At 45.0% G+C, this 67,808-nt stretch overlaps 3 protein-coding genes across 5 annotated transcripts in view; 1 reads left to right on the top strand and 2 right to left on the bottom strand.

Annotated features, from left to right (window-relative positions):
- tfr2 (transferrin receptor 2) overlaps positions 1 to 17,056 on the bottom strand; it is a 24,024-nt gene extending 6,968 nt beyond the window's left edge. Inside the window, exons 1-13 of one of the 3 annotated variants that reach the window (XM_061709967.1) lie at positions 16,933 to 17,056; positions 12,905 to 13,054; positions 12,209 to 12,401; positions 9,179 to 9,362; positions 7,812 to 7,952; positions 1,779 to 1,887; positions 1,461 to 1,703; positions 1,217 to 1,356; positions 975 to 1,150; positions 775 to 894; positions 570 to 652; positions 301 to 364; positions 143 to 210 (exon numbers count right to left, since the gene is read on the bottom strand). In XM_061709967.1, coding sequence (XP_061565951.1) covers positions 143 to 210; positions 301 to 364; positions 570 to 652; positions 775 to 894; positions 975 to 1,150; positions 1,217 to 1,356; positions 1,461 to 1,703; positions 1,779 to 1,887; positions 7,812 to 7,952; positions 9,179 to 9,362; positions 12,209 to 12,401; positions 12,905 to 12,925 — 1,542 coding nt within the window. In that variant the 5' untranslated portion in view covers positions 12,926 to 13,054; positions 16,933 to 17,056. Of the gene's footprint in view, positions 1 to 142; positions 211 to 300; positions 365 to 569; positions 653 to 774; positions 895 to 974; positions 1,151 to 1,216; positions 1,357 to 1,460; positions 1,704 to 1,778; positions 1,888 to 7,811; positions 7,953 to 9,178; positions 9,363 to 12,208; positions 12,402 to 12,904; positions 13,055 to 16,932 lie in introns of those variants that run through there. The other 2 variants (XM_061709969.1, XM_061709968.1) reach the window with 2 other exon arrangements.
- Positions 17,057 to 33,176: 16,120 nt separating this feature from the next.
- LOC133420440 (DLA class II histocompatibility antigen, DR-1 beta chain-like) lies at positions 33,177 to 44,873 on the bottom strand. Its single transcript, XM_061710133.1, has 10 exons — positions 44,866 to 44,873; positions 41,742 to 41,891; positions 41,376 to 41,706; positions 41,130 to 41,254; positions 36,273 to 36,367; positions 35,577 to 35,870; positions 34,108 to 34,321; positions 33,893 to 33,960; positions 33,698 to 33,811; positions 33,177 to 33,266 (listed from the first exon to the last, which is right to left on the bottom strand). Exons 1-10 carry the CDS (start codon positions 44,871 to 44,873, stop codon positions 33,241 to 33,243), a joined length of 1,425 nt encoding a protein of 474 aa, XP_061566117.1. The 3' UTR covers positions 33,177 to 33,240.
- Positions 44,874 to 54,192: 9,319 nt separating this feature from the next.
- LOC133420441 (H-2 class II histocompatibility antigen, A-U alpha chain-like) lies at positions 54,193 to 59,778 on the top strand. The gene is made up of 6 exons (XM_061710134.1): positions 54,193 to 54,495; positions 54,669 to 54,741; positions 56,007 to 56,059; positions 57,155 to 57,428; positions 58,805 to 59,089; positions 59,211 to 59,778. The coding sequence occupies exons 1-6, from the start codon at positions 54,193 to 54,195 to the stop codon at positions 59,330 to 59,332; spliced, it is 1,110 nt and encodes a 369-aa protein (XP_061566118.1). The 3' UTR covers positions 59,333 to 59,778.
- Positions 59,779 to 67,808: the final 8,030 nt, after the last annotated feature.

A 67,808-nucleotide genomic window follows, 5' to 3' on the forward strand; every position in this document is an offset into this window, starting at 1 on the left:
AACTTGTTTGCTTGCTTCCACCTGTCTGCATGGATGTCTGGTAGATGCCTGCTGACATCCTGACCTGTGATTGATTTTTCACCTGTGTAAACAGCGTGTGCAATGTGAGAGAAATTGTAGAAAGAGGAAATTGTAGAATTACCTGTTTGATGGCAGATTCCAGTAGGTCAACCAGCAGAGGACTGGTGTACGCTGACAAGACATCATCACCTGATGGACAGTCAGTAGTTACCTTTATCACTCATGTGGCTGACTAATGACATTAAAGTGACTTCTGATTGGCTGAGCGTGCTGCTTTACCCATGATGGCCTGATCTAGACTGAAGTAGGCCACAGCCTTCAGGTGGAGCATGGACAGGTAACCCTGCAAGAAGAGCTAAAAGGTTAGCTGATTATAATGGCCACAGCACTCATATTCAGAGTTTTGGTTGTAATAATGTAAAAGTTTTCCATCAAAACAACACTGAGGACTTTTTTATGTCAAAATGTCAGTTTCATCATGGGGAACATTATTATCAATGAATCCTAAAACCACAAAAGTTGCTTTGTGCCACTTTAAGGTCATTAACCTCGAGCCATTCAGTCGCTCCAACATTCCCAAAGTCTCCTGCATCCCAACTGACGAACAACAGGCTGCGTCTCGGACTAAAACCTGAAAAATGAATCAATTAATGTGTATAAATCTTGAACTAACATGTGAACCTCAGAAGGAGCTCCATTAAGATCTGATTTTAAAAAGGAAGTACAGTACACTTGTGTCCAGGTGAGTCCTACCCTTCTTTGTCATGGCTGAGAAGGTCCGGGCGAGCTCCAGCAGGATCGCTGTTCCGACCCCAGATTTCACAGCTCCTGGACCCAGCGAGTCCCTCTGAGCCCCCAGGATGATGTACTGGTCTGACCGGGAGACATGCTGGTTTACTGCTGCTGCAGAGCTGCAGAAAACTCGCCTGTACGCACCTGAGCAGTCAGAATACCTGGTTCCACGCGGCCCTCCAAGGACGAGAAGATGTTATTGAGGAGGACAGGTGTCATCACGTTGTGGACTGACATGTGGACTCTTCGTCCAGAGCTGAAGTCTGGACCGAGCACACAGCGGACATATGGCAGCCGACCGCGCCACGACGGCGGACAGGGCGGACCGGTCAGCTGACTGAGATACAGAGTACTGTGAGGTCATGGTCCCTCCTGAACAGGACACCTGAGGGGCGGGGCTTACCTCAGCAGCTTTGCTGCCACAGCGGCAGTGATGGGCAGGGCTGGGATGCGAGGCAGGCCGGAGGATGGAATGGGCAGGAACTTAGTGTGACTGAAGGAGGGAAAGCCGGGTGTGAAGGGGTCACCTGAGCCCAGGTGCACCTGCAGAGGAGAAGCTGATTCATCAGGAGCACACATGGATCACAAGTGTATGAGTGTGTGTGTGAGAGTGTGTGATTGTGTGTAAGTGTGTGAGTGTGTGTTACATGTTCAGAAACGGCGGTCTGTGAGTTCAGTCCGAGGCGGCGGGGGTCCTGCGGCAGGTCAGCAGGGTCGGGGTAGATCAGAACTCCACCTGCGCCGTTCCTCTCAGCCAACCAGACCTTCTCAGCAAAGCTGACTCCGCCCCCAACACGCATCACTACCACACAGCCGATGGCAGACACACCCACACTCTTTAGCCAGTTAAAGTCCTCTGGCCGACCGTAGTTGGCGTAAACCACACCCCCCTGCAGAGACAAAGGTCACGTTGTCATGGATCGATGTTTCCATAGCAACTGACACATCCTGGGCCCCCGGCTCACCGTGTAGTTGCCCGTGGCGCTGTACGGACAGAAGTCAGATGGGTTCAGAGGAATCTGTTCAGAGACCAGACCGGCAGAGTCCAGCAGCTGCAGAGAGCTCCTCTGAGTCCTGCAGATGGACAAACCCCCCTGATGGTCAGACCACAACACTGCTATCTGAGACAGCTGGACGTGGACAACTCTCCACATCTATCTCTTAACCAGATGGAGGAATAACCTCCAGCTACAGTGGAGAGACTTGTAGAAGGTGTGAAGAGAAAAGTCTGCACTGGAGTTGTAAGACAGTTGAGACAGACATGTGAACTGATGAGTGCAATAAAATAAAGTTCAGCATGATAGGATGCACCGATCGATCGACAACCGATCGGTATCGGCCCAATAATGGCCCTATCGGTTTTGTTCAGAGATTGGAAAATAATAGTTCAAAGCGGGCCGATCAGATGACGTTTACAACAACAAACCGCCGCCCACGCGTGCGTTCCCACACCTCATACCAAGGTGTCGTAAGGGGACGTGGCAGTCTCTACAAAACATCAACACTGAAAATGGCGTCTGTTTTCCAACATTGTGAAGTAAAGTTTCAATTGTTCACGCAAGATCAGCGCTAAAACCAATATGTCAAAAAGGAAACTTATGAGCTGAAAGAAACTTGAGATGGCTAAAATAGCTGGCTAAAATAGCATACAAACGGTTAAGTTGAAACTTATTCCTAAAATAATTTCTAAAAGACTCTTAGTCGATGGGAGACGTCCTTTAAACTAGGAAATAAAGATTTTGGGAAAAAAAATAAAAATAAATCTTGTGCGAAATAATGCTGGACACCACAAGAGCTTCAGAGGCATACCTGCCAACATTGGGCTGTGAAAAAGAGGGAGATTTTCTGGGTTAGCGGTTGGAATGCTCCACTCACAACATCCCCGCCCTGATATAAACAAGGCGACTTTTAATGAGCTTTAAATCCATAGCTACAATGACATGTGCTAAAATGTACCTCCCAAAATGATTCTACAGCCTTCTTGGAGCCAAATAAGTTTAGTATTAATAACAATAAAATACAATATTTGTAGAATTTTCCAGGTTCCCTTTGTCACCCAAGGACCTGTTGTAATTGTAGGTGTCAGACGTTGCAGCTTCAATCACTTTCTTGGAGGGTACATACTTGTGGCCAGGGCTGGTATGGTTAATCTTGCAAGAAAGGAGTGCGCAAAGAGTAGAATTATCCATACTCATTGTGTTTTTTTTGAGGATCTTTTTCATGCTGAATGACCTCTCTGAGCCTGCATTGCTGTAAGGGATGCAGAGTATTGCCTTCATCAGTGATGCCAGATTTGTAAAGCTGAGGAGAGCTTTCCCTAGAAGAACCCAGAACCTTCAACTCTCTCTTCCTGTGGGAGATCCTTGCTTGCTATGACTTGATACTCCACCAACTCTTCCCTCAGCTTTTTTTCAAAGCATTTTCTCAAACAAAACAAATTTTCAAATTTTCAAATAACAAAATAACATATTTTAACCATTTTCCAAACAATAAAATAACTGAAAAAATCTGAAAAATGGTTCAAATATGTTATTTTGTAACTTGAAAATTTTTAAATATGTTTATGTAATGCTTTGCTGATGAGAGAATATGTTTCTCTATTTTTCTTGTTTTTGTGAGGGGGGATATATATTGTTTTTCGGGACTACCTTGTTCTATATAGCTGATATAACATGAATTACTGTGGGATCAATAAAGTTCTTATTTTTGCCATCTGAGAAAATTAAACATATTATATTTGGTGCCTAACTGTTTCCCAAGTATATTAGTGCGTCTGTGAATAAATAAATGAGACGTAAAACGTAAATTTCTTTGTAGAAAGGCGCTTTATGGAAATAAGTCCATTTACTTGTATTAGTTTACAGCGCAGTCTTGCCACATCCAATATGGTGGCGACGTTGACGTATCGCAGCAGCTCCATGGGGCAGAGCTTGGACGTAGGCAGTGCTTTTGGGTTGGGTTGCCAGGTTTGTCAGGAACCCGTTAATATAATACATCCATGCAGGAACCCCGACATGTGAAACACCATTGACTCATTTCACTTTAAAATCGGGAGATAAGCGGGAGAAATTACAAATCGGGAGCAGGGCGGGAGAAATGGTTGAAAATCGGGAGACTCCCGCTTAAATCGGGAGTGTTGAAAGGTATGCAGAGGACGTTTTGGCTAGAGTTTAGAGATGGAATAATATAGTTTTTTTTAATCATTTTAGGCCCTGAATGGAGGCATGGTGACGTAGAATTGTCAAATTGGGTTGATTCACCATTCGAATGGTTGCAGATTACTTTTGTGATACTGTATTTGACCCGGATTGTATGGAAATTGGATTCTTGCCATTGCAAGTAGCTGTGTATGATTGGGTTGATTGTGACACAGGGGTGGAACATATCAATAATTTTTCTTTATTTTGTCTGTCGTGAAGTCACGTACTATCAAACGAAAGCGTTAAAGCTACTCTGGCTCTGTTGACCCATTTTGGCTGAACAGGGGCATAAAGCCAGCCTGTCCAAACTGCAGTTTGCTGCCCCAGAGGTTACGTTTCTGGGTCATGTCATTTCGGGGGAGGGCAAATCCCTCTCACCTGGCAGAATTAAGGCCATTCAAAGAAAAAATGCCAAAACCGGTCACTAAAAAACAAATGATGTCATTTCTGGGCTTCACCAGTTATTGTCGACAGTGGGTCCCGCATTATGCTGAAATTGAGGCACCATTGGCAGCAATTGCCCATGGAAAAGGCCTAAAAAGCATCAGACCCTGTTACCTGGACTGACGAGGCTGACAAAGCTTTCACTGACCTAAAACTGAGGTTACAGATGCCTCCGACACTTGGACTGTCTGACTGTTCACAACCTTTCACCCAGACTGTGGACGAAAAGGGGTGTTACATGACTTCAAGTGCTACTACAAATTCTTAACCCTTACCCTTTTGCCAACAGCTGAGGATGGAGAACCACACGATTGTGTGGACAAGCTAACATCTATTTGTTCCCCAAGACCTGAATTTGAGTGATGTTGCAATTGACAATGCTGACTTTGATCTTTTTGTTGATGGTTCTGTTTCCAGGGCTCCTGCTACGTGCAATAACATTGCAAGTATTGCTGTTTTGGGGCGTTTGTCCCCAAAACACTCAGCTCAGACAGCTGAACTGGTGGCGCTGACAGAGGCATGCAAGTTTGCTGAAGGGAAATCAGTAAACATTTACACTTACAGCAGATACGCCTGGGGTGTTGTTCATGATTTTGGCCAAATTTGGCGTAACAGGGTTTTTTTTTTACTTCCACAGGTTGACCGATGGCGCATCATGTCCTAGTGGCCACCCTCCTGGATGCCATGTTGCTGCCTTAACAAATTGCTGTGTGTAAATGTGATGCTCACACTAACAAATCTGATTTTATCTCTCAAGGAAATGTTCGAGCTGACGCAGCTGCAAAAAACTGCGTCAAAACAACCCTTATCTCTCAAGGTAAAGCCTGTTTCCCTGCTCTTTCCTTCCTCCGCTGTGACCTCAGTTGAGATTTCTGACCTGCACTTAAGGGCCTCACACACTGAAAAACAGTCCTAGAAGAATGCAGACCAGATCCAAAATTTCCTATTTTATTATGGTTTAGCATAAAATGCTAAAAAGGGTGGAATGTAATGGGAAAATCTGGTATAACAATGTTTACACAAATCCTGTTTTCAAGTGAACATTCCTTGGCAAGGTCATGCTCCTTTGACACAGAGTCTAGCACGGTTGCCATGGGTTATATTTTGTCTAGTTGCTCCCAGCCTGCCCATTATAAGATAGCGTGTGCTTAAACAAGGGTAGGGGCATTTACGGCTGACTGTTCGTCTGATCAGATCGGCATTGTGTGACCCTCCATTCATTAAATGTTTTTCTCTTTTCATTAAAACTTCAGAAAGACGGCTGGGTGTGTCCTGATTGACAGGTTCCACTGTTGAGCTCCTACCTTCATATGTTCATGTGGTTGATTGTGAGATTGTTACAGCTCCACTCTTGTGTAACTTATCTGGTGATGTGGGGACTGTCGTGTCCTTCATGTGGTCGTGAACTTAGGGGTGGGCGGTACACCGGTGTCATAGTCATCACCGGTGTGACACTGCGCCACGACATGGATTTTGCAATACCGTCAATACCGTAATAAATCAATTATAAAATAATAAGCCTAAATAAGGCATTAAAAACGTCGGTGATATGCAAGGTTTGCTGCCGTGTTGTGACAGCAAGAGGTGGAAACACAAGCAACCTGTTTCATCACTTAAAAAACGCGCACGCCCGTGAATATGAAGAGGCAACCCGGGCCAAAACGAGCGCAAGTGGGACCAGCAGCTGCTGCTGGGACCGCTGCTCTGCTGGTGCTGCTGAGCGGAGCACGTCCCAAGACTAAACAGCTTTCACTGCAGGCATCGTTTACTGCTGCTACACCTTACGACAAGAGTAGTAAGAAATGACAGGGCTTAAAGTATTCCGGCACCGTGCCGGATCTCCGGCGTACAGAGTTTTTTTTTCTCGGCGTGCGAGTTTGACTGCTTAAAAAAAAAAAAAAAAGGTTTGAGAGAAAAAAAAAAGTCAACCGAGTTCGTCTACCAATGGAATGAGAGGAAAGCAGCTCTGGCTCAACCAAACTAACACCGGCCAATCAGAAGTAGAGCTGGGCGGGTCTTTGACAGCACCAGAGCGCAGAGCGCTGTTTCAACCTGCTGGAATAAGAATCACTGACTTCAAGATGGAGAAAAAATTAATGAATGTTGGTTTAAAAGAATCTTTTTGCCCAGAAGAAAAAAAGAGTGACAAAAAAATACCCATAACCATGTTCTTCTCTCGAAAAAACACACCTGCACCGCAGGCTTTAGAAGAAAAAGACGTTACAGCGCGAGTCGGGATGCAGCGGCATCAGAACAGCAGTGGAATGTGCGAGGCGGTGCTGATCTCCGCTATTTGAAGCTTTGTATAATAATTATTAAAAAAAAAAAGGGTTGCTACTATGTGAATATCACCTATCACGGGTTCTTTTTGGAACGTAACCCTCTCGAAAAACAAGGGATTACTATGACTACTCATGGCATAAACCTGTCAAGTTTTGGATTTAAAATTAAGGGAAATTTTCCACCACCCGCTGTCCAACCAGCCCAACCGAGGTCCAGTATTACATTTTAAGACAGGTTTACAAAATATTTAAAATATAATATATATATATATATATATATATATATATATATATATATATATATATATATATATATATCTTTAGATCTTTAGGTTTTTTGCCAAATAAATAAGTTGAGAATGCATAATACTCTCCCATGTCTCTTTTTGATAAGGATACTACCATTTACTTATTATATTATAAAAATATTAACCTTATTCACATAAAGGGACAGGACAGGCTACTCCTCCCAAAACGTACCAAAAAATACCGTGATATTATACCGTCACCGTTCAAAAGATGAAAAATACCGTGATTTTAGGTCATATCGCCCACCCCTACGTGAACTTATTGTTGACGTCACGTTTCCTCGTATTCTGCATTTCACTGCATCACCAGTGAGCATCGCCAACGGACCAAACCTCAGAAAAGTGCGTACCCCAGCCTTGATGCGTGAGTGAAGGACTGCAACTTTTCACGTTCAAGTCACATTTTGAACATCCGACTGTGAGCGTAGAAAGTGGCGTACACACGTTTTCTGTGCGCCACCTCTATGTACACGAGGCCCCTGGTGTCTCATGTACTCAAAATTAAATCTCCAGGAAGTTCTGCTGTCTTCAGGTTTGTATCAGAAATTCAGATTTCTTCCATCTTCTAAAACTTTAACCCAGGTGTTCCTGATAAAACTAAGTTTGGGTTTGACAAGTCACACGACCTCTGTAGCTCAGAGGTTCTTCTTGAACTGGTCCCATTTTTATTCTAACATGGATTTTACCTCCGAATTGTTTTTATTCATCCATCCATCTGCTTCAGTGTTTAAATGAAACTCATCTCATGTATGGGCGGGCCTTACCTGTCGGGGAACTGCAGCGTGGCGTGCAGAGACTCAGTCCAGGTGTGGTCCATCTGCAGCTGTCGGAAGCGGTGCAGGATCTCTGAGGCGAGAGAGGTTCCCTCTGAGGAACCCGGAGGATGAGATGCCCTGCTGACTCGACTGACCACAAACACTCATAACTCACCAGTCACAGCCTCACGTCACCTCTAACACACGTTATAAACTTTAACCTGCTTGTATCTGAACACAATAAAGAGAATGTGATGGAAACTCTAACCTGTGAAACAAAACAAATAAAATTGTAAATAAAGTCTCTAAATTGCGTGAATTCTTCTCTATACCAGCATAAAACGTATTCTTATTTATTACTATTAGTCTTCAAACAAATAATCCTCCTGCTGGTGTTCTAAAACAATAATGTAAAATTAAAACATTATGTAGATTCAATCAAAGGTGTGGTTTTCAATCATCACTTAAATGAGTTAGTTGGATGTGACACCGGTGTTACCGCTGAATCATTTCTCCTATATTTCTGTAAATCACATCTTTATTACTTGTGTTATTTCCTTTTATTTAAACATTGGTGTTGTTTGTTGAGAATTCATTGTTCATGATCAGATGAAATGATCAGAGATGATACTTTACGACTTGAATGACTGAGCGGTGGTTAAATGAATGAATCAGCTGATTTTGATTTCAAATCCTCATGAATTCAGATTTATTTTTGGTTCTTATTGATTTGAACTCTGTCACTAACAGAAATTTTTCTAATAACCGATGACATTGATGTAATCAAATATCGTCTTTAAAAAAACTGTTATCGTCCAGCTCTGCAGGAGGAATGAGATCGGAAGAACAGTCTAGAACCAGGCTCACATCCAGCAGGGTTTCTGTTCTCAGGTTCTCCTCCAGTGTCTTAGATTATTCATATTAGGATGTGTGCTCTCATCATACATATCTATTATTATTAATACTATTATTAGGGCCCGAGCACTTACAGTGCGAGGGCCCTCCCCTATTGTATCTGTAGGAGTTTTTTTCCTTGTTTTTTTTTTCCTTGTTTTTATTTTTCAGAGAAGTCATCCTTACACCGTCAGTGATTGTAGCATGTAGCAGCTGGTTTCTGTAGTAACAGTTTTGAGTGTTGCCTCAGCTGTCTGGTGACAGAATAGTTTTTTTGTTTTTGAAAGAAACTACTTTTATGGGTAAAACCTGAGGTTTTCTCGTGTGTAGCATGTGTAAGTTGTATCATGCGTTTGCGTGATTAAAGATGGAATCACAGATGTGATTACAGCTGTGGGAGGGTACCTGTGGACTCACATACCTCAACCTCACCCTGTAGTTAAGTAAAAGTACTCGGGTACTATCCTTCTGGGTAATTGTACCTGGCAGTCTTGTGGATGTCTTCATCCTGCAGCAGCTCGTTCATCATCTCCCTCAGCTCTCCCAAGTAAAGCCCCGCCCCTCCATCTGCAGTAGTGCTTGCTCCACCCCCCTGTTGATCACCTTCCTGCCCCACCTGGGAGCATTGACTCCGCCCACTGAAGATGACAAAGGCCAACAGGAAAGCTGGGAGAGGAAATGTAAATCACATGATCAGTGTGTTTGAGTGTTTCTTATATTTGTATTCTAGTGGGGACTTCTACCAGAAAACAGTGACTTGTGGGGACTTGTTTCACTGTGGGAACAAAGACTAGTCTCCACCAGCAGAGCTCCCCAGACAGCTCTATAATAGTACAATAGTACATGTCACTGCCCCTTGTGGTGAGAAGGGCTACTGCATTCATGCTATTTATTCAATCATGAACACCTCCTGTATGTCATGTCCAGTATTACAGCTGATCAATTTATCGTATTTTAATCTTTTAATTTCTTGTTCAAACAAACTAATTAATAGACTTATTTAAAACATTGTCTGAACTTAGAATATAAAGAATTTGTTTTCAGAATTATTGTCTAATTCTTAAGTTGCTAATTTACCAAAAATAAATAAATAAAATAAAATAATACAATGTCTTGATTTCACCACGATGTGGTGGTGTATTGTCACAACAACACCCATAGTTGTCTATGTTCAAAATGAACATAGACATTGTCTGTTATTCTGCTATTTTACAGGCACTGTTGTGCTAGTATTTTAAAAGAAAAAAGTCTATATCACTGATATTTGGACTCCACATTGTTCCACAAACTTAAAATCGTCACACTCTTTATCTCTGCTCCCTGTAGCCTCACCGTTCCTCTTGGGTTCCCCTCGTCCACCCACATGTATTCTGTCTTGCTGCAGCTAACCTTTATCCCCTCTTTTCTTGACATACCTCCACCCCTCTAGATGTTCCTCCACCATCTCCAGGCTCCCTGTTCTCACTGATCACACTATCACCCGCAGATGTTGAAGGACATCAGCCTCTTCTCGTAGATGGCTTCAGTGTTTCTAGTCCAGTCCAGTTTATTGTCTATGTGTACTCAGAGGTATTTATACTTCTCCACAGTTCCCACAGAGACCCCCTGTATGGAAGCAAGGGTCACTGATGTTTTGGTCCTTCTCAGATCCACAACCAGTTCCTTTGTCTTTGTCAGGCTAAGCCAGCGGCGTAGCTATAGACAGTGCAGGCAGTGCAGCTGCACTGGGGCCCGGCACGCCAGGGGGCCCGTCACGGGCCCATGATGAGTGCGAGCGGGCCCCGTAAATAACTTGTGACTAGAGTGACTAGAGTCCTCTGTCCACACTGAACGCGTTATCGGCCCCACGTTCTACCACGTTCTTTTGGATGACAGCGGAGACTCGCCTTTTAAAAGGCTGATTTATGGTTCCGCGTTACACCAATGCAGACCTTATGGCGTAGGGTACGCGGCGCACTCACCGAGCGGTGCACCATACGCCGTAGGCTACGCCGTCGATTTTACGCGGAACCATAAATCTGCCTTTATTCACCCGCCCGAGACTCTCCTTTTATTCGCCCCACCAACCGCCCGTGCGCTCCCTTTGCCAGCTCTGCCAGCTGCAGCTTTATTGAGGTTTTTGTAGTGAAATGAGGAGGAATCATAGAGATAACTTCTCATTTCAACTAACTGGATCAGCCGTTCCTCATCATGACTGTTTCCTACAGCGCTTTCAACCGGGTTTCAACACAGCCGGCAGGAAGAAAATAGAAGCAGGTCTAACGTCCGACCAAAGTGCGGAAAAAAACGAACAAAATAACGGCGTGTGGTGACGCAATCAAACAGCGAACAGCTGGAGTGAGCGGCGTGTTCGTGGTGTTAAATGCAGCAAACATGTCAGCATGTCAGATCATTACTGGGATGTGGGGAAAAGCAGAGGAGACGAGAAATGATCAAATAGGTACCAGATCCTGTTGGATCCGGCACAAATTAAGCCCTAATAAGATTAAGATAAGATTCTTATTATTTTATCAGAACCTTCCAGCTCCTTGGCGATCTCCCTACAGCCAGCTGCCACTTTATTGAGGTTCTTGTATTGAAATCACTGTTTCCTACAGCGCTTTACACTTTTTTTTCAACTTTCAACCGGCTTTCAAAGCGACCGACAGGAAGAAAATAGAAGCAGGGCATGCGACAAAAGTCCAGCTCAAAACGGCGCGCCGCGTCGCTCGCAACCAGGGTAGACAGTGCAAATAAAAAATAAAGCAATGGAACTGTTTTTGACGCTGACGCTCGAGCCTATAATATATTGAAGGTGGAGAGGCGGAGCTCCCAGCATGCAACGGGTAATTGAATGAGGTTTTATTTTATATTACTTTTTGTTTTCTACTGATTGTAAAGTGAATGTGCAGCGATGTATTAATGTTGATATAAACTTTTACTCAGCAAGCGAAGGTTTCAGTGGATAAGAGTCACCGCACGCTTATGATATTAAAGTCTAGTCTAGCCACCGTGAGTGAGTAGGTCTATTCAGTTAAAGACGTTGTCCTGCAGTTTGCGTCTCAATGTACAGTGCGACATACTAACGGCCCGTACATCGGTCTTGCACTGGGGCCCGTAGACATAACGTTCCGCCACTGGGCTAAGCTGTAGATGGATCTTCTCGGACTACTTGACAAAGTTGTTGACCACAGCCTGACACTCAGCTTCATCACCCTCATTGAAATGTCCAACAATTGCAGAGTCAGAGTTCGGTGCAGTAGTTGAAGTCTGTAGTGTAGACCGTGAAGAGGAAGGGAGAGAGGACAGTGCCCTGTGGAGCTTCACTGTTCCTCACTGCTCTGACATGAGTGTTGCAACCGCACATACTGCGGTCTTCCAGTCGAGTAATCCATTGTGCATTTAGTACGGTTTCTAATCCTATTCAATCATCAAAATATTTTTCTACTAAAGTTATTTTCTGTCACGCCTTCAATTCCATGAAAACTCCAAATATGGTTCAGTGTTGTGTTTGTATCTGGGGGTGTGTTTACCTGCTGCAAACATGACTCCGCCTATACACATCTGCACGCAGCTTCTCCTGTAACCATGGTGATATCGCAGCACCGACACTCTGATGTCACAACTAGGTCCCGCCTCATCCTCCTCCAGAGCTGCAGACCTAAGCTCCGTCCACTGAGCTCCATCAACCTCGTCCTCATCATCAGACACACCCACCAGGAAGGACTACAAACATGACAGAAGTGTTACTGTCATGGAAAATGTAGGCAATATATGTTTTACAACAAAAGGTCAACAGCAGTAAGTAACAGGGTGGAGGAAGGGGAACTAAGAGGTGTAAATGCAGATAAAAGGGGTACATCTCTTTTATAATGTTTACCTTCCTCTAAAAGGACTAGCCTCCTTATGTTGGGGTCAGATGGCCACAGCGTCCCTTGAATGACCTGTCAGTTTCCTGTCTTTCATCTAACCACCTATATAACTTGTCAGTTCCTTGTCAGTATAACATGTCAGTTCCTACTCTTTCCTCTATAAAGTAAGTGTAACAACATGTTGCCTCAGACTCAACTGTCCAGCCTGTTTGCTGCATGTTGACTCTCCTGATTGCGCATCATCTCGAGGTCACTGATGTTGTATTTTTTTTTTAAGGATCTGTACTTTACTCAGCAGTAACCAGGGTATACAACCAGAGTCCAGAGGAGGCAGAGCTTATTTCAGCTGAGTCTCACCTGTGATGGGTGGGTCGCCATGGCGTCCTGGATAGTCCGCAGACACAAACAGAACGTTTGTGTTCTGCTGGAAGCTTCTAGCAGCTGAGATCTTCAATATGTCAAACCAATTATTCGATGTCTCGTACACAGGAGACAGGAGATGAGGAGCTAGGAGACAAGGAGATGAAGACAGAGGAAGTTCAAATCTTTAAGAAGTTTAAAACAGTTTGACCCAGTCTCATGAGCACAAAAACATCCAAAATGTTCCAGAATATCAGGAGAAACATCGGATATCAGCTAAAGGAGTCAAAATAGAGAAGAAAGATGGCCAAGAAAAGTGACCAGAGAGAGCAGAGAGACTACAGAGACCAGGGACCAGAGATCAGAGAGACCAGAGAGACCAGAGAGATCAAAGAGACCAGAGAGATACATGAAAATAGATGGACTAGAAACCAGAAAAAACCAGAGACCAGTAAGACCAAAGACCAGAGAGATCAGAGACCAGAGAGACCAAACACCAGAGAGACCAGTAAGACTAAAGAGACCAGAGATAACAGAAAGACCAGTGACCATAGAAACCAGAGACCACAGAGACCAGAAAGACCTGAGAGATCAGAGACCAGAAAGACCAGAGAGACCAGAGTGACCAGAGAAACCAGAAAGACCGAAGAGACCAGAGACTAGAGAGACCAGATAGATAGATGAAAAACAGAAGGACTAGAAACCAGAGAAACCAGAGACCAGAGAGACTAGAGGGACCCGAGACCAGAGACCAGAGATACCAGAGACCACAGAGACCAGAAAGACCTGAGAGATCAGAGACCAGAGAGACCAGAGAGATCAGAGAGACCAGTGACCACAGAAACCGGAGTCCAGAGAGACCAGAAAGACTAAAGAGACCACAGAGAGTAGAGAAACCAGAGACCAAAGAGACCAGAAAGACCAGAAAGACCAGTGACCAGAGAAACCAGAGACCAGAGAGACTTCAAGAACCTCGAATTAACTTGTCACTGAAATGAGTTACAAATAAACTTGTCTTAATTTGTTTTTACAGCTGGCTGCAAGAAAACAGCAGTTCAGACATTCAGAGGAAAACTGGTGGTTTAGTGACATGATCAAAAGCGAATACTTCACTACTACTGAATGCTGATTTTACTAAACTATAGTGTAAGTATAGTTTACACAGTACATTAACATCTGTACAATCTGCATGATGGTTTGTTGACCTCCAGAAAAGTTTCCAGCATGCGTCTAAATCACGTACTACATCCCATATTGCAGTGCACCTGTTCAACCAGAGCTGTTGGGGCAGTCATGTGACTGGTTTCCTATACTGCTACCAGCAGCAGAACTTGGATCTGGTTGGTGGTATTGTGGTGGCTGTTTCCTTACTGTTAAAGGGGACTTTTCTCTTTCCACAGTACCCTAGTGCTGGATCAGGATGGGGGACTGGATCCAAGAAAAAGTTTGTTTTTTTTTTTTCAATTTTTTTTTTATCCTGATTTTTTCCCCATTATATCACCCAGTGCTCCTACCTAAGTGACAGTCCAGGGGCCTCATCTATAAAGCTTGCTTGCGCATAAAAAAGAGCCTAAAAGATTCACAAGCCACCTTCTACGCAAAGGCTTGGATCTAAAAAGAAAAAACTAACCGAAAGATCTGCGTATCCCTACGGCAACCCGGACCCTCCCGTAAGAATTTACTTAAGACACGGGGAACTGGCGACGCAGGCTGTGAGGTGGTGAAATGAAGCCAGATTCATGTCATACTCTTAATAATGTCATCACATATCACAACATATGTCAGACTTATAATAAAATAGCGCTGATCGTGTCCCTCTGTGTGTGAAGCTCAGCGTGCGTCAGGCCTCTGCTGCTGCTGCTGCAGCCGCGGTGCAGGACACGCCGGGAACCTCCTCTTCACCCACTGCTTTAGGACAGAACAAATGAGGGGCTTCATAGAGCGTTTAGGGGCTCCATGGAGCCCCTAATTTCTTCCCTAAAGGGACACAGATTTTTTTATATATATAATGAGTTTTACGCGCGCGTGAAACCTTTACGTGCGGTTGTAAGCCTAAATCAGGGTTCCGCGTTAAAACGACGCAGAGCCTATGGCGTAGGGTACGCAGCAACGCGCACCTACACCGTAGGCTCTGCGTTGGTGTGACGCAGAACCATAAATCAGCCCTGAGCAGCTCTGAAGGGAGACGGGAGGGAGGAGGGAGAAGGGGGTGCGGGGCTGTCGGGCTGTTCTCGCGTCGCCTTCGCACAGAGTGTCTGGATGATTTGCAATTACAGGTTGAGCCTACCGTTAGTTTTTAAACTGTAAAAAGTGGGGGGGACAAAAACATGATTTTGAAAAGACGGGGGATGTGTGTCCACCTGTTGCGCCGGGGGACTCACGGCGTTTAGCGCAGCAACGCCGTGCTGGCACTCACTCTCTTTAATTATTTTATACTATTTATATACTCTTTCTACTTTTACTGTCACCACCAAATAATGTCGTTTTCCTGTCCTCCACCTCATCCACAACATCTAGATCTCAGATCTCAGTGAAATTCAGTGGCACGGTGGCTGGACACGTCTCATCATGCGTCTCATTCATTCTGACGCCAAACAGGCTGCAGGAAGCTGCTGCGCATGCTCAGCAGGCTCATCCATATGCAAATACTACTTTGCATTACGCTTTTGAGGTAAAAAGTGGGCGTGTAGAGGGCGGGATATGAGGCGGATTCAGCTGCGCAACCCTCCAGCTGGACTGTGATTTATAAAGCGAACATTGCGTGCAAGTGTGCGTGCACATGGTTTTATTGATCCGTATTTTTTTGGCGCCCGCCATTTTCGGGTTTGGGTGTACGTGCACTTTCAGTATGACTCCTACGCAGTCCATTTTAAATGAGGCCCCTGGGCATTGCCATCGTCTACCAACCCCGGGAGGGCCCTGGACTGAGCTCAGGTCTCCTCCTTAACCTGAGGAGTGAGCAGGCCGCTTCTTTTCACCAGACAGGGTGGGGTTTCTCCGGCTGGACGTAGCGCGTGGAAGGATCACGTTATTCCGGCCAGATCCTACCCACCCCATCTGGCGCCCCGGTTGGCAAGAGGGGGCATGTATAGCCCAGGACTGTGTGCATGTTTTTTTTAGGGTAGCTCACATTAGCTACCCAAGGGAACACAGGGAGAACATGCAAACTCCACACAGAAAGGCCCTTTCGCCAACCCCACCCAGGGTGTGGGTGCTGAAGTCATGGGGGAACTAACACGCATTCAGCGCCCACAGCGTCCCCGGCGGGAATCGAACACAGGACCTTCTTGCTGTGCCCCCGTTCCCCTCCAAGAAAAAGTTCTGATGTTCCTTAGTGAAACAATAACGATTTTTGTTATTTCATCAGCTTTGTATTACTTTAACTAATTTGGAGCAAATTAACCTGCAAATTAACCTGCAGGTGAAATCTCTTGAGATGACGTTTGTTGTTATTTGGTCCATATGAATAAATCTGAATTGAATTGAACCCTGAACACATTCAGCAGTGTTGTGTTTGGGTCTGTGCTGGTCCTGCTGGTCTGTGTTGGTCTGTGCTGGTTCTGCTGGTCCTGCTGGTCTGTTCTGATTCTTTTGGTCTGTGCTGGTTCTTCTGGTTCTGCTGGTCCTGCTGATCTGTGCTGCTTCTGCTGGTCTGAGCTGGTTCTGCTGGTCTGTTCTGATTATGCTGGTCCGTGCTGGTCCTGCTGGTTTGTTCTGATTCTGCTGGTCTGTGTTGGTTCCGCCGTGATCCATCCATGAGGGAGGTGACGACTGAAGCAGAACATTCCTGAATACTCACCTTCAGGAATGTTGCAGAACATCAGCAGTGTTAGCAGTCTGGAGGCTACTAAACTTCTGCAGAATTTCCTGGAGGGACAGAATCTACATCCCACCGGACCAGGTACCTGAGTGCTCACCGCCCACCGACAGGGGGACAAGGTCAAGACCTGCTTCACCGGTCTGGTCAAATCCTCCTTCACTGCTGCGCACTCACAGAGACACGAAGAAACACACAAACACCTCACCTTTGGTCTGGACTCAGGACGGTCCCAGGTCAGATCCTGATCTGTACAGGTTCAGGTTTGTCCCAGATCAGATCCAGAGCTGTATGGGTTCAGGTTTGTCCCAGGTTAGATCCAGAGCTGTACGGGTTCAGGTCGGTCTCAGATCCAGAGCTGTGTGATAGATCTTGCCCAGGGTCAGGATGGACTCTGGTCCCTCCCGTCCCTCAGCGCTGTGATTGGTTGATCGCCAGAGTCAGGGGTCAACGGTGTGTTTGATCTGGTTAACTTTATTAACAGCTGAGTAAACACTGATCTCAGGTTCTTGACTAAATCTTCTCTTTGTTTTTGTCGTTAAAGTGTTTGTTTATTTCTTATTTTACTTACAAGAGACACAAACTTTTTTTTTCAATTCAATTTTATTTATATCTATTACAACAGTTAGACGTGAGCTGGGTTTAGACCGTCGTAAGACAGGTTAGTTTTACCCTACTGATGATGTGTTGTTGCTATAGTAATCCTTCGTCCACCAGGTTTACAAACAAAGAAAAAAAACCTACAAGGACAACACCCTTCTGTAGCATGGGCCGATTATATCACTAGTGATGTGATTCATGTTTCATGTGTCCTTTACGTATCGTAAATTTGCTTCTGATATTCCTGGTTGCCTACCCAGCCTTGGAAGTTATATTATGCCAATTCTCCTTAATTATGTCACATCCTAAATTTCTTTGCCATATTACTCCCAGATTCTCAGTGTTCACAGTCATAGTTTTAGCTATAGAACAAGACTATAATAGTTAGTCTCAAATATAGCTTCGTGGTAGATATGCTGCTATAGGCCTATGTTGCAGGGGGCACCGACATGATCCACTGGGCGGTGCCCCTCACCCTTCTTCTCCTCTCCTCTTCCTCTCCTCTCTTCTCCATTTCCTTTTTTATTTATTATAAGTATCTCATAGCCATCATTTTTCTCCATCGCTCCTGTAGTTTCTTGTGCTGGCCCCCCTTTTTTTCTTTTGTGCATGTTTGCAGGCCGGAGTTTCGGGAGCTGCGTGCTGGCCTGCGATGCTGCCCCCCCCCCCCATCCACCCTCGGTCATCCCGTTGCTGCTTCCACCTGCCTGCGCCCCCCTCTGGTCATCCCGCTGTGTTCTGTGTGCTGCTGACGTCCCCGACCCCCCCAGTCTGACCCTCGGCAGGAGGGTCCCCCCCTTATGAGCCTGGTCCTGCTCAAGGTTTCTTCCTCCTAAAGGAGAGTTTTTCTTGCCACTGTTTGGCTTAAGGCTTTTCTCCCACTAGAGGAGTTTTTACCTGCCATTGTTTATGTAATAATTGCTCAGGGGTTTATGTTCTTGGTCTCTGAAAGCGTCTAGAGACAACATCTGTTGTATTAGATGCTATATAAATAAAATTTAATTGAATTGAATTCTGTAGTTTCATCGTATTTGTCACAACCAGGCCAGCACGCATAATTTAATGAGAATATTTTATTTTTTTTTCAGTTCTGGGCCCCCCCCCCCCCCTATCGGAGGGCGTGGCTGCAGGTCACTACACTACATAAACAGGAACACATTTGTCAAACAAAATAAAACAGACAAATTAATGAAAAATTACTGAACAAGACTTGGAGGTTGTATAGGCAGAACAGACAAATAATATTTAGATGTTGTAATGGTGATTTTATGTCATACAGGATTCAAACGATAATGAGGCCTGGGCACATGTGACTGTTGGTTTGTTGACTTTTATCGGAGAAGATGGACCGGTGTCTTCAAGTCATCTCCACTTAAACCCACTACCAACTGCCATCATCATGGACGGAGGTACGTTGTTATAACATCTCACAAACCTACAACAAGCACTTTCACTGTTGTCTGGCCTTGTCTTATGCTCTCAACTAAAGTTGCTTTTTAAACAAAAATTATGACTAAATGTCGTCGTCAACGAACCTTTATCACCTTAGGAAAACGAGACGAGACGCAATGAAAATGCTGGTCATGTGATGATAACGAAAATTAAATATATAATGCAATATCGTAGACCGATAAAAACGAGACTAAAATATAGATTACAAAAAAAAAAAACACGCTAAAATATAGCTTCATTTTCGTTGACCAAAATGAGACGAGACAAAATGTTCCAACAAAGATCCTTAATGTCCATGTTTTCAGTAGTTTCCTCTGGTTTAGTTCTGCTGCTGGGTGACGTCACGTCCTCAGTCGCTGCAGCGGGGAATCAGATCCAGAAGATGCAGCTGCAGGTTAGAGGCTGATGCCGTTAACGCAGAGCTCTAGGTTCACGTCAATTAAAAACAAAGTTAAATAGATAAAGGGGCCGATGGTCGGCCATCCAGGGATCTTCTGTGGGGCTGGGAGAAGAAGAAGAGACGATCTTTGGATACACTTTACTACTAAAGACGTGGAAAAGAAAACGGAATGTGTCGTTGAAAAAGAAAAAGACGGGGAGAAATGCGGCCACAAAAGCACAGGAAAAAACACCACGAATCTTAAGAGGCATCTCAACGTGTTTGATAATGAAATTGAGATGAGTCAAGTCAAGACATTGACATAATGTTACTTTGTATTTTTTTTTTTTTTTTAAGGTTATCCCTTCTTATAATTAGATCATTTACTCAAAAAGACTTGGAGCTTCACGATTGTATATTTTTAGTTTGTAATTGGTACCAAAATGTATATTGACTGGGGGGGCAGAGACTGTAGATTCTATATATCAAACAAGCTAACACCTTGGATACTTAAAACTAAAATGAGTGAGCTGTTGGTGGGAGGTGTCCCTCCTCCTTCGCCTGGGTGCAGCACCAGAGACACACAAAACACGTGCCCCAGTATCTAGTGTCATGCAGGAGTGAGGTCTCACCACGGTGCCGAGCCTCCTACCTGATGACAGCCAGTCCACACTGTAGACTGTAGAATATCAAACAAGCTAACACCTTGGAAACTTAAAACTAAAATGAGTGAGCTGTTGGTGGGAGGTGTCCCTCCTCCTTCGCCTGGTCTCTCTCTGCTCTCTGCCCCCAACCTACACCACAGCTCTGTTCTTCAGGACTTTATCACCTGGTGTGAGGGTGCTTGTCTCCAGCTGAACTCAACTAAGACCAAAGAGCTGATTATAACATTCTCCAGCAAGCAAAGACAACTGGCAGAGGCCGTCACTACCATCATCCGGGGGGAGCCGGTGGAGGTGGTGGAGGAGTACAGATACTTGGGCACAATCTTCGATGGCCTCCTGAAGTTTTCCTCTAACATTGAGGAGATCATTAGGAAGTGTCATCAGAGACAAAATATCTGCTCAGGAAGTTGACATCATTTGGTGTGAACAAAGACATTCTCCTGACCTTCTACCACGCATTCATTGAGAGTATCCTAATATTCTCATTCATCTCCTGGTTTCATTCCATCACCCTGCAAGATCGGTCACGCCTACTCAGCATCACCAAAGTCTGCTCTAAAATCATTGGACTACCTGTTAGAGCTCTGTCTGCTTTTTGCGACCAACAAACCTTCCGCTCTGCTCACAGGATCCTGCATGACCCCGCACACGCACTTCACTCAATGTTCGAGTGGCTCCCATCAGGTCGCAGGCTGCGATGTCCACGCTGCAGAACACAGAGAAGGAGGGCCACCTTTGTCCCCAGAGCAGTCCAGCTCTTAAACAACTACCCCTCCCTGTCTCAACGGAGACTGACTTAATCCACATAGCACTTTAACATTAAGCACAAAGCACTTTTACTGGCAGTAGCTTGGATATTTTTAACTGCACACCCTGTGTATGTATGTATGTACGTATGTTGTCTTTTAATGCTGCTCCTTATGCCTTTTAAATTGCCCCTCGGGGACAAATAAAGTGTTTTGAATTGAATTGAATTGAATTGGGTGCAGCACCAGAGACACACAAAACACGTGCCCCAGTATCTAGTGTCATGCAGGAGTGAGGTCTCACCACGGTGCCGAGCCTCCCACCTGATGACAGCCAGTCCACAGTGAAACAAGAACAAAAGGTTAAAAAAATCCAACAAAACACAAATACATCCCAAGTAATGGTACAACAAACTCTTGATGGGCAAATGATACCGACGCTTTGAAGCTTGTCTCTCTCTTCCTGAAGCGTTACCTGAGTTAAGAAACGCTGAGACAGAGCAGCTATCAAAACACCAGCGTCAGGTGACCGTCGCTGTTTCGCTTTGTGCTTTAAAGATTTTCCTTAAAAACACGTCACACACAAAATCAATGTTTCTGAATTCAAACACCACGATCGCTGGCAAATGTCCTAGGACTTTTAGTACAGTTCTTAAATTAAAGCGACACTACGTAACTTTTCCACCTTAATATCATATTTCCAGAGTCATTGTGATGGTACATCAACTTACAACAGGTTTAATGACACCTCTGTCATGGTCTGAGGGGGTCTGTATCACCTTCACTGGCACTATATAACTTTGAGGAGCATGGTAGGAACCCTGCCACACTAAAAAACTACAAATCGTTACGACTTTGACTGCTTTACGGCATACGTCACTTCCCCCTCCTTCCTGATTCGCAGTCGAGACGAAAATGGGCGGGGCGTGGAGCGCAGAGCTCCGCAGAACCTGTTGCTGCGTTGTGGCTGCAGCAGCTCCACACAACAGACGTGGGGAAAAGATCCTAATGGTTTAACTTTTCACCGGTTTCCTGCTCGGAGGCAGAACCAAGCAGGCCAAGTATCTGATATAACAGAGTAAAAGAGTGAAAGAGTCGTCGGCTCGCTTTGGATCGCGGCTGTAACGACCACACACACAGTAAAGCCTGAATTATGGTTCTGCGTTAAATCGACGCAGACATACGGCGTAGGGTACGTGGCGACACGCAACGTACGGTGCGTGTCGCCGCGTACTGCGTCGATTTAACGCAGAACCATAAATCAGCCTTAAACCACAAACACTCACACTCACTCACACAGACCGGGGTCGGATCAAAACACGGGTTTTATTCCCCACTTCTCCAGCTAAACGCAGTTGCTGGCCAGCTCTCTGCTTCAGATAAAACTAGTTTGTTGAGGAAAAAAAAAACATTTCTCATGCCTCGGAGCCTCTTCAGCATAATATAGCAGTCAAAAAAAAATAAAATAGAAGTAAGAGTGATACAAAACATGTACTGTATGTTGTACTATTATACTAATTTATTGAAACACATGGCTCTTCAGTAGGGATTTCATATGGATCCAGACCGTTAATAATCATTATTTTCTCCATATACCGCTCCCTGGCTTCCTTGTTTAAGGTATCCCGGTAAATTCCAGTTCCTTTCCAGCTGTTTAACATCTTTTTTTTTGCGTTCCGTCTGTTCACTTGGTGAAACCATGGATCTATTATAAAACGGGTGAAACAGAAAAGCGTCCCGCATTCTCTCATCAAAACAAATGCAGCGACGGGACAGGAGTTTTCCGGCAGTACGCGCTGGTGCTCATGGGAAACGTAGTGTTCTTTCTGGTAAAACACTACCGCTTTTGTCCAAAGGATGCCGCCAAACTCAGAAAAGCTGAAAGTTACGTTGTGCTGCTTTAAGCTCAAATCTTTAAATAAATCCTGAACCATCATTTAACCCATAGTATAATTAGCATTTATTATTTGGGTTAATCTGGGATGTGTTTTAGAGTATGGGGGAGAGCATCTGCATATTTTATTGTAAAGACAATATCATCATTATTTGGTATGAATGAACAAAACACTTGAATGGGCATATACTTTTCTGAACGTTTATTGAACATTGGGATTGAAACGGTGCCAGTGCTCCAGTCGTGCTCTTTAGAGGTTTCTATGGCTACAGTTGACCACCAGATGGCACCATCACTGAAGTCTTGAAGCTTTGAATCTTTTTCTGCACAATTGTTAGGAAAGCCTCAGTGCTTCATGAGGCTTCACTTGCCCACCACTACAACAAACTCAAAACCCCAATAAACAAAAACAGACCAAAGTGGCCAAAGAAACAGAAGCACTCCAAGAGTCAAACTGATACAAATGAGGCCAAAAGAAAGAAAACCAGACCCAACTAACAGGGCAGAAACCTGCAGGAACCAGCAATGAAAGCTGGTTGCAACTGACCCAGATGAGGCCTTATATGCTGCACCTGGGCAGCAGGGGGAAGAGCTAAAGGGAGCCTGGCTGAGCTTCCTGGGTGAGTGAATTGAAAATTGAAACAATTACCGACTGTCTTAGACTGAAATGTAACGAACCTTTCAGACTATCGCTGTAAATAGTTTCAAATAAGTATGAACTCATTACAGTTAAACACTATTAAATAAATAATGTGATTCGCATTCAATACTCACTTTTGGCATCCATGTTGGTTTGAAAGCAAGTGGATGGTGCTGTTGCAAAAATGTGAGGGGTGAAAACTACAGGTCTGAGACTGCAGGTCTGGGACTGTATGGAGTAAGATCACTTCCAAAAAGATGTGTCCATGTTATAACTATTCGTATTCGTAATGATAAACATTTGTATGTAAATAAAAAAGTTGTACCCAAAATTCTGCTGTCACACACATGAGTCTGATAAATTATTAGGGTTAGGATTGTTTTTATGCGAGTATGAATCTAAAAGCTGTGAGTGCAAAGTCTTGTGAATACAACTGTAATTTATATGACTACGAGTCTTCACTGTGAACACGAATTCAAGTTTATGGGTACGAGTCGAAAAACTGTTGAATGACGTCACAGGCAGGTCACAGCATTGACATAAGAAAAATAGAGAAACATATTTTCTCATCAACAAAACATGTTATTTGTCTGAAAAATGGCAAAAATAAGAACTTTATTGATCCCACATAGGAATAATTCATGTTATATCTGCTATAGAGAACAAGGTAGTGCCGAAAAACAATATATATCCCCCCTCACAAAAATAAGAAAAATATATCAACAAAACAAATTTAAAATTTTTCAAATAACAAAATAACATATTTGAACCATTTTTCAGACAATAAAATAATATTTGAACCATTTTTCAGACAGTAAAATAATTTTAAAAAATCTGAAAATTAGTAAAAATATGTTATTTTGTTACTTGAAAATTTAAAAATATGTTAGAGACGAGTGCATGTGATTGGAGGCAGATTACAGAGTGAAACCAAACTGGATCAGTTTCCCTAACGAGCAGCCCACACACCAGAGTCCACATCAGACCTGATCCAGGACCGGGACCGCTGCCAGTCCTGCACCAGAGTTCTGGACCAGGTTCAGACGTGCTCACAGTCCCAGATCAGGTTTAGACCGGTCCAGATGGTTGAGCTGGAAACAGGAAGCAGGTTCAAGCAGCAGCTGGACCAGGACCAGGACCAGGACCTGGACCAGGACCAGGACCAGGACCAGGATCAGAGCTCAGTTAGAGGGGACCAGAATACGTCCTGGAAAACAGAGAAAGAGAGAGTGAAATACACCACAATACTGGAACGGGTCTGACAGTGTTCTGTGCTGGTTCTGGTCTGAGCTGGTTCTGGTCTGAACTGGTTCTGGACTGTGTTCTGGACTGAGCTGGTTCTGGTCTGAGCTGGTTCTGGACTGTGTTCTGGTCTGAACTGGTTCTGGTCTGAGCTGGTTCTGGTTTGAGCTGGTTCTGGACTGTGTTCTGGTCTGAGCTGGTTCTGGACTGTGTTCTGGTCTGAACTGGTTCTGGACTGAACTGGTTCTGGACTGTGTTCTGGTCTGAGCTCGTTCTGGACTGTGTTCTGGTCTGAACTGGTTCTGGACTGGTTCTGACCTCGGGCCTTCCTCTTGTAGTAGATGAATCCAGCCAGAGACAAGACCAGACCCAGGACCAGCCCTGAAGCTCCGATGGCGATCTTGTTTTTCTTGGACTCGGGCATGGACGGATCTGAGGACACACAGGTGAAGACAGGTGAGATAAAGACAGTTGGAGACCGGTAAAGACAGGTGAGATGAGGATAGGTGGAGACAGGTATTTACCCCAGTCAATTTTCAGAGCTTCTTTCAGGCTGACGTGGTGGACCACACAGGAGATCTTCTCACCAGACCTGGATCAACACAAACCAACATCACCGTATGAAACCTGGACCTGGACCTGGACCTGGACTTGGACCTGGACTCTGCTTGCCGCTCTGCTTGCTGTCGCGCAAGACTTTCCAACTCTCCATTAAGTGACTTGAACTTACTTACTTACTGACTTACTCATCCACATGTCTGATGCCTTAAGGTCAGCAACTTCCAGCTCAAAGTCTCCGATAGAGACCCTGGGGATGCATGTCAGGTCGATTTTGTCCACTGCACACTCATGTAGATGAGTGATGAACTTTGAAGGGATTTATGTCGTCCACTAGGGGGCAGTATGAGCCAGGCATCGTTGTTGTGTGTGGGGTTCATGTTCTTTCAGAGATGCACGTGGTGTTGGTTGGGAGCTCCCCACATTATAGTTGTAAGTTTACAATATATTGCTCATTGGTTTTATGAAACTATATGGTATAGTTTCTGTTACTTTATTTTGTTATTTTATTTCGGGATTTGCATACTTATATGTTATATAAACAATACAATGATTGAGATATATTATAATGTTATTTAAGCAAATTCCTATATTATTTTCATGTGAGATTCAGCCTGCTTATGTTTATTGTTTACTATTTCTGCAGGGCTTCTTCATCTCTGTCATTAAACAAAATAATTGACATTGAGGAGTGTATTTCTTCATGAAGAAGCCATGGTTGTGGTTAGATGCTCTGTGCCTGGCTGCGCCTTCACGACTGTCGACGTTTCTGAAGCTCTCGCCATCGCTATGTTGAATAATCATGGACTTGGCCATCAGAACGCACCGAATGCCGCTCCAGCCCAGGCCCGAACCCACCAGGCTCCTAGACTAGATCGGCCTACGGTCGACGTTGGCATGTCTATTAAGGAATGGAACGTATTCATCCGTCGTTGGGAAGTCTTCTGCACCGGCTCAGGCATGGGTGCTGCCCAGGCACCTTTCCAGCTCTTCCAGTGTGCTGGACCTGAACTTGGAGACAGCCTGTTGAAAGCCAATCCCAACGTCGCTTCAGGTACTGCCAGATCTCATCGCCGCCATGAGCTCGCTAGCGGTCATTCCAGTCGCCATGTGTGTACTGCGCACCGAGCTGCTTCAGCTACACCAGGAGCGCGATGAGACCTTCCGTGCCTTTGCTGCCAGAGTGCGGGGCAAAGCAGAGACATGTGCTTACATTACAGTATGTGGGTGTGGCATCAATGTGGACTATACCGACCATATTATCCGCAATGTTCTCATAAATGAGATTTATGACTCAGACATACGGCGTGAGATGCTGAAGATGCCTGACATCCTTGATAAGCGGATTAACGACGTGGTTGCGCTTGTCGAGAACAAGAAATGGCTCGTAATGCTCTCCCGTCATCTGCCCTATCGGCCATGTCGTCATTCCAGCGCTTGAAGAAAAGCCCACAGGCATGCCCCACCCCGACCCCAGGCCCAGCGGACAAGGCGAGACTCGCCTTGTGCTCGGAGTGTAGGGGCACCTTTAATGTCTTCACAGAGGGGCCTCATGGATGGAACACCAAGCCTCGCCAGCTTTGTATTGACTGTTATAGGGCCCGCCGACGCAAGAGGCGAACACAGCTATCTGCAGGCAGTCAGCAGGCCGCCATGGAGTTGGAGCCAATCTCCAAAAATTCGTTTATTCGGTCCGGTGCCCGCCCCAGCCGACGTCGCAGGGGCCATGTCGACGAACGCTTCAGGCTGGATAGATAAAAACAACGTAAAACTTTTGGGCCTAACACTAGATCAAAAACTGGCTTGGACCACACATATTGATAACTTAGTGGTTAAAATGGGCAGAGCGCTGTTCCCACTTTTTGAATGTTCATTCTATGAGGCAGATTACTAACTCTTTGGTACTATCTCACCTGGACTATTGCTCTATGGTCTGGTCATGCGCTGCTAAGAAAGATATTCATAAACTTCAGCTTGTGCAAAACAGATCTGCACGTATGGTCCTTGGCTGTCCGTTCAGAGCCAATGTTAATAAAATGCACAACAAGCTCAACTGGTTGAAAGTAGAAGACAGGCTGTCATCCAATCAGCTCATTTTCTTTCGTAAAATGTGTATTACATCTAAGCCCCGATGTTTATATTCTAAGATGTGCCACGCTGATGAAGTTCATGATCATTACACAAGGCAGGTAACCATGGGTATTTTTGTACTACCAGCTGCAAGATCATGCTCTATGCAAAAAACTGTTCTATATCGTTCTATTTCTTTATGGAATAAGTGGCCGGATTGCTTAAGACACACTACTTCTGTAATGGTTTTTAAAAAACATCTTAAAAAAAGTATGTTGGCTGAATACCATTAAAGTAACAATTAGCAGTCAGTTAGGTTTTTACTAGAGTTTTGATTTCATAACATGTAGAATTCTCGTTTTGTTTTGATCTCATGGATACCATGTTTAATTTTAATCTGTCTTGACTTCTAAACATGTTCTAGTCAATAGTCTAAACCAAGCATTGATTGTGTGTTATCTTTAATTGTACCTAGTGATGATTTTTAGAACAGTGTTCTTGTAACATCTGACATTGTTTTATATTGATTTTATTTTCAATGTTTTGTGCATGTACATTATTTTCATTGTTTTGTGCATGTACGGAGTAGGATAGGGTTGTGTGGTGGGAGGTGGATGGGTGGGTCGGGATTTTGGAGTGCTTAGTATAGTCCAAGCTCATTCAGTTTAGCTCTATTCACATAGTAATGTACGAATTTTATATATGTTACATTTATATGTATTTTATGTGTAGACCCCAGGAAGATTAGCTGTTACCATGGGTGACAGCTAATGGGGATCTTAATAAACAATAAACAATAAACTATGCTGCTGATGCAACCTCCAGGCATCCTTCCCCCTCAGACTCAGCGGATGGCCTCTCGCTGGGGTTGCCGGGCATGCTTGACGAGGTGGAGTGCGCGCATATGGCTTCCATCCGCAACGAGGCGCAAGAGCTCGGGACCATCTCCTGGTCCCTCCTTGCACAAGAAACGGCGGCTGATGCTTGCCTCGGCCGCCTTCTGTACTTGATCGAGCATGAGGACAGAGTCGACGTACATGACCCCGCCCTGGCAGGTCTGTCACCAGTCTGTGAGTCTGTCTATGCACAGGATGGTGTCCTGCTGTATTGTGACCGCGTCGTGGTCCCCCCATCTCTTCGTGGGAGAGTCCTCCGAAATGTTCATGCCGCCCACCAGGGGGTCTCAGCGATGGAGCAGTATGCCCGTGCCATAGTCTACTGGCCTGGAATGTTGGAGGACATCCGTGCTACTAGGTATGGATGTGCGGACTGTAACCGCAATGCACCGTCGCAAGCGGCCACGCCCCCTGTGCCGTCCTCACCGCCATCCACTCCATTCGAGGCGGTGTTTGCTGACTTTTTTGACTATGGAGGCTGCCATTATCTGGTTGTCAGGGATCGACTTTCAGGCTGGGTGGAGGTCCTGTGCTCTACAGCAGGCACTGATTTGGGTGGCTCAGCCGGCCTGGTTCGCCACCTCCGTGCATTCTTCGGCACTTTCGGTGTACCGGTGGAACTTTCTAGCGATGGTGGCCCGGAGTTTGTGGCTGGCCAGACACAGGACTTTCTCTGCTTGTGGGACGTCCGGCATCGTGTGTCCTCCGTTGCTTTCCCGCAGTCGAATGGGAGGGCAGAAGTCGCAGTGAAGACTGCTAAGCGCCTCCTGATGTCCAACATTGGCCCAACTGGCAGTCTTGATCATGACCGTTTTCTGCGTGCCATGATACAGTTGCGCAATACACCTGACCCCGACTGCAACCTCTCGCCGGCGCAGATTATTTATGGTCGCCCCCTTTGAGGCTCGCTTTCCTTCGTCGACAAGCTTGAGAAGTTCACAGACCCTCGTGTCCGACCGCTCTGGCGCCAGGCGTGGGCGGCGAAAGAGGATGCCCTTCGGACCCGTATGTCCCGTACCACAGAGTCCCTGAAGACTCGCTCGAGGCCACTCCTCCCGCTGGTGCTTGGTGAGAGAGTGTTCCTTCAGAATCAGCACGGCCCGAGCCCTAACAAGTGGGACAGGTCGGGGGTGGTGGTGGAGTTGCTTGGGCATGATCAGTATCGAGTTAAGGTGGATGGGGCGTTTGACTTTGCGCAACCAGCACTTCCTCCGGGGCTACACCCCAACAGCCCCTTGTGTCCTGCAGCAGCCTGCAGCGCTGTTTCCTCCACCCGTGGCCCTGGGACACCAGCCTCCGCCTAGGCCCGGCGGCGCCCCAGGGGGTCGTTCTGCAGTCGGGGGATGGACCCCATGGCGCAGGCTTGGGCTCCTCCCTTCCGGCGCCGTCTGTTGAGGCGGCGTCTGACCTCGGATCCCAGGGCGACCTGGTTCCTTCTGGCCTTGGGTCCCTGGTCGACCCTGTTCCCTCTGCCATCGTCCCGGACACGTCTCTTCGGTTGGCGGAGTCGCCGCCGTCCCTGCCCCTGTCTGCGAGGCCGTGCCGCGCTAGGAGGCCGCCGAAGCACTACGAGCCTGGGACTGGACGTTGGACGCTTTATTGAGTCCTTTAATCTATTTCGGTTTATAGTTTGCCGGACTGGGGGGGATGAAGGGTTTTATACCGTCCACTAGGGGGCAGTATGAGCCAGGCATCGTTGTTGTGTGTGGGGTTCATGTTCTTTCAGAAATGCACGTGGTGTTGGAAGCTCTCCACATTAAAGTTGTAAGTTTACAATATATTGCTCATTGGTTTTATGAAACTATATGGTATAGTTTCTGTTTTATTTTGTTATTTTATTTCGGGATTTGCATACTTATATGTTATATAAACAATACAATGATTGAGATATATTATAATGTTATTTAAGCAAATTCCTATATTATTTTCATGTGAGATTCAGCCTGCTTATGTTTATTGTTTACTATTTCTGCCGGGCTTCTTCATCTCTGTCATTAAACAAAATAATTGACATTGAGGAGTGTATTTCTTCAAACTTGAAGAGATCAGTATGCGCACGAAATTCTCCAAAACTTGCTCTGAATGACTGCAGGAGATTGGACGTAAAGACAGTTACCTGCTGAAGATCCAGATGTTGAGTGGAGCTAAGCATGCATCCCTAAATTGTTGCAGTCTTTCAAAGTGCAGAAGACGACCTGTTTCAATGTCCCTGAGAAAGAGTTCCAACTTATTTTCAAATGCAAACACTGCTTGTTGAAGGGATGAGATTGTATTTCCAATACCTTGCATTTTCACATTGCGCTGGTTCAGATGGCCAGTTATGTCCATGAAATAGTGAAACTGCAAGAGCCAGTCAGTGTTGTCAAGCTCAGGATGCTTGACGCCTTTCATTTCAAGAAAAGTCCGGATTTCACTCAGGCAAGCTGCAAAACGGCTGAGCACCTTCCTCCTTGAGAACCAACGCTCGTTGCTGTGTAAAAGCAGACCGCGATAATGATTCCCAACTTCTTCTAAACTGGCGACCATTTAAAGCTCGGGCAACAATAAAGTTGACCACTCGAATGACCAGCGACATCACCTCACAAAGCTCCTGGCCACACGTCTGAGTGCACAGCGCCTCCTGCTGTAGGATGCAATAAAAACTTAGGATGGCTCTCTATTCATGTTCACAGAGAAGCGTGACAAATCCTTTGTCCTTCCCCAACATAAAGGGTGCACCATCAGTACAGACAGAAATAAATGTATCCATCTGTAGTTTTTTTTCTTTAGCAAACTCCATGAAGGACGTAAATAAATCCTCTCTTGTTGTCCCTTTCATGGGCAAAACAACCAAGCTTTCCTCACGCAGTGTGTCACCTGCAGCATACCTGGCAATTATGTGATAGATGGCTAACGTCTGTTGACTCATCTAACGCGAGAGAAAAGTAAGTCCCGGCGTTCATGTCCTTAATTTGTGTTTCCTTGACTTGAGTTGCCATCATGATGCTACGATCGTGCACCGTTCTTGCTGACAGGGGCATGTCTTTTATTCATTTGATTATCTTGTCTTTATTTGGGAAGTCATCAAACAGTTCATTGGCCAGATCAAGAATTAATATTTTGGTATACTCGCTGTGATGGGTATCCCCATCCCTCCTTGTCACATGGTTAAATGTCATGTTATGTGTATTAATCTTTGTGATTTTGTCACTTAGGAGGATTCTTTGGCATGCAGTTGTTGGCAGCTCTGGAAGTCAGTCCTACACGAAGCATGGTGCATAAATCAGCAGGGGGGGCAGTTCCACAAACAGTGGATTAAAACACTTACCTGTGTTCTGTTACAAAAGATTGTTCTGTGGCTCGTCAGAGTTATTTATAGTTCCTGGATCAAACCAAGTATTGGAAGGAAGAGAGGGGTGTTTGGCTCTATAATTGTCTTCAATTTGTGTTGATGGAGTCACACAGAGATTGGATGTGGGCCAATATAGTATAATTATAGTAAGGGGGATGATGTGATATATTATGTAAATAAATACTCTTGGCCAAATGGGTGTTATGTGTGTGTGTGAAAACTGGATCCCTACGCTGGTATGTGGTATTCTTGTCCAATCAAATTCCAATTGTTTGTAATAAATGCCCATACAAGGGCTAACTTGATTTCTGCCTCAGCCTCCTCACTTCCCCATATTTAAGGCCACCATTCACACTCGCGTGAATCTGTGAATGGCTTTCCATTCCTTACTATTGCCAAAGCACCCGCCAAGCTAGCAGCATTCCCGTCTCCTTGTTTGGTCCACACACGTAGTTGCTGCTGACTCGTCTGCACTCTCCGCTGTAGCTCCTCACACGCTTTTTTCCTGCTGTCCCCCGCTGAATATTTCAATGCAAATGAAGCATGGTGTGTATTTAAGTGCCACTTTATATTTGACCGTTTCATCGATGCAATTTTATCATTGCATATTAAACATACCACAGATCCTGCTCTCTTCACAAATGCAAATTCCTCTGTCCACGCAGCCTGGAATGCATGGTAATCGTCGTCTTTTTTTCCTCTTCGCCATCTTTTCCGTTACAAGGGTTGAAGAGTATAAACTAGTTGGCTATCTGAAAAAATGTATTTCTTCACCTTTACAATGACCCGGACACACTCGTGAGCCATTGGTTCCCGCCTGACCCACTGGTCACCCGTGACCGCTGAAATCTTCAAAACTAATTTAATACTAGTTTACTTTAAAATGACACAGTATTATTAAGAAACATCACAAGTATTTTAAAATCAGTTCCAAACTGTTTTTTTAATTTTTTTTCCAACTCAAAATTGTCTGGGAGCCATATGCCGTCACCGGAAGAGCCATATACGGTTCACGAGCCATAGGTTCCCGACCTCTGCACTAGAGAGCGCTGTTGCTGCAGCGCCGTACAGACAGATGCAGCTAAATGTTCTGGTAACTCGGACCTGACGGTGCCTCGTTCATCAAGGTGTGTTCATGACAGTCGTGAACCTTTACGGCAGGGGTAGGCAACCCTGGTCCTCGAGTGCCACTGTCCTGCATTTCTTAGATGCTACCCTGCTTCAGCACACCGTGATAAAAGTACCTGTGTCATCAACAGAATTGTGCAGCCCTGGATGACAAGCTGATGACGATGATTAATTAGAATCAGGTGTGTTAAAGCAGGGTAGCATCTAAGACATGCAGGACAGTGGCACTCGAGGACCAGAGTTGCCTACCCCTGCTTTACGGTTTCATGAGTGCCCTCGCCATTAGCTTTAACGTTAGCAGCTAGGTTAGCGATAGCTCCCCAGCCTGCAGCCCCCTCGCCGGGCCGGACTAATAAAACATGTATACGGTTCAGGTTTCCACGTATCGGCCCCATCAGCCGAGGGGAGCCACATCTGTGTCCATGTCCTGCTGGACGTCTGGAACCAGGACCCTGAAGTGGGTCCAGTTTCAAGCAGGTGGATTTAAAGCTCATGATCTGACACACAAACGAGACGGTTTTATGAAGTTTATTGAGTTTCAGAGTAAATTCCAGTAAAAGTGTCTGAAGGCGGATCAGAGCTGTGAATCAGAGACGAGTACATGTGATTGGAGGCAGATTACAGAGTGAAACCAAACTGGATCAGTTTCCCTAACGAGCGGCCCACACACCAGAGTCCACATCAGACCTGATCCAGGACCGGGACCGCTGCCAGTCCTGCACCAGAGTTCTGGACCAGGTTCAGACGTGCTCACAGTCCCAGATCAGGTTTAGACCGGTCCAGATGGTTGAGCTGGAAACAGGAAGCAGGTTCAAGCAGCAGCTGCTCCATCCGGACCTGGACCAGGACCAGGACCAGGACCAGGACCAGGACCAGGACCTGGACCAGAACCAGGACCAGGACCAGGATCGGAGCTCAGCTAGAGGGGACCAGAATACGTCCTGGAAAACAGAGAAAGAGAGAGTGAAATACACCACAATACTGGAACGGGTCTGACAGTGTTCTGTGCTGGTTCTGGACTGTGTTCTGGTCTGAACTGGTTCTGGACTGAGCTGGTTCTGGACTGTGTTCTGGTCTGAACTGGTTCTGGTCTGAACTGGTTCTGGACTGAGCTGGTTCTGGACTGAGCTGGTTCTGGACTGTGTTCTGGTCTGAACTGGTTCTGGACTGAGCTGGTTCTGGACTGAGCTGGTTCTGAACTGGTTCTGGTCTGAACTGGTTCTGGACTGTGTTCTGGACTGAGCTGGTTCTGGACTGAGCTGGTTCTGGACTGAGCTGGTTCTGGACTGAGCTGGTTCTGGACTGAGCTGGTTCTGGACTGAGCTGGTTCTGAGCTGGTTCTGGTCTGAACTGGTTCTGGACTGGTTCTGACCTTGGGCCTTCCTCTTGTAGTAGATGAATCCAGCCAGAGACAAGACCAGACCCAGGACCAGTCCTGAAGCTCCGATGGCGATCTTGTTTCTCTTAGACTCAGGCATGGACGGATCTGAGGACACACAGGTGAAGACAGGTGAGATGAGGACAGGTGAGACAAGGACAGGTGAAGACAGGTGAGACAGGTATTTACCCCAGTCAATTTTCAGAGCTTCTTTCAGGCTGACGTGGTGGACCACACAGGAGATCTTCTCACCAGACCTGGATCAACACAAACCAACATCACCGTATGAAACCAGGACCTGGACCCTGACGTGGACATGGACCTGGACCTGGACCTGGACCTGGACCTGGACCTGGACCTGGACCAGGACCTGGACCTGGACCTGGACCAGGACCAGGACTCACCGGGGCGTGTACTCCAGGTGGGAGTGGTACTGGTAGTACCAGTTACCACCTGCCAGCTCATCAGTGTAGCTGACGGAGGTTTGGACCTCCTGTCCGTCTCTGAACCAGGTCATCTTGATGTTCTTGGGGTAGAAGTTGTAGGCGCTGCAGACCAGCATGGCGGGGTGCTGGCCAGGAGGGGGCGCCGTGGAGCGCAGTTTGACCTTCGGCTCCACTGAAACACAGAAACATGTCTGTTGGTGTCATCCTGCTTAAGCCTGATTTACGGTTCTGCGTCAAACCAACGCAGAGCACACCAAACGCCATCACCGTGACGCCATCGTGAACCCTTCAGACTTCTCCGTCACTCCATTTCTCCGCGGTGCAGTACCCCCCGTGACCGCTAATTTGCAATCTTTTCCTGAATGGTTTCTCCGACTTTTTCCGGTCACAGTGAATCAAAGAGATAAGGACAACTATTGTGCAAAAAAACAAAACAAAAAAAAATCACACATACACGAAGAAAAGAGCGCTGAAAGTTCACGACTGCTTCAAACTGGGAACCGGAAATGCGTTGCTTCCAAGCGAACCAATCACAGCCCTCTCGTCTGCGTGTGGTCTGCGTCGCCTCGACGCGTAGTTACATTTTTCGGGATGTGCAGGTAAGATGTGCAGGTAAGTCAGTGACGGCGTCACTGACGCGTACCACACACGCCGTAGGCACGGCGTCGTTTTGACGCAGAACCATAACTTAAGCTTTAAGCGAGGTTCATGCGGGTCAGTCAGGGTTGGTGTGATGCTCATGTGTGACCACTAGATGGAGCTCTGGATCCACCAGTCTGGTCCTGAACAGGGACCTGTCACACTCCATGTTCACTTTTAGTCTGGGACTTTAAATCCTGCAGATCAGCTGATAAAGAACATCTGCTTCTCTGAAGCTGCACATGTTTGTCTGTAAGTCACCTGCAGGTGATGAAGAGGAGGACCTTCATCTTCATGCTCACCTGTTACCGTGACCCTTAACCCCACCATAAATCAACCGATGACCTGAAGTATTTATCAATGTGGCAGAATAAATGTTTTTGAGCTGCAGGAAACTACATTTATTTAACCTGAATTTAACTTAAACTCTGTTGTTTCTGTTTTATCCAAAAAAACAAACAAATATACATTTATCCCCATTTTCAGCTGGTTTAAATGTATGTTTTTAACTGAAGTTTAGTATTCAAATAGCATCTTTAAGTAAAAAAGTACTTTATTAGAATATTGACTGAAGTAAATTGAAGATGTTTATCATTTTTTATGATTTGCTAGTTGTTTCTAAAAGTGTTTGGTGGATTTTATACTTTAATAAACTCTAGTCTGATTAAATGTACAAATGTTGTTTATGGCTGACTTTAACTGTCAGGTTTTAATTCAAATAAACAAGTTGACGTTTGTAACAACTTATCTGTAGTTTTACACAACATGAAGGAGATTTAGAGACTCACCTGATTTATCCAGAATGTTGCTGTACCAGATATCAATGTTGTGAACACAGACTCTCTCCTTCTGAGCCCTCCACCCGCTCATGATCGTAGGATTATTGTTGAAGTAGTTCGCCTGCTTCACTCCAAACTCCGTGTAGCCAACAAACTTCCCTGAACTGCTGGTGAACCTGAAGAGCTCCAACTTGTTGTAATAGTTGGAGAAGATGAACTCGATGTTCTCCGGTTTACTGGAGTTAAACTCACAGTTCCACAAAGAATAACGCAAGAATGCATCTGAAAGAGAAAACAACCAGACTGATCATTGTATTGATCATTGATCAGAGTATTGATCTGACTAACAATCAGTTTCTGACTAGATTATTGATCAACAATAAGATTATAAATCAGTTATATTATTGATCTCTTATCTGGTCTGTGAGTAAAACCAGATCATCAGTTAAATTTGGTCATTGATCACTGATTACATTATTGATGGTTATAGAATTATCGATTGCTGATCTGATTATTGATCTGTGGTCAGAATGTCGATTTTGAATCAGATTACTGATCATTGATCAGACTATTGATTAATTGCAGAATCACTGATCTTGACAGTACTGTAAATCAGTTATTGATTTGTGATCAGTTTGCTTAACACTATCCTGATTATTGATCTGTAATCAGATTATTGATCAGTGATCAGAATATTGATGGTACCTGCAGTGCTGAAGAGGAGGCAGACTCTGATGAAGGTTGAATCCATGTTCTTCTGGTCTCCGACACAAACTGACTGACTGAGACTGAGAGCTGCTCTAAAAACCAGAAACACGTCACATGACTGCAGCATCAGCTGTTACCGGGTAGAACACAGTCACAGCAGCCTCATCACCTGATCACACACTTGCACACGCAAATACACACACACATGCACCCACATGCACCCACATATACACACACATGCACACACTCGCACATGCACACACACTTATACGCAGATTTACAAACTCTCACACATGCACACACATATGTACACACACACTCACACATGCACACGCACTCATTCAATTCCATTCAATTTTATTTATATAGCGTCTATTACAACAGAAGTTGTCTCTAGGATCTTTCCAGAGACCCAGAACATTACAGGTCCTTTTTTTCATACGCACATATACACACACACGCATTAGTCATTAATGTTTCAGACACGTTTTAAAACAAACATTCGTGTTTCCTGTGATCTGAAAGAAATAAAGATGAAATTATAAAAGTAGAAGAAATAAAGATGAAATGGTAAAAGTAGAAGAAATAAAGATGAAATGATAAAAGTACAGTAGAAGAAATAAAGATTAAATGATAAAAGTAAAAGATATAAAGATTAAATGAAAAAAGTAGAAGAAATAAAGATGAATGTGAACAAGAACATAAAACTGTTAGAATCCGATGTCCGTATGTCTTTCAATAAATGTAGAAATGTAATAAGTAATGTAAAGATGTAAGATGTAGATGTAAGTAATGTAAAAATGATTTGATTAAAACAGCACCAATGAAAAAAAAAAACTGTAAAGTTGCTGATTATCATTTTAGGAAAGAAACCTTAAAGATGGACGAAATATAAAATAAAAGTTATTTTTTCTTGTTTATGTTTGTCTGTTATTTTTTCTGGCAGCACGGTGGCTTAGTGGTTAGCACTGTTGCCTCACAGCAAGAAGGTCCCCGGTTCGACTCCCAGGCCCGGCAGGGGCCTTTCTGTGTGGAGTTTGCATGTTCTCCCCGTGCTTGCGTGGGTTTTCTCCGGGTACTCCGGCTTCCTCCCACAGTCCAAAAACATGCATATTTAGGTTAATCGGTGATTCTAAATTAACCGTAGGTGTGAGCGTGAGTGTGATTGTGAGCATGGTTTGTGTGTCTATATGTGGCCCTGCGATGGACTGGTGACCTGTCCAGGGTGTAACCCCTGCCTCTCACCTAAAATAAGCTGGGATAGGCTCCAGCAGACCCCCGTGACCCCGCAAGGGATAAAGCGGGTAAGATAATGAATGAATGAATGAATGAATGAATGTTATTTTTTCTTGTTTAGGTTTGTCTGCTTTCATCACGGGAAAACCTTTTCATGTTTCACGTTTTTGTTTTTTACACTTTGATCCACCTGAATACATCAACCTGACCATTTACAAATACATATTTTATTGATATCCTGTATGAGACTAAAGCAGATTAAATTTTCAGATTCAGACGACTTTATTATACCATAATATACAGTGGTGGACAGTAACGGAGTAAATTTACTTGAGTACTGTACTTAAAGATATTGTGACATCATTTTTAACATGCTTTTAACACTATTAAAAGTCTTGGCCAACATCCCTCAAATGTGTCTAAAAGAGTGTAACAAGAAAAACTTCACTCTAGTACTCCATTACTGGCTTTTTATGACAGTTTTTTTTTGCGCCGTGAAAAACGCTTCCCTTTCCCCCTTTCCTGTCAATCATTGCGCCGCTCCTCCTCCAAACCTCCTCCAACCCAGCCATACGCTCACAGCGGCGTCGGAGAGTTAAGCCGGGAGCGACAGGCGAAGCATGCACGGAAAAGCAGCATGGCGAACCACAGCAAACAATCATAAAAATAAAAGGCATGCAAGCAGCAGTGTCCCCTTATCTTAAGTCCAGTCAGTGGCCGCGGGTCTTTTTAGCAGTTGTCCTCCCGGTGATGAGAACAAAAGAGGCTCTAAACAGCTCCGTGTTAAGCCTGATTTACGGTTCCGCGTTAAATCGACGCAGAGCCTACGCCGTAGGGTTCAGCGTATGGTGCGCGTCGCCGCGTAACTAGGGTTGCAAAGGGGTGGAAAATTTCCGGTAAATTTCCGGAAACTTTCCGGAAACTTTCCATGGGAAGTTAAGCTGGGGAATTTTGGAAATATTCCAAATTGGAAACTTTCCATGGGAATTATGGGAATTATTGGGAATTTGTGGGAATTTATGGGAATTAACTGGAAAGTGGGGGTAATTTAAACAAACTGTATCATATCCAAACATTAGCACCTAACTTACCAGCTAGCTAGCTACTGTGTTAATACATTTTTATTTAATATTTGCAAGTTAAACATTAATACCATTATAGATCAAATATATTTACCCCATAATATTATCAAAACTTACTTGACTTTATATAGTCCGTGGGCAAATGTGTGGCTTCAATAGTCTTGTGCTTTGAGCTCAAATGTGTGGCCTCCAGGCTTCAAGAAATCACCTGTGCATGTAGGGGGTGTGGCCTCAATAGCCCTGCAGTAAGCAATGTGCTGTGTGCATGTGATTGAGGAGTGTACTTGCATGTAAATCTGGTTGTTTTAGCCAAGACTATGCTACAATATATTTACCCCAACTATATTTAAGTTCCCTGTTAAGGGCCAACCTTCAATTCTGTAAATTTCTTATTTATTCCCGTTAATTCCCATATATTCCCGTTAATTCCCATATATTCCCGTTAATTCCCATGGAAAGTTTCCAACTTTGAAAATTCCCGGAATTTTGCAACCCTACGCGTAACCCTACGCCGTAGGCTCTGCGTCGGTGTAACGCGGAACCATAAATCAGCCTTTATGGTGCGCTGGAGAGGAGAGGAGGCAGGGAGCTGGGTGGAGGGGGCGGTGATTTAGCGGGGCGTGACGTCACGTTCCGCCACCAAACCAGATGAGCCGTTTTTGCATAGTTATGCGGAAAATCCCAGAAAGCACACAATACACTGAATGTTAAAAGTTCGTTGTTTTTTTGGTGTAATTGATGTCAAGACACCAAACAAAACACAAAAAATCAAGAAAAATTTGTTTTTCATGTCACAATACCTTTAAGTACATATCCAGAGGATTTGTACTTTACTTGAGTATTAGATTTATTTGGTACTTATTACTCTTACTTGAATACATTTCCAAGACAAATATGTTTACTTTTACTCGAATAAATTTCTAGGAAGGCTGAAAAGTACTTGTTACTTTCAGGTCTGCTCTTTTTTCTTCTTCCCTAAAATCCTATTGGACACAAGCTGTTTTTGTCAAAGGAGGAGACCTATCACAGTGCACGCTCTCAGACAGACATTGGGAGACAGTTTGTTATGCTCTATATTGCTATATTGTACTGGTACATGTCCTTCCTGTAAAGTTAAGTGACTTCAACATTGAGTTATTGAAAGCAGAGATGTAGTTTTTTGTAAAGCAGTGGTCTTTGAGGGGGATCCAGACTTAGTTGGATGGTGCAGGTTCATTTGGTTTCAGTTCATGATTGTTAATAAACTCTGCATCATCTGCTGTCCTCTTATGATCCCATTCATTTGATTTGTTTTTGGTGTTTCTGCAGGTTTTATATAACATTGAGGTTCTAAAAGCAGCACATCAGTGCAGCTGGTTTCAAAGAGTTAATTCTCATAAACAAGAGTTAAAAGATCCTTAAATTAATTTAGAAAAAATATAGTAATTTACTGATGTGGAAAATAAGAAATTTACTCTTACTCTTACTTTTACTTAAAGTACCTTTAAAAGCAAGTACTTTTCTACTCTTACTCGAGTAATATTTTGACTGAGCTACTTTTACTTGTAACGGAGTAAATTTTGACCAGTAGTATTTGTACTCTTACTCAAGTACTGGGGTCGAGTACTCTGTCCACCTCTGATAATATACCATCAATCAGCTGCAGCTGGTTCAAAATGCTGCAGCGCGAGTTCTGACTCAGACCAGAAGGAGAGCACACATTAGGCCCATTTTAAAATCCTTACACTACCTGTTAGTTTTCATGTTGATTTTAAAGTTCTTTTATTAGTTTATAAAGCGCTACATGGGCTTGCACCCGAGTATATTTCAGAGATGTTTTTATTCTATGAACCAGGAAGGAACTCAGATCCTCTGGCTCTTCCTTTTTAGCTGTTCCACAGAGTAGAACTAAAACATTTGGTGATGCTACTTTTAGCCACGATGCTCCAAAACTGTGGAACAGCCTGCCGGAGGATCTGAGGAGCTGGAAATGTGGACATTTTTAAGCGTAGACTAAAAACTCATCTCTGGTCTGGCTTTGGCTCTGTTTAACATTTTTTTTTTTTTAGAGGTATTTGTTTTAATTATTCATCTATTTCTTGTAATGTTTTTATTATTGTTATATTTTATTGTTGTGGACTGATTATTTTTAGCCTTAATTCTTGAACTTTTATCATTATTTCGTTAACTATATTGTATGTCAGTGTGCATTGGTCTCCCAGTTTTTATTTTATTTTTATTATGCTTATTTTTCAGTCAAAATGTTAAGCACTTTGTATTTCATGTACTTGGATGAAAGGTGCTGTATAAATAAAATTGTATTTATTGATTGATTGATTCCCTCTGGGAAATTTACATCTCCATCTCAATCACACAGCACTGTCATCTACAAATCAACCACCCCAAAAACCAAACACCCATATAAAGATAAAAAGATAAAAATAAAAATAAAAAGTGCAGTGCCATGAATAGAATTATATGAATAGAAAAGAAATAAGTGTTATGTAATATTGCACAAAGTCATTGCACAGTCCAGTTTGTTGTTGGACTGACTGACCCCCATAGTCCATCTGTTCTTCTGTTGTTCTTGTTGTTCTTCTTGGCCCTCCTTCCCCCCAGTGAGGAGTTGAACAGTTTGATAGCCCGGGGGACGAAGGAGTTCCTCAGTCTGTTGGTCCTGCACTTGGGGAGGAGCAGCCTCTCACTGAACCGGCTTCTCCACTGTCTCCTCTCTGCCACTGTCTCCAGAGGGTCCAGCTTAGTGCCGACCACGGAGCCGGCGGGCCTGATTATCTTCTCCAACCTGGAGAGGTCTGGCTTTGAAGTGCTCCATCCCCAGCACACCACAGCGTAGGATCAGGATGCTGGCGACCACAGACTGATAAAACATCCCCGGGAGCTTCTTGCAGATCTTGAAAGATCTCTGCCTCCTCAGGAAGTACATCCTTCTCTGGGCCTTGTTGTACAGCTGCCTCGTGTTGCTTGTCCAGTCCAGCTTGTTGTCCAGCCACAGCCCAAGATATTTATAGGTCTGCACGACCTCCACATCCTCCGCCCCAACGGGTCTAGGACTGGGTCTGTCCCTCCGGAAGACGATGACCAGTTCCTTGGTCTTTGAGGTGTTAAGCTGCAGACTGTTTGTTTGGCACCAGACAACAAAGTTCCTCACCAGGCTCCTCCTCTTCGTAGTCTCTGATACACCCCATGATGGCCATCTGTGAACTTCTGGATGTGACACATTGCAGAGTTGTAGCAGAAGTCTGCGGTGTACAGAGTGAAGAGGATGGGGGACAGCACGGTCCCCTGTGGAGCTCCAGAGCTGCTGACCACAGTGTCAGTAATTAGTTCAAATATGAACTAATAATTGTTTGTGTTAACGCCCACTTTCAGGTGAGCTCGTCGTCTACACCAGGATTCACACTCGTACCCAACTCACTTTCTCCCAGTAAACTGAAATAATAATCACTAATTGAGTTTTAAACACACACAACTAAACAATGGAAAACTCGTTTCTATAAGTAATCACAATAAATGTCCCCTATACTTAACCCCTCCCCATGCCCTCACTAATTAGGAAAGACCCTATAAATACAGAGTAGAACTAAAACATTTGGTGATGCTGCTTTTAGCCACGATGCTCCAAAACTGTGGAACAACCTGCCGGAGGATCTGAGAGGAGCTGGAAAGGTGGACATTTTTAAACGTAGACTAAAAACTCATCTCTTTGGTCTGGCTTGGGCTCTGTTTAACATTTTTTTTTTTAGAGGTATTTGTTTTATTTATTCATCTATAGTGGTCAGCGCTAACTCTTCCTCCTTTTGACCCTTGACAGGTAAGTATGGGGAGTACTCTTATTACAGAAAACAGTTTTAACCAAATGAACAGAACTGAATGTTGAAATACAGGTGTCTTGATTTACTCAGATGTTCAAGTTGATTTACTTCACTCAAATCGAAACCAAAACAAACAAACCCGGGATAGTCTGTACCTGCCGACCACTCAAATTTTACAGTTAAACTTACGGTCACAACGTAAGTCTAATAATGAACACCTCCCTCATAAGATTCAAGATTCTTTTTCATTGTTCACACACAACAAAATTACAGGTGCTTTATCACCAGTGTAAAATATGTAAAAAAAAAAAAAAAAAAGATGAATAAAAGGTATATATATGAAGAATTTTTTAATGCACAAGAGATTTCTCTGTGATGGTGGTCAGATGTATATTTAGGAAAGTGATGAGTTTGGGGAAGAAACTGGTTTTGAGTCTGTTTGGTCTAGTTCTGGTGCATAAGTATAACAAGGTGAACAACATTAATTAGGGCCCGAGCACCTTCAGTGCGAAGGCCCTATTGTATCTGTAGGAATTTTTTTTTTTTTTTTCTTTTGTTCTTCTGACGAAAGGAGGGCCTTTTTGCCCCCCTAAACGTGCCCAAAAAGTCACCAAATTTTGCACCCAAGTCAGGCCTGGCGAAAAATTTGATATTTAATGGTTTACATTAATGGGCGTGGCAAAATGGCTCAACAGCGCCCCCTAGAAAACTTTGTGCCTCAAGCCCCACGATACGGTTTGACGTACACGAAAATCGGTACACACCTGTATCATGTGGCAACTTAAAGAAAAGTCTCTTGGCGTCATGCCCGAAACCGAACAGGAAGTCGGCCATTTTGAATTAGTCGTGTCATTTTGGCGAAATTTATGCCATTCATTCGAAAGTTAATTCAGCCCGAACCGCAACGTTCCCCCAAGTGTGTTATACATCAAAATGTGCGTCTCCATCCTGTGACAACACGCATTACTTTTCTCTTTCAAAAGCGTTACCGTGGTGGCGCTAGACGCCAAAAAGCGTGCCCACCCTTCATCTGATTGGTTCGACAGAAAAAACTTTGTGCCTCAAGCCCCATAACACGGTTTGACGTACATGAACGAAAATCGGTACACACCTGTATCATGTCGCAACTAAAAGAAAAGTCTCTTGGCACCATGGCCGAAACCTAACAGGAAGTCGGCCATTTTGAACATTCTGAATGAATCGCATAATTTTGGAGCAATATATGCCATTCCTTCGAGAATCAATTCAGCCCGAACCGTATCGTGAACCCAGATGTGTTATACATCAAAATGTGCGTCTCCATCCTGCGACTACACGCATTACTTTTCTCTTTCAAAAGTGTTACCGTGGCGACGCTAGACGCCAACAAGCGCACCCCCCCTTCATCTGATTGGTCCATATTTGATAGTTCCCCAAAAGGCACCAAATTTGGCATGCAAGCCAGGCCTGGCGATAAATTTGATATTTCTTAGCTTAGCTATGCTGCCCCACTAGAGAGGTTTGAGGGTGGGGGGAGGCCTCCAAATAACATGTCGCTTAGGGGCCCAATTTGGTCAGGGGCAGCCCTGCCGGCCTCCATCACCGGGAGGAGAGACCGGTCTAACACTTTCCGGAGAAACACTTTCTGGAGTCCTGCAGCCGACTCGATATCAGACTCTGAAAGTCGCCTAAACATTCAATAAAAACTTTATTCATATATTGCTGAGTCACATCAATTCGTACCAACCAACCTTTCAGAGACATGTTAGTTTTATTTTAAGAAGAAAACTAAAAAGAGAACCGGTTCTTTAATGTTTGTCTGTTCAGACACAGTTATGGGATGTTTTAGGATCTGGCTTTTATCTCCAGTAGTCGTCCCGTACGGTCGTCATGGCGACTGAGAGATGTCGGACCTGTCAGCAGCTCCAGCTGAAAGCATCATGTTGGTCTGAACCGGAGCAGCTGGTCCAGTTCAGGGCAGAGATCCAGAAGGATCCTCTTGGTACCTAAACCAGCTGATGGTCCAGATCCTGGACCAGCAGGTCAGTCTGGTCCCTGAAGACTCGCTACTGATCCTGATCCTGATCCCCATCATCAGGTTCCTCCAACAGAACCAAGGCTGCTATTGTGATTGACAGGTTCCATCGTTGTGATTGACTGTGATTGAATATCTTCTTTTTCTTCATGATGAGCCCCTCTCGTTCGCGCGCTTGGGCTCCATCCGTGCATACACTTGCGTGTTTTGACCAACTCACTTTTCTTTCATTAAAAATTGTAAGAAGAACATTGAAAATGTCATCACCTCTTGTCTGGCCAAGGAGGAGGAGCAAGCACAACATTTCTTCTCTGAAATGATGTTCTTTGGGGAACCGTCCCCAAACGCACAGTTGTGCAATATCCAGTACATCGGTGCTTTCATGCACCGCTGTGCGAAACACACTGCTGCAGACACATCTGCAATTATCTGTGCACTCCCACTACCTGCACATCTTTCGCCCAATATCCATGCAATCTCAGAAGATGCCTCGGTTAAACGCTCAGCGGTAGAAGTTGTTCTGTGTATCTATTTGCTGCTCAGAAACCGATGCAGTTAGCTCCTCAATTCTTCTTCTTGTTCTCTCTCCTCTTCCAGGTGCATGCGTGTCATTGAATGTTGGATGTGTGGTCTGAAAATGCTGCTCCAGATTACTTCTCTTAAACCCGGAGCCAGTTTGTTTTTACGTGAAGGAGAATTACAAATTCATCCGTCAATTTCTCCTGAAATTTCCTGTGCCTATTTTAAATTGCTTGTCCATTTTATTCCTCCACGTACCACTGCTAGCATCGAGTAATTTCAGTTTACGGTTTGGCATTTTTGGGGGTTTTTTTTGCTCCAGAGGCCCACCAAACCTGGCAACGCAGCAATCTTGGTCTGCTGCCACCTGCTTTAATTTATAATCGTAGTTTATAATCGTAATAATCACCTGGGGCCTCATCTATAAAGCTTGCTTGCGCAGAAAAAGCGCCTGAAAGTTGCGGAAGCCGCCATCTACGCAAAGCCTCGGATCTAAAAAGAAAAAACTAACCGAAAAATCTGCGGATCCCTACGGCAACTAGTGCTGGGCGGTATACCGGTTCATACCGAATACCGGTGTTTATTTTTCTTATGATATGAATTTTTCATATACCGTAATACCGGTGAGTAGCGCACACAACGTTGGGAGCGCCGCGCAACGCGGCGGAACGCTGCGCCGCTGGACCCTGTTTGTGTGGGGACTGTTTAGCGAGTGAGCAGTGAGCAGAGCCGGCAGGGAAAAGTCAACAGTGCCTCGTGTCCGCGTGTAACCTAAATCTACCATGGCCTCAGCTTTAGGGCTCGGCCAAGTGAGGCTTTATAAATATATGGGCTTTATAAATTTATTAAAAATATGAGCTGCGCGCGGCGAGGAGTACGAGCCGGGCGCACAGTGAGTCGCGCTGTGAAGCCTGATTTATGGTTCCGCGTTAAATCGACGCGGAGCTGATTTCCCTGTGAGCAGTACTCGAGTTGAAATAAAAACGGTCCAAATCACCCCCCCACTGAAATAAAAACGGTCCAAATCACCCCCCCTGAAATAAAAACGGTCCAAATCCCCCCCCCCCTGAAATAAAAACGGTCCAAATCATCCTCCCCTTAAATAAAAACGGTCCAAATCATCCCCCCTGTAAAACTGCCATCCCCCCTTTCCATCCCTTATGTCATTTCATCAATGAATGTGGTTTTACTGCTATTTCAACATTTAGAGTCATCACCAGAAAAATAACACCAGAAAAATAACTTATTTGAGCATTTTCACCTATTTCAAGTAAATTTTCACTTGAAATAAGTAGTAAAATCTGCCAGTGGGACAAGATTTATCTTCTTATTACAAGCAAAAAAATCTTGTTCCACTGGCAGATTTTTCTACTTATTTCAAGTGAAAATCTACTTGAAACAGACTGATTTATTGCTTGTGTAGTTGTAAAATACATGAGAACAGGACCTTGAAAAAAATAATCGCATATTAAATCGCAATATTGAGGAAAAAAATCACAATTAGATTATTTTCAAAAATCGCTCAGCCCTACATTAGAATCATAAGTGCCGCCACCTCATTGTAAACGGCATCATTTTGTGAGGCCATGCAAACCTGTATTTATACTAGTGTGGACATTAATGTTTTTCTACAATATTTCGTCCTCATGACAGTAAAATAGGCCATTCTAAGCCAAGTTACTGCAGCAATTCCTTTCCAAATCATTAGAAAATGTGGTTAACACCCAGTTGTGCATGAAAAAAAAAAATACCGTGATATACCGTGAAACCGATATAATTTTGAAAAATACCGTGATATAAATTTTTGGTCATACCGCCCAGCACTAACGGCAACCCTCACCCTCCCGTAAGAATTTACGTAAGACACGGGGAACTGGCGAGGCAGGCTGTGAGGTGGTGAAATGAAGCCAGATTCATGTCATACTCTTAATAATGTCATCACATATCACAACATATATCAGACTTATAATAAAATAGCGCTGATCGTGTCCCTCTGTGTGTGAAGCTCAGTCAGTCAGGACTCTGCTGCTGCTGCTGCTGCTGCAGCCGCGGTGACACGCCGGGAACCTCGTCTTCACCCACCGCTTTAGGAGAGAACAAATGAGGGGGTCCGTAGAGCGTTTATGGGCTCTAAAGGGACACAGATTTTTTTTCATATATATAATGAGTTTTACGCGCGCGTGAAACCTTTACGTGCGGGTGTAAGCCTAAATTAGGGTTCCACGTTAAAACGCCGCAGAGCCTACGGCGTAGGGTACGCGGCGACGCGCACCTACGCCGTAGGCTCTGCGCGGAACCATAAATCAGCCCTGAGCAGCTCTGAGGGGAGGGGGGAGCGGGGGGTGAAGCGGGGCTGCCGGGCCGGCTTTCGCACAGGGTGTGTTGATGATTTCCAATTACAGGATGAGCCTCAGCCTACCGTTAGTTTTTAAACTGTAAAAAGTGGGGGGGACAAAAACATGATTTTGAGAAGACGGGGGGACATGTTCCCCCTGTTGCGTCGGGTCACTCACAGCGTTTAGCGCAGCAACGGCGTGCTGCCACTCACTCGCTTTATTTTATAGCCTACAATTTATATACTTTTTCTACTTTTACTGTCACCACCAAATAATGTGGTTCTGTTTCATTCCTTCCAGACTGCCAGTGGCAGTAAACCGAGTGGATATGTCTCCTCGCGCTCCGCGCAGGTCGAGATTTAATAACAACAGTGTCACGTGAGTGACGTGTAGGCTACCTGTGCGTCTATAAATACCGCCCGGTAGACTACATCCGGCCTCTTGAATCTTCTCGCTGTTAACCTGACGTACATCGCGGGTTAATCGCTCCGTAGATCCGTGTTTCGGATCTATATTTTCTGCAGGTTCGGGGAGGTAAGCTCAACTCTGGTTGGTGGTGTTTGACAGCCTGCCTGTGACTCTTGGCCGGAGCGCACGTTGTGCCCTCTAAAAAAAAAAAAAAAAAAAAGAGGATATATATATTTATATATATAAATTAATAAAAGATATATATATATTAAAAAAAAAAAAAAAAAAAAAAACTGAGGCCGGAGGTTCTGTGTGACGTGTTCTGTGACGGCCACAGTTCTCACCTGGATTGCCTGGCTCCACACTAAATTGTTTGGATTAAAAACAGTGGTGTGGGGAGTCGGTTAGATGTTCTGATCGAGTCTCAGTTCTCGCCCAGATTTCCTAACTTGACCCTTTTATTTTTTGGAGGAAGCGATGATGGCTTGTACGTCGTGTGGCACTCTACTGTTGGTAGAGGATGGCCATGAATTGTGCCCCCAGTGTCTGGGGGTGGGGCACCTGAGGGAGGCCCTCTCCGACCCCTGCATCAACTGCAGCATTTTGCCGCTCTCGGTGAGAGAGGAACGGCTGCGTGAGGTGGAAGGCCTCCTGTTTAGGAGCGACCTCCCACCCTCTGGGCCCGCTCATGTCAGTGCAGGTTCCCGCAAGAAACACCGGGACAAGCGCAGAGCGGGGCCCCATGACGAGCGCAGTGGCCCTGCGCAGAAAAAGGCGAGTGATGCTCCCTGTCGCAGTGAGATGGAGGATTTACGGGCTGAGCTGGAGTAGCTTAAGGCCTTAGTGAGGGAGCGGGCTCCGCCCTCCCCACCTCTGGCGGTCCCATGGGAGTCAGATTGTGGAGACGATGCTATGTCTACCAGGGCTTCAAACTCCATGTTTCAAGGCCGTGACAGGGTGTTTAGCTCTGGCGAGTATCCCTCCCCTGAGCTGCCGTGTCTGGTGGTTGACCCAGCTAGCATACAGGCAGAGGCTGGCTCGGAGACATCCCTCAGGAGCTCTGGGAGCACTGAGCTGGGAGAGGGCCCCTGCCCTTTGCAGGCAACACTGTGTGCGGCCCTGGCTAAGGTCGGGCTGGATGATGCGCCCGCTGCCCCACCGGCAGGCAACCCGTTCTTTCGCCGGACTCCTGTGGCCCCGCCCTTTGATGTCCCGCCCTCGCCTGCTTTTTTGCAGGAGCTGCAGCGCTGCTGGGCAGATCCAAAGGCCAGGGGCGGAGCAGGGGTCCCAGCCCAGGGGGGGCGAAGCATTCTAGATGGGCCCTTGTGGCCTAAACATCCCCGTTAAAACATAATCGCTAAAAAAATGCCACAGATCAGCCCTCTGACACACAACCACAGCAGCAGCACATGGTCAGAACCATCACATGAGGTTCTAGCACCAGGGATTTACCAGTCATTATGTCAAACCTAATTATAAGCCTAATGCAGACTTAAAGATATAGGTATCAAACTGGAGATAAAAATCCAGTGATGTCTATGGAAGCTCATTTCCGCCAGTAAAAGAAAAAAATAAGATGAAATCTTAGCCTAAAAAATAAAAATATCCCCACGGTAAGTCATAATTATGACATAAAAAGGCATCATTTCGACTTTCTATCTTATAATTTCGACTTTTTATCTCATAATTATGACTTATCGTGGGGATATTTTTATTTTTAAGTTTTCATCTTAGCCATAGATGTCGAATTCGCCGAGTAGCACAATTCACGACACACGTGTTCAACCTACACAACAACAGTTACAATGTGCGACGACATGTATTTAACACAATCAGACACAGCGGTCAAACAGTAACAAACAATATAGCAAAGGCCATATATTCAGAATTATGACAATGTTATCATAGATAATTAATGTTATGACAGCTTACCAATGATGGTTTCATCCAGCAGATGGGCAGAAAACCACTACAAAACATATTTCCATCTCGGGTGGGGGGTAGCACATTGAACGATCCAAAATGCAAAAACTTTAATTTTAAAACTTGTTCAAATCCGAACTATTTCCGAACGATCAGCCGGTTCTTCATCGCCGCAAACCTTTCAATCACTTTGCTCTTATGAACGGCGAAGTCCCTCTCGATCCCTCTCTTATAGTCTGGCCTCATCCATGCTGCCTCATCCTTAAAAAGTCTCAAATTCCATTTTTGCTAAAATAAGGCATTTAAATGTCTTAATTTGTCTTAAATCTCCACCCAAGGGTCTTCATTTTATTCATTAAATAGTTTATTTCATCGTTTTGAGGAGAATCTCCTGCGGATGTCCTAAATCTGTGTTGCCAGGTTGGGCAGGTTTCAGCCCAATTGAGCTGAAAAATATATATTTGGGCTGCTTTTCCTGGTTTTGACTAAATATTTAGGAGAAATTATTAACAAAAAAAGTTTCCATTATGGCAGAGAAAAGTAGAAACTTACACAATAAACTCACTGATAATATATTTGCTTTAATTTACTCGATTTTATTGTAGTTTTTGTTTGGAGCCTGAACTTTTTTTTAGGGTATTTGGTAATGTGAAGATGAAATGTATTACGCATTTAATAATTCATAGTTTTAACAGAGAATGTAAGATTCGGGCTGGTTTTTCATTTTTTCGGTGGGTTTTACGTTGCATTTGGGCTGGAACCTGTAAGATCTGGCAACCTCAGCAGTGGATTTCTTAATGACTCGTCTTTTTGGTCACAATAAACTTGCTCTCATCAACGGCGATGTCCCTCTGGATTGAGAGCATGGTGAGGTTTGATAGTCTGGTCTCATCAATGCAGCCCGGAGAGAGTTTTTAATCAACTTCAGCTGCTGAAACTCAGCATGACTTTAAGGCTCTGATGCGACAACTGGCTCGACGCATTGCTACGGCGTAGCCTACGGCGTAGGTTACGCGGCGACGCGCACCCTACGCCGGGTGTGGGCTGTGATGCTGCGTTGGTGTAACGCGGAACCATAAATCAGCCTTAAACAGACAACATGCCTGCGAACCCGTGCATGACAGGGAGACACACACGGGGAGAAGGGACTATTTCTTTCATTTTTATTTTTTAAACAACTTTATCCTTATGAACACAAGTGTTATACAGTCCAACTTTCCTTATTTTATTCAGAACACTTTTTTTTTTCCTCTTCGGAGTGGGCCCCCCCGGAGCAGTGGGCCCGGGGCGGCCGCCCCCCCTGCCCCCCCGCCTGCTCCGCTAGTGCCAAAGGCGTTTCCCTACCATGGCAAGGATGCGAGGACTTTGGCCTCCATGCGCCAGGCGGAGCAACATGGCCTGGTTCACATGCCTCCGGTGGACCCGTGTATCGCCTCACTGGTCCTTTCTCCAGATGAGGCGCTCAAAGATAAGGCCCGCTGTCCTAGGCCTCAGTGCCGGGTAACGGATAGCCTTCTCTCGACAGCTTATGATGCGGCAGGCCGCATGGCTCGTATTGGGAATTCCCTCTCCGTGCTCCTCCTCGCCCAGTCCCAGATGTTGCAGTCGGAGCATGGGGGCGGGGAGTTGGGTGACGCAAACGACGCTGCGCTCCAAGCCTTCGGGTTGATGACCAGAGAGCTTGGCCGCCTGATGTCCACCCTGGTGGTGACGCGGCGTCAGGTGTGGCTGGCGCAGGCACCCATGTCTGACGATTGCAGGCAGACGCTACGGAAGCTTCCTGTAGTGCCGGGCCAATTGTTTGGGCCAGAGGCAGAACGGGCGTTGGAGCGCAGGAAGCAGTCGGGTCAGGCATCAGAGGCCTGGGGTCGTCGGAGTACGAGCATGGGACCCCCAGCTCAGCACTCCAGGACACGGGGCGCAAAAGACCTGCGCCGCTCACATCCCCCGAGCCCCCCTCCGCAGCCCTGGCGCAGCCGGGTTGCTGGGGGTGGTGGGCGTCAGCCCAGGGGCGCACAGCCTCCACCTCGCCGGTCTCGGCGGGTGCAGGGGCAACACCAGTGTCCCCCCAAACCCCCAAATAATCCTCGAGGCACTCTATGAGGGCCTCGGGCCGGCGGTGGGCAGGTTTTCACATCAGCACCTGGCCTATTGGGCAGCCCATTCTCAAGATGTATGGGTTTTGAAAACACTGTCCCAGGGCTACAGGTTGCAGTTCCGCCGCCGGCCCCCACCACCCTCCGGGGTCAGGGAAACCTCGGTCAGAGACCGCGGGAGGGCCCTGTGTTTGTCACAGGAGATAGCCAAACTCTTGGACAAAAAAGCCATCACAAGAGTTCACCCACATACACAGAGCAGTGGGTTTTACTCAACATACTTCCTCATTCCGAAGAAAGACACTTCTCTTCGGCCTGTGCTGGACCTTCGGGGTCTGAACCAGTACCTGAAGGTCCTCCCATTTCGGATGCTGCGTACACGCGACGTCCTTCACTCTGTCACTCCAGGGGAGTGGTTCACCTCCATAGACCTCAAGGACGCCTACTTTCATGTCCCAATACACCCAGACCACAGACGGTTTCTCAGTTTTGCCTTTCAAGGCCACGCCTACCAGTTCGCCGTCCTGCCTTTCGGCCTGTCCCTGGCTCCTCGCACCTTCACCAGGTGCATGAGGGCATCGCTATGCCTGTCGGGGGTGAAGATTCTCCCATATCTGGACGACTGGCTTATATGCGCCCCCTCGCTCCAGGAGGCGAAGCTGATGACATCCAGGGTCCTCGCACATATCGAGGCTCTGGGCATGTCGGTGAATTGGGAGAAGAGCTTGTTGCGTCCTATGCAGCAGACCACCTTCATCGGCCTGTCCCTCGATTCCTTATCGATGCAGGCACGCCTTGCAAAGTTGTTGAGAGGGAAGGGTCATTCTTGACGCACCTTGAGCCCTCGGTATGTGAGACCTTGCAGAATGCTAGAGCTCCTTTGACAAGAAGGGTGTATTCGCATTGCTGGGCCGCTTTCTCCTCCTGGTGCAGGGACGGGGGTTTTGACCCGATCTCCTGTCCGTTACAAATTGTACTGCGGTACCTGCAGTATCTGTTTGAGGCGGGCCGGGCGGCCTCGACCTTGAAGGTGCACGTAGCGGCTATTTCTGTCCACCATGGCCACATCGATGGTAGACCAGTTGGTGCGCATTACTGGGTGGCACAGTGTGGCAAGGTGCGTGCCACGGGGGCCCGACCGAAGGACGGAGAGGACACAGAGTTTCGTTCAGACCCTTTTATTTCTCACCCAAAACGTGCAGAAACACACACAGCTCCTCAGCAGCAGCCTCCTCCTGAGTCTCTCAGTCCTCTTTATCAAAGCTGGCAGGTTGGAGAGGCTGATGGGACACACCTGTGTGATTGCTGAGTGGTTGCAGCCACTCCAACCTGCCACACACCCCCAACGCCAACCTCGAGCCGGGGTCTGTCCGGCCGAGCATACTCCCCCCCCCGCCCCCTCGGAGCGGGAGAGGAAGCCCAGAACCCCCCGGGCCTTCCTGGTCGGGGGGTCGTCCTCGGCGTCGGCCTGACCTGCGGTCCCGTCGTGGGGGTCGTCCTCGGCGTCGGCCTGACCTGCGGTCCCGTCGTGGGGGTCGTCCCCGGCGTCGGCTCTCCCGCCGTGGAAAATGCGCTCGGGGCCGGGCCCATGGTGGCCTCGGGCCACACGGCGCGCGCACGACCGCCTCCTTCCCCTCCGCGACGCAGCCCTGCGCGGGCTGCTGGTCCGGCCCCGTCTCCGCCGTCGCTTGCGGCTGCGCCTCCGCAGCCGCCTTCCCAGCCAACGCCGCCTCCGCCTCCATCTCCGCCTCCGCCCCCGGAGCCGTCGCCTGGCGGCCCGCAGCTTCTGCCTCACGGCCTCCCAGCTGCGGCGCCACCAGCGCTGCCGCGGCAAACCTCAGACGGGGTGCAGGGATGGGCCGCTCCGTGGGTCCCGCCGCCTCGGGAGCCGTCGCTTGGTGGCCCGCAGCTTCTGCCTCCCGGCCTCTCAGCTGCTGCGCCGCCAGCTCCTCCCGCGTTGCTGCGGCGGCCCTCAGACGGGGTGCAGGGATGGGTCGCCCCGCGGCCACCAGGGCTTCTATCGCGGCCAGCTGCCGCTCGCCCTGGTCCCGGAAGGCGGCCGCCATGCCCGCCATGGCCCGGGCGAGCGCGTCCAGGGCCCGCTCCATGCCCCCCCCTCGTCCGTCCTTCGAAGCCCCACGTTGGGCGCCAGTGTGGCAAGGTGCGTGCCACGGGGGCCCGACCGAAGGACGGAGAGGACACAGAGTTTCGTTCAGACCCTTTTATTTCTCACCCAAAACGTGCAGAAACACACACAGCTCCTCAGCAGCAGCCTCCTCCTGAGTCTCTCAGTCCTCTTTATCAAAGCTGGCAGGTTGGAGAGGCTGATGGGACACACCTGTGTGATTGCTGAGTGGTTGCAGCCACTCCAACCTGCCACACACAGTTTCTGCGGGGTGCCAGGAGACTGCGCCCCCCCAGAGTGCAGCGTGCAGCGGCATGGGACCTGCCACTGGTCCTGCAGGCCTTGGGCGAGGCACCCTTTGAGCCTATGGCAAGGGGGTCCTTGGGGACGACGTCATGGAAGACCGCCTTTCTGTTGGCTGTTACGTCTGCCAAGCGTGTGAGCGAGCTCCACGCCCTTTCAGTCAGTCCTACGTGCCTTCGGTGGAAGGCAGACAGCTCAGGAGTGACCCTGTGGCCAAATGTCGCTTTCCTGCCAAAGGTGTTACCCCCTGACCATGCCAATCAGGCCATAGAGTTGGCAGCATACCATCCTCCCCCGTTTGAGTCCCGGGTGGAGGAGCGGGCTAATTTGCTGTGCCCAGTCCGGGCGTTGCGGCTGTACCTTCAGGCAACACAGAGCTTTCGACGCTCTGAGCAGTTGTTTGTGTGCTACAGGGGGGCGCACAAGGGCCGTGCCCTGTCGAAGCAACGACTCTCCCACTGGATTGTTGAAGCAATCAAACAGGCTTATGACGTGGCAGGTAGACCTGCCCCTTCAGGCGTTGTCTGTCATTCCACCAGGGGTGTGGCCACTTCCTGGGCGGCAATGAGAGGGGTACCATTGTCGGAGATCTGTGCAGCGGCATCCTGGACGGTACCGTGCACCTTCTCCAGATTCTATCGCCTTAACGTGGCCTCTGGGTCCACGCTGGCTTCGGCCGTTCTGCCTTTGGCTTCTGCGGCTGACCACTAGGTGGGTGTTGTTCCTCGTGACAGTGCTGGTATGAGTCATCCACTCTGTTTACTGCCACTGGCAGTCTGGAAGGAATGAAACAGAACGTAAGTTACGGATGTAACTGGTTCTGTGAATTCCTGGATGACTGCCAGTCACACCGGTCACTCCGAACTTCCTGCGAGAAGATTCTGGGAGGCCGGATGTAGTCTACCGGGCGGTATTTATAGACGCACAGGTAGCCTACACGTCACTCACGTGACACTGTTGTTATTAAATCTCGACCTGCGCGGAGCGCAAGGAGACATATCCACTCGGTTTACTGCCACTAGCAGTCATCCAGGAATTCACAGAACCATAGTTACATCCGTAACTTACGTTTTCCTGTCCTCCACCTCATCCACAACATTTCGATCTCAGATCTCAGTGAAATTCAGTGGCACGGTGGCTGGACACCCTCTCATTCATTCTGATGCCAAACAGGCTGCAGGAAGCCACTGCACATGCTCAGTAGGCTCATCCATATGCATTTATGGTAAAAAGTGGGCGTGTAGAGGGCGGGATATGAGGCCGATTCAGCTGCGCAGCCTTCCAGCTGGACTGTGATTCATAAAGCGAACATTGCGTGCAAGTCTGCGTGCACATGGTTTTATTGATCCGGATTTTTTTTTGCGCCCGGCATTTTCGGCTTTTGAGTGTACGTGCACTTTTAGTATGACTCCTACGCAGTCCATTTTAAATGAGGCCCCTGATCATCTTCTTCCATCAGACAACATCTGAACTGGAACCACCAGGCTTTGGTTCCAGATGTTATTCAAATCAATCATCAGTTTTACACCAACATTCAAAGATTAAACACATAAAAGCTGTCTTTGGCTGTCTTTTATCTGGGGATAAATGTCTCAGGACATTTAGGGTCCTGGGGGATAAAAGGATTTAAGGATAATATCTAATATGTTTAATGTCACTAATGAACGTATCTGATCAGAAACTTTGATCAGGTTAAAGGATGTTTGCAGTAATTTTTAATCCTGGATGTCTCCACATCCAGATGTTCTCCTGATGATCTTGGTTCATGTCTTTGTTGGTGAGTTACCTGAAGATGCACATCTGTCTCTGACTCTGACAGTTGGTCGACTCATTTTCATCTAAATTTCTTCTAAACACATCTTCTGTTGGTTTCTCAGGATGGAGGTTTGATTCTGTTTCTGCTGCAGCTGCGGACCAGCTGTTCCTCCTGGTAACTGATGACTCATCAACAGCCCTGTCTCTGATTGGGTGAAGTGAAAATGAAGAGTTGTTTCTACATTGATGATTTTCATACTGTCTTAACAGTAACTGTGTGAGTCTGAGGTGGAGACACCTGAACCAGTCATGTTGTCAGACTGGTTCATGGTGAAACCAGGAAACTGGATGATCCAGTTCGTCAAACCAGTGTGAACTGGTTTCCTGTTTCAGAGGAACAAACTGGTCAAGTCTGAGATCAGTTAATGACAAATGTGTCTGTAAATCATTAAACAACTATTTAAAAGCTCTAGATTCACTTTTTTTTTTTACAAAATATCTTTAGAGAAAATTTTCATTTTTTGTTCCTTTGTATTTCCTTAAATCAGTAAAATACCTTTTAAACATTACCTCAGATTTATTAATCTAAATGTTACTTGATATCAGGGTTTTACAGTGAAATCTAAGTATACATTTTTTCTTGTTATGGCTTTATGATCCTTGTTTAATAACAGTTTGTTACATTTGTGTCTTTACTAAAGATTGTTTTACTCTGAAAATCACAAGTATTCTTGTCATCTACTTTGTTCTGATAGTTTTCTAAGTTGAGAAGTACTAAGAAGTGATTATTCAGACAGAGACGTTATTATCACATGACCATAGTTTAGCCACATGCATTTATTTCACATTTTACAAACTTGCTACACACTACAAACTTTTTTAAGAACACTTGCATATATGTCTGCGTGTGTGTATCTGTGTCTGCGTGTGTGTGAGTCTCGTGTTCAGCGTCTATGAGTTCTACCTGGACACTGATGACGTCACCGCCCCTCTGCTCTGTGATTGGCTGCGTGTGTGAGAGCAAGAGCTGCTGCAGCTGAACTTTGTGTCAGTTTGTTTCAGAAGTGATGAAGATGAAGAAGCTGCTGCTCTTCCTCTGGATCCTCCGAGTGTCTGCTGACGACGGTGAGAAACACGCACACACAAAAATAAACACACACATACTGTATATGAATAAACACACAGAGAGACGTAGATAAAATAATAACAAACAACAACAGACAATTGAAATACACACAAATACAGAACAAACAAGTAAAGACATCAGCAGGTCAGTAATCAGGTTCTTGTCTCCTCAGTTCTACATGAGAACTTTCGCTTTGCTGGTTGTTCAGACTCTGATGGAGAGGACACGTACACTCTGGATGGTGAAGTGATCTGGTACGCAGACTTCATCAAGAAGGAAGGAGTCATTGCTGTGCCTCCTTTTGTAGAACCTATGACTTTACCAGGAGGTTATGAAGGTGCTGAGGCTCAGCTACAGGTCTGTAGATATAACCTGAACGTGACTCGTACTGCCATGAAGGACCTTCCTCCAGAAAAAGGTAAACATGAACCCTTCAACATTCTTGTGCTGCCTGCTGACAGGACCGTAGAGTAACTGAAGGACCTGACTCCACATCTGGAGGAACCGGGCCGAGTCCAGATCCAGATGATGAAGGTTTGGGTCCGGAGGTGGTTCCTTCATCTCCGTCTCCACCTTCATCCTGGAGAACTAGAAGTTAAATTAGTACCAGTCTGATGTGAATGGATGTTTTTGTTACTGCAGTTCAGGAGACGGTTCTGGTGGAGGAATCTGGATCCGGTTCAGATCAGATCTGGATTTTCATTCACGTAAAAGTCACATTTGATCAGAACAATCATTTATTTATAGGAAGTTTGTCCTAAAACTCCCAGATGAAATTTTTATCATTATTAGAACAAATGTTTATGTTTATGTTTAGATGCAGAAATAAGAAATAAAACAGAACCGTTCTAGACTGTAAACAGTTAACATGATCAGATGAACTGTTTACTTCCACCAACCTGTTGTTGTTGTTGTCAGGGCAACTACAGGACATGTTTACCTCCAACAACCTCACGCACTGAAACTTTCTGAGGAATAGAAGAGAAAAAACTTGGTTTAATTAACTTTATTTCCTCTCTGATAAAAACTTTGAATTAATTAAACTAACTCTCCTTTGAAGAGAGGTGAACTTTGATTCATGTAAAACTATAAACCATTTAGTGACATCACAGACATGTTACACAGGAAGGGGGCTGTGCTGATCTTTGGTCCTGGCCCGGGAGTCTTTCTACGTACTCAGCTGGAATTAATAGCCATTTGTGGATAAATCAAGTTGATTGAATGATGACGAAAAGATGTTTCTTGCTTTAAGTCCCAGGGGGCGTGTCCTCTGAGGATTCACTGACAGATGTCAGAACTGTTTAGAAAAAACTAAACTTATGAAATAAATGTGTTTAAATTAAAGCAGCTCAGATATAAAATTAAACATTTAATTAAATCTCCTGCTGAGATCAATTCTTCTGTTTAACAAACATAACCTTTTTTCTATGTTGGTGTCTCACAACTTTATTGACACGCGTCGACGTGATCAGTAGTAGTAGTAGTAGTAAACCTTTATTTTACCAGGCAAGAATTGCTAAGAATACATTCTTATTTAAGGCAATGGCCTGGTAGGAGGTGAAAGACCTCCTAAGGGGAAGGGAGAAGGGGAGTAACATTAAGATATAGACAATAAAAGCACATACAACAACAGTGACACAAAAGACTGATTGATGATCAGAGATCTTTTAGAAATCTTTCCTCCAGTTTTAATTGTAGTTGGATTATTTTGTCTGTAGTTGGTATTAAATAAATTCATAAACATGAATTTAAAGTTTTAAGAGTCCAGATGAAATCCCACCTGTTTGTGTTCAGATCCTCCCAACAGTCCGGTCATCTACACTGAAGACGACGTGGAGCTTGAGCAGGAGAACACCCTGATCTGCTTCGTCTCTGGTTTCTATCCTGCTCCTGTCAAAGTCTTCTGGACCAAGAATGGAGAGAAGGTCACTGAAGGAACCAGCATCAACATTCCCCTCCCCAACAAAGACGGCTCCTTCCAGCAGATCTCCAGACTGAACTTCATCCCGCAGCAGGGAGACATGTACGGCTGTTCAGTGGAACATCTGGCCCTGACCGAACCCCTGACCCGAACCTGGGGTGAGAACACTTCACACTCCAATAAGATCTAACCTTTATTTAAACTTCAAACTGAGAAAATAAACGTGAAAAAAAAAACTCTTCAGTGTCCAGATGTTCACGTCTGGTTTTCTGTGTCCAGATGTGGAGACAGCTGTCCCTGGTGTTGGACCTGAGGTCTTCTGTGGAGTGGGTCTGACCATCGGTCTCCTCGGGGTGGCAGCAGGAACCTTCTTCCTCGTCAAAGGAAACGAGTGCAGCTGATTGGTTGGACCTGATGACATCATCATGGTTCTGTACATAATGTGTTCTGGAGCTAGAATCTAAAATCTAACCACAAAATCACCATCTAACTGTTTAATGATGTTTTCATGTGTTTAGATCTCCGTCAGTTCTTATTGATTATTGATAGAAAACCACTTTATTGTGTTGATCGTGGATCGGAAACTCTGAGACTCATTGTTTTGTCAAAAGTTCAACTTTTAAAACAAAACTTTAAGATAAAAATGTTTTAAGAAATTAGTTTCACTAGTTTTCTAACTTCCTGTTTCATTCAGAGTTTTCACCTGTCTGCAGGGTCGAGGTTTTGTCTCTATTCTTTTATTCTTTTGTTAGATTTCATTTTTGTCAAATCATGTTTGTCATATTTCTGTCTTGTTATTAAACTCTTCTTCATGATTTTTTCTTCAATAAATAATAAACCAGTGTAATATGTCATGTTTTCATATTTACATGGTCTTTAAACCTGGTCAGACCAGATGATTCTATTAATTTCTCATAAATACAACTAACTTTTAAAGAAGTTCTGCTTGCTAAGATTCATTATCAGCCTAAAAGGAAGTGACTGTAACCAGGTGAAACAGGTAAATATAGATCTGCATGCTCCACGAAGACTTCAGTTCAGTAACTACAAATATAGATAGAAGTCTTAAAATTTTAGTTAAGTCTTGAAATGGGTTTTACGACATCGGTCTGCCTCATCAAAGTCTCTGGGTTCAGTTCCATCTGAATCAGAGGGACATGAAAAGATCTAATCATTTATAGTAGCTACTAAAAGACAGGTTTGATAACTGATATAAACGTAAGAAGATGAACATGAAATCTAAACCAGTGGACTGGCTCCTGTAACCTGTAATGGTAACAGAATAAACTGGTCCCATGGCCGAGGCCTGGTATTGACCCGAGGCCTGGTCCAGAGGGCAGCAGGTGATGGGAGGGATGTGCGGGGTTTCCTGCGATGGCCTTGGTTCTCCTGAGACAGGAGGACCTGGGGATGGTCTCCAGGGAGGACAGAAGACAGGCAGTGATTTATTTGGCTGTTTTTATTACCGTTGGAGCAGCTTTTATGATCTCAGCTGTGGAGCTGCTGTTCCACATAGGACACTGGCACTTTTCCACTTGTACCTACTCAGCTCTACTCATCCAAGCTCGGCTCGACTCAACTCGGCTTGGTTTCTTTTCCATAACAATTCAGCACCTGGAGCAGAAGTAGGAGGTTGGAGCAAAGCTGCTGTGACGTATTTGATTGTGTGATCTAAACGAAGAAGACAACAACACTAAAGATGTAGAACATGGAGGAGATGATAGATGTGCTGCTGGGTCTGTCACTTGTGTTCAATACCAAGTTAAAAAATGAGAGTGAGAGAAGCTTCAAGCGGCAACACTTTTTAATCTTTTTGTTAGTTTGTCTTGGCGCTGCTGAAAAGTCAGCTGGAGCCGCGAGCAGCTATGAAGAGACAGAGCTCCTGGTAGATCTGGTCGTTCCTTATCGCCCGTCTAGATTCCTTTTTAATTCTCTCCTCAGCACCAGGTTTATGAACATCTGCACCTCAGAGTTGGATCAGAAACAGACTTTTGCGCTGCCATTGCCTGTTGAATAAAATGAACAAGAACCCGCCGTCAGAGTTACTCTTTCACTGATGTCACATCCTGATTCAGACGTCTGACTCCAACCCCCCGACCAATCGGTGGTCTGTAGTGTGATGACGTCAGATACAGCCGACTCAGCCGCTTAGAACCTCGGCAGAATAGATACAGAAAAGTATCTACTCGGCACGTTAGACCCCTGGTGGGAAAGAACAAAGGAGAGGCGAGTCGAGTCGGGCTGAGTAGGTACTAGTGGAAAAGTGCCATATGATAAGACTTCACTTTATTGTCATTGTATGACAATAAAAAACACCTCCTTTGTCATGGAGGTGTTCATGGACCCGGTTCTACTCTGAGCATCACTTCCCGAGTGTCACACCTCTCTGAAGTGGGCCTCATCGTCTCCTGTTATCAGTCCCTCTACAGTACGTAGTATCTCCTGCTAATTTCAGCTTGGCTTTTGGGGGGTCTGTGGGTGAACGAGGTGAAGAGGGCGGGGCCGAGGACACAGCCCTGAGGTGTTCCTCTGTATGCAAGTCAGTCAACAACATCCATCTACGTGTCGGGATGCTCTACACCAGGGTGGTGTGGACTGGAGCTGAGATGGAATCCTCTGCTGAACTGTTTTTCCAGATCCGTGGACATGCAGCAGGTCTTATCGGAGCCTGGACTTCACTCGCCTTCCACGGTTTCTGGTTTGGAAGGACCCGGAAGGTTGTGGTCAAATTCATGCACAGCCAATCAGAGCAACAGCTGCTGGTTGTGTCACCAGTTACCGGGTGAAGCAGCAGACCTGACAGTACTCTGATTACTTCAGTCCAGGTGATAAAGTCATGAAGACGTTTAGAGGGACACGAGTCTTCATGCTGGTGATCACTCTGAGTTTTTATTGGTCTCTTCTTATCTGTTTTTCATCTTATGAGTGCTCTTAAAACTAAAAAAGACTGGAGACACGTCTACAAGACGGAACCAGAGATTAATAAAATCCTTGTTTTTCTTCTTATGAGTGTAACTGTCCTAGTTCTCTCCGTATCTCCGTATCTCGTCCTGCGATTATTGCGCGCTGACTTTGGGGTGAGGACCCAAGTGCAAGACACTGAGGCGGCAGGAGTATCAACATTAAAAGTATTTTATTTAACAAATAGCGCTGCACTTGCAAAAAAAAATATTAAAACTAGAAAAATAAAGAAAACTCAAACCCACCCGGTAAAAAGGCAAACAGACAGGTGAAGACACAGAAGGACCATCAGGGAGGACAGGAAAGACAAGACAAGGTTTTATTGATCTCTGGCAGTGATGCCAAGTCCTCAGGAAGGAACGTAGCTATTGGCTGTCCTAAAAGTCGCTATGTGACTTCATTGCCTCATTTGCATATCTGATGATTTGTTTATAATTGTAATGATGCTGTAAGAGAAGTAACGTAGTGGGAGACGTAAAACAGAAGTTAAAAATGAGCAGATGTTTAGAACTACAAATTAACTTAATGTTTGTTTTAATCTCTCTTTCTTTATCGTATAGGCCACCGTAGTTTTATTTATTAAAATAATTTGATTAATTAGAATGATTTATGATCCTTTTAGAGTCATATTGATTACTATGACTAACGCGTAAAAAATTATACGTGTTTTCAAACTAGAGTCACCAAGAGTCTCCAAAAGACCTGAAAAAGTCGCTAGATTCGTCACTAGTTCTTTTTTTTAAGTCTCTAAAAATGTCTGAAAAGTCCCTAAATATAGCGACAAAGTGATTAAGCTGGCAACACTGCTCACTCATTGCAAACAATCAGGGCAGCTGAGAACTAGGGAAGACAAACTGAACTTAAGGACACACTCACATAAAATAAAACAGGAAGCGGGTCACAAAGCCAACCCCAGTAACACCATAACAACAAGACGTCTCTTCAGAACAACAATAAAGAAGATCTCGATGTTTAAGAAGACCCAAACATCTTTAGTCTTAGTGTTATTGCTGCTACCGCTGTTGAGAAGATAGTTAACATGATGATGAAACAGTGATGATAATTCATGATTATTCAGAGGTAAAGACCTGATGTACTGCAGTAGTACTGATTGAGTAGTGTTTTTTTTTTTTATTTATTAACATATAGTGCAAACAATGACAGAAGACGACATCAGTTGTGTGTGTGTGTGTGTGTGTGTGTGTGTGTGTGTGTGTGTGTGTGTGTGTGTGTGTGTGTGTGTGTGTGTGTGTGTGTGTGTGTGTGTGTGTGTGTGTGTGTGTGTGTGTGTGTGTGTGTGTGTGTGTGTGTGTGTGTGTGTGTGTGTGTGTGTGTAGATAAGGTGATGAAAGTAAATACATAAATTGACAATACTAATTCGAGAGTAAATAAGTTAAACAAATAAATAATTATCATATAGAGTGGTGTAGCACTATATAATATAGAATAATAATATAGTAATATCCTAATATAACATAATTTTTATAAAATATTATAACATATAACCAAATTTTATCACCATACTATTATATATAACGATATAATAATACTATAGTATAACATCCCATGAGATTTCATAACTTAATATAATAATAAACTATGAAACAATACATCATGATACTGCCAAGAATAATTATTAGAATTAAAATTACTAATTTATGTTTTGCAATGAGGGGTGAGGTCAGACCGGGGCGTCAGGGAAGCGAGCAGGAGGCCCCCACCAGACTCCAGTTGCCCGACCGGGAGCCTCAGAAAGAGGCAGGTAGGACGTCAGTGAAAGGACAGCTCCCCTCTCTTTTTCATTTTAAGTATTTTTAAAATTTTATATATATATACATTTTTTTATTTATTTTATTCTTTTTTTCCCCCTATTCCCCTTCCCCCGCTACCCCTCCTGATTAATTTTGTTAGTTCTGTTAGATGTCATTTAGAGTCAGGAGGGATCGCATCTTGGACCGCAACCCGACCCAGAGGAGGCTGCCGGCCCGTTGTGGATCGACCTCCTGTGCTTCTCCTACTCTGGGCAACTCCCAGTCCCTGAGGAGGGGGTCTGATTGAGTAGTGTTGTAGTACAACGACATGGTATTAATGAGGACACAAACAGCTGGAACCAGATGTTGGTGAAGCCTGAGACGTAGAAATGTGAAAAGCTGTTTTGAGACTTTTATGATGAACTGGATCATCAACACTTTTTTTTATATTTGGGAGTTTTGTCAAATCAGAGATATTTCATTCCAGGTTTCCTTTGAAGTATTTAGGATTTCTGTGACCTGGTGCAGACGTGACCAGCTCCATCAGCATGTGTGCATGTGTTCCTCTCAGGTTCAGATTAAACTGGAAGGCTAAACTTCATGATGGAAACGTTTCTAGTTCAACAGTGAAGCTGCAACATGTTGAGACTCGTCTCTTCATCATTCATGTTCCTGTCTGAGGTCTGAGTGTGTGTGTGTGTGTGTGTGTGTGTGTGTGTGTGTGTGTGTGTGTGTGTGTGTGTGTGTGTGTGTGTGTGTGTGTGTGTGTGTGTGTGTGTGTGTGTGTGTGTGTGTTTGCTGACTCTTCAGCACAAACAGAAAGCAGAAGTTGAACATCCAATCAGAGAAGCAGCTGCTGATGACTCATCAGTTTCCAGGAGACCTCGGTCTCAGTCTCAGGGTGAAGGAGCTACAGAGGTGGAGCAGACTGGTGTGAGGATGGTTTCTGTCCTGGACCCAAACACCTCAGAGACAAACACATAATTCAGAAATGCATTTAGTTTCAGATCCTCTCAGACCAGAGTCCTCACTAAGACCAGCGTAAAGCCTTTTTTTTCGCTTTGCACACACACAGTTACACAGGATGGCAATGCCCAGGACTGACTTAGGCAGGAGCACGGGGTGGTAAAAATGGGAAAAAAATCGGGGGTAAATATATAATTTTTTTTTAATAAATAAAAAGCATTCCTGTGCTCCTCCAAACTGAATTTCCACTAACCTCACGAGAACTGCCCCCTGCTTTAGCCTGGTTCTCGTGAGGTTTGTGGCAACAATGGGAACTAACTCAGAACCACAAATCAGAGAGATAGATGGATGTAACGAGAGAGAAGGCATTTCTGCCAAAAAAGCGAAGAATTTGTGTAAATATCTCTAAAAATGGGATCGAAAATTTACTTCCCTAAAGAGAAGCAGGACGGGGCTCAGTTACGCGTCCTGAAAGATGAATAACTGCGATGTCAGTGTCTCTGACGGAGGAGGAACGATGTCCGTCAGCAGCACCAGCACAGAAACATCTGTGTCATCAGTCATGAATGTCAGAGAGCTACATGATTGAAAATGAAAAATTAAAAGAAAATGTAAATGTTTTACTTGAAGACAATCAATGTGTATATAAACTGAAAATAAATAGTGCTTTATTTCACTTTTGTGTTTTCATTTAGGCTCTATTATAGGAATTACATACACAGGAATGTCCACAGCATTTCAGTGTCAGCAGAGGTAGAACTATCAGATTCTGAGCTCATAATTGTAGCTAGTAAGTGGTTGACAGGCAGATATTTTAGTTTCTTGTAAACCTGTGGTGTGTGTGTGTGTGTGTGTGTGTGTGTGTGTGTGTGTGTGTGTGTGTGTGTGTGTGTGTGTGTGTGTGTGTGTGTGTGTGTGTGTGTGTGTGTGTGTGTGTGTGTGTGTGTGTGTGTGTGTGTGTGTGTGTGTGTGTGTGTGTGTGTGTGTGTGTGTGGTGACTCTTCAGCAGAAACAGAAAGCAGAAGTTTCATCATCCAATCAGAAAAGAAGCTGCTGATGACTCATCAGTTGCCAGGAGACCTCGGTCTCAGTCTGCCATCAGCAGAGAGGAAGAATCTGGATAACATGGACTGCTGCCAGGGGGGTCAGAGATAGCATGAACCTGGAGTAACAATCACACCAACCTTTTGGGTTGGTGTGGTATGGAATGTTAAAAAATGTAAAATAGAGTGACTGTAGTTTTATTTATACCACTACAGTCACTCTATTTTACATTTTTTAACATTCTTATATTTTTATATTTTTTGTACATACGAGACATGCCTCATTTATCTGCTTTTATTTTATTCTATTATTCTATTTGGTACTTTCAACGTCTTGCTGCACAGTTGTTCTTGCAATTGCCCCTCAGGGATAAATAAAGTTTTTCTGAATCTGAATCTGAATTTTCCAATATAAATGCGTTACAGGTGACCTGAGTAATGTTCTTGATCTGATATTTTGTGGGTCCACAGGAGATGTAGGTTAACACGACACAGGGAGGAGATGGAGGGAGACCGAGAAAGATAGATGGGTGATATGAACCTATAAAGTTAGAGAAGTCTTCATCCAGACCAGCACACCTGCAGATTTTTTTTTTAGATTAGATTTTTTAGATTTATTTATTTGCACAGTTAAAAATTTCACAAATAAAGTAACAACTTTACAAATTAAAGTGCAGGAAGAGGCGAAAACTCAAAGAGCTTATCAGGTGCCTCCACCTATAAGTTAACATAAAATGTAATATCATACTTATAAGAACAAAATATACAAATGAGCAATTAGAAATCTATATAGAAATAAATGAAAATTACAAAAGAATTTACACAAAAGAAAAATGATCGGATATATGAATAATGATAAAGAGTACAATTTCGTTCGATTCCCGCCGGGGGACGCTGTGGGTGCTGAAGTGCGTGTTAGTTCCCCCATGACTTCAGTGCCCACACCATGGGTGGGGTTGGCGAAAGGATCTTTCTGTGTGGAGTTTGCATGTTCTCCCCGTGTTCCCCTGGTAGTGTGAGCTACCCTCACAAAAACATGCACACAGTCCTGGGCTACACATGCCCCCTCTGGCCAACCGGGGCGCCAGATGGGGTGGGGAGGATCCGGCCGGAATAACGTGATCCTTCCACGCGCTACGTCCGGCCGGAGAAACCCCACCCTGTCTGGTGAAAAGATGCGGCCTGCTCACTCTTCAGGTTAAGGAGGAGACCTGAGCTCAGTGCAGGGCCCTCCCGGGGTTGGTAGAGGATGGCAATGCACAGGACTGTCAGTAGGTAGGAGCACGGGGTGGTAAAAAAATGGGAAAAAACCGGGATAAAAATTTAAAAAAAAGAGTACAATTTAATAATTAAGAAACAACCAAAAAATAAACGACTAAATAACAAACCAAATAAACACAAACAAAAAATAATTTCAAGGAGATTACACAAGACGATAAAATGTGTCAGTACATCCATTACAGACTTTGTACAGACTCATATCCGGCACTTTAAAAACCTAATTTGTATTAGGTTTTTCTGTTTATACATTTTATTTTATTGTTTATACATTTTATTTGATCTCTTATATATTTGTTTTTATATTTGTATTGTGTTGCACCAATCACCACAACAAATTCCTTGTGTGTGTTTAACAAACTTGGCAATAAACCCTTTTCTGATTCTGATTCTGATTCTGATTACTTATGCCAGAGCAGTTCCATTTACAAAACAAAAATTAAGTGGTTTTTCAGACATCCTTTAAAACCTTGTACAGAGAAGCATTTTTTTGCTAAATGGGAATATGTATTCCATAGTTTGACACCCCTGTACCGTAGTGCATATTTACCCCTGGTTGTAACACATTTTGGAGGATGCAGATCTAACGCTCGACGGGTTGCATAAGTACTGAGAGTTTGTAAAATAGTCTTTGAGGTGAGCAGGAATGCTTTCCTCCTTTAAGACCTTATAAATAAAAACACATGTCTGATAAATATTTATGTTATAAATGTTGAGAATATAAAGTTTCTGAAAATTATATCCCTTCGCTGGCCAGGAACCAGGTCCGTTTTCTCCTGGAAGATCCTCGCGTTCCACCTCTCTGCAGAACCAGTTTATACAGGACTCACTTCAGTCCCACCCCCCCTCAGCAGCTACAGGAGCTGGACCAGCCGTAG

The sequence above is a fragment of the Cololabis saira genome, chromosome 20 (assembly GCF_033807715.1).
Source record: "Cololabis saira isolate AMF1-May2022 chromosome 20, fColSai1.1, whole genome shotgun sequence".
Classification (NCBI taxonomy): domain Eukaryota; kingdom Metazoa; phylum Chordata; class Actinopteri; order Beloniformes; family Belonidae; genus Cololabis; species Cololabis saira.

What these genes read in the sequence shown, in the direction of transcription:
- LOC133420441 (XM_061710134.1), top strand. Translation starts at nt 54,193, where the DNA reads ATGGCAAGGGGGTCCTTGGGGACGACGTCATGGAAGACCGCCTTTCTG. An exon ending in CGTTGCGGCTGTACCTTCAG is followed by an intron (nt 54,496 to 54,668) that starts GCAACACAGAGC and finishes TCATTCCACCAG; the next exon opens with GGGTGTGGCCACTTCCTGGG. An exon ending in CGGACCAGCTGTTCCTCCTG is followed by an intron (nt 56,060 to 57,154) that starts GTAACTGATGAC and finishes AGACATCAGCAG; the next exon opens with GTCAGTAATCAGGTTCTTGT.
- LOC133420440 (XM_061710133.1), bottom strand. An exon ending in CCTCCTCTTCAGCACTGCAG is followed by an intron (nt 35,871 to 36,272) that starts GTACCATCAATA and finishes TACAATGATCAG; the next exon opens with TCTGGTTGTTTTCTCTTTCA. An exon ending in CAACATTCTGGATAAATCAG is followed by an intron (nt 34,322 to 35,576) that starts GTGAGTCTCTAA and finishes TCTGTGTTTCAG; the next exon opens with TGGAGCCGAAGGTCAAACTG.